At 44.4% G+C, this 72,089-nt stretch overlaps 1 protein-coding gene across 9 annotated transcripts; it reads left to right on the plus strand.

Moving 5' to 3' along the window:
• Positions 1-6,014: 6,014 nt before the first annotated feature.
• On the plus strand, positions 6,015-56,799 carry LOC135898652 (uncharacterized). Of its 9 annotated transcripts, XM_065427723.2 has the most exons (9): positions 15,256-15,273; positions 17,447-17,540; positions 25,212-25,361; positions 34,305-34,396; positions 35,910-36,061; positions 46,295-46,321; positions 49,508-49,581; positions 52,252-52,353; positions 56,551-56,799. In XM_065427723.2, the coding sequence occupies exons 3-9, from the start codon at positions 25,304-25,306 to the stop codon at positions 56,727-56,729; spliced, it is 684 nt and encodes a 227-aa protein (XP_065283795.1). In that variant the 5' UTR covers positions 15,256-15,273; positions 17,447-17,540; positions 25,212-25,303; the 3' UTR covers positions 56,730-56,799. The 9 variants fall into 9 exon arrangements, 5 of the variants coding, with proteins under 5 accessions (XP_070379744.1, XP_065283795.1, XP_070379745.1 ...); XR_011507980.1 differs by lacking the exon at positions 25,212-25,361 and having other exon boundaries at positions 15,257-15,273; XM_070523644.1 differs by lacking the exon at positions 15,256-15,273 and having other exon boundaries at positions 17,469-17,486.
• The last annotated feature ends 15,290 nt before the right edge of the window (positions 56,800-72,089 follow it).

The raw sequence follows: 72,089 nt of genomic DNA on the forward strand, positions 1-72,089 counted from the left end.
GTGCATTTATCGCCTGAGATTGTGGTATTCTCCTATCCCAATGTTGTTCTCCGGTTATGAGTGGGACACTATTATTTAGTAGGTATTCCTGAATATGGAGATAACGATAGCACTGCTCATGGGGTGCTCTAGCATTGACACCGGCATTCGGAGAACAATACTCGAGATCATATTGCAAGTACCTAAATTCCGATATTTCACATCGGTGAAGAATCGAGTTGACTAGGGCAGAACCATGAGCTCATGGTTCGGCATTCAGAATGCAAAAACAGCACGAAATACATGAAGAAACAAAATATGCAAATACACACAAGAGCTATGGCGGTCCTGCCTGATTTGTGGTACTTGTTTGTCGTTGCGCCTTGTAATTATTAACATCCGTGAGATCAATATTTCTTCACAAACTTTATTACCGTTACAGTCGTGTGAATTGTGACGGTAATGTGAAGAACTGGTCGGTCTAGTGGAAAAGAAAGTTCGTGGAAAAAAATTTTTTTGTCATATAATTGCCCAGATTTAATTCAAGAAAGTACAGGCCAGCGTGCGCCCTTTGCGTAATACTTCTGAACCTTTTTTTAGGAGGATAATAAATATAAAGCACAGATTTCGAATAAAATATCTTATATCGTTTATTATCTTTCAGCGGAGTGCTGGTTTAATTGCACAATGATCGCTGAGGGAAGAACCTTGGGATTGTCGTACCCTTGTTTGGGCCTCCACTGCGAGAACGGGACTTTGCAAGCTGTAGAGTAACCATTTTTAATGCCTTAGAATTCTCGCGGTTCTTTACGCACTCCCTGTGACCGGTGGGTCGGTTGGTCGGTCGGTCGGTCGGTCGGTCGGTCGGTCGGTCGGTCGGTCGGTCGGTCGGTCGGTCGGTCAGTCGGTCGGTCTGTTTGTATGTTTGTATCTGCCCGCTTTCTCGCGTACCTAGGTCACTGGATGATCAGTGATCGAATAGGTACTGCATCAAGCTGCTGTGCGGAGGTAACAAGGTTCGCTACTGATCATCGGACCAACTTGGGTCACTGAGCATGTGTATGCGTATCTATGTACGCACGTAACGCTCTTCAATGTACATCTTTCACGCCGACATAGGTCACTAATACGCGAAACCGGGTAGGCACGAATGTTCGAAGCCATTCTAACGGCGACTTGGACTACTGAGCATGTGTATGCGTATCTATGTACGCACGTAACGCTCTTCAATGTACATCTTTCACGCCGACATAGGTCACTAATACGCGAAACCGGGTAGGCACGAATGTTCGAAGCCATTCTAACGGCGACTTGGACTACTGGGAATGTGCCATTCGGTTTTTGCTGGTCCCCGACGTACATCTTTGATGCCAACTTGAGTCACTGGATATGCGCCAGCCGGTGCACTCTTCGATGATGGCCTCTGACGCCAGATTTCGTTAACTAGGCATGCGCCACTCGCAATGTGCCACTCTAGCATGGCAAAGAAGGATCCGTTAAATTTCTCTGGTGCTTAGCGGAATCAAACTAGCGTCGGAATGACTCCTCACAGACACCAACCCCCGGCACTTGCAGGCTGCTCAAAAAATTCAGTGGATGTGTGTTCTTTTTTTAATGAACGCCGTTCACGTTAGAGCGTTAGCAAGCTGCGTCATGAATGCACTCGGTACGTGGCGCTCTTCAGTGAACCTCTCATCAACTTATTTAACTGAGTATGTGCCACTGAGTGTGTGGCAAGCGAGGGAACAAGTCTCAGCGTTCGCAAGCTCTGGGACCGTCCCGCTTCTCGTCTCAGAGGCAAAGCGCGAACTTCTTGGCAATGCCACGGGATGGCGCAGTGGTCCAAAAATTAGCGCGAAAGATGAACTTGGCTGTCGCATGACGCTCTTCCAAGCGTCCGCAGGCAGTGGCACATCATGAATGTAGGAGGTCGCGCGCAGGCTTCGGGGTGGCGCCGCCAGGTGGCACCGAGTGTTGCTAGGGCAACACGAAATAGGAGTCTCGCTGCAGTACGCGCCTTCTACATAATTTATTTTGACAGAGGCAGTGCGTTGTGTCGCTACAGTCGGGTAGAACTTTAGAAAAAACTGGCGTTTACTCTAGACTGACCTCATGAACCGGATAGCCAATGGAGAAGATGGCCGCCCGCGCTTCAGAATTGGCCGAGTCGCGTCAATTGTAAGCATCTGCCCCTCATCAGAGTGGATTCCCAAATTATTTGTGGTGGTCTGTCATGCGGGAAATATTATTGCGAGCTTACGATGCATCATTTTTGGAACGTCCGTTTACTCTGAGCCGTGATCCGGTGAAGAATGCAGCAATCATCGCTGAGGCTGTGATACGCTTCGTCTGAACACACAATCACATGGCGATACACCGCTAAAAAGAAACACCCTGCGTTTTTGTTTCATGGTGTAATAGCAGTAGTAAATGTGCCGTGTACATGTAAACCAGCAAAAAAAGCCATGCAGAGCTGGCCATTCTACTTTTGTCTCTTGCAATAAAGCTAAAATGCAGACGATGCGCAGCGTTGTCATACGCACGGGGATATGTTTATCTCGCGATCCGGCTTGCGCTGTAGCACTCCAATCACGAGAGCTCTAGCAAACCAGTGATCAAAACACAATACTCTTTATTAATACTCAGAATTTTGCGTTTTTGAAACACGGTCCTTTGAGCGCGACTAATTTTGTCGCAGAGACAACTGGCTGTCGCACTTCTGTCATCAGGGCGGGGCCTCTCCCCACTCTCCCTGTCTTCTAAAGCTGCGCGCGACTATAGGTTGATACAGCGCTAATGCATTACCGTCGACAGACATCGTGAGGTGGGTATTGCAACAATCTTTTTTTTTGTTGTTGTATCACACTGAATGTGATGCAACATGTGTATGCAACGTAATTCTGAGACGAGAGATTTACAATTTTAGCGCCACCAAAGACCAATTCGATAAGAATTATAGGCTAGTGCTAGTTTCACCGGAGAGTTCCGCGATCGAGGCACAGAAAAGCTAACGCTTCATCGGTTATAATAAGAACAGTGACGAAGACAACTAGTATCAGAAGCATTTCGTTATAAAATACACTGCATATAGAAAAATATAGCCTATTCATGCACACCGATAATAATAATAATATTTGGGGTTTTACGTGCCAAAACCACTTTCTGATTATGAGGCACGCCGTAGTGGAGGACTCCGGAAATTTTGACCACCTGGGGTTCTTTAACGTGCACCTAAATCTAAGTACACGGGTGTTCTCGCATTTCGCCCCCATCGAAATGCGGCCGCCGTGGCCGGGATTCGATCCCGCGACCTCGTGCTCAGCAGCCCAACACCATAGCCACTGAGCAACCACGGCGGGTCATGCACACCGAGAAGTTATATTGTATAAAAACAAGGAAGACTTACATGCAATGGGACTTAATTTAGCGCGGCTCCAGAACTGTCTACAAGTAAAGCTGTAGGAATGGAAAGGCTAGCAGCGTCTTCAGAACATATGACCAAGCTTCCCATCTGGGTGAAAACTTTTGCAGGGCACGTTCTCAAGCGTGCGCGTTTGATCCAAGGCTGGTCTCATATGTGCTCCTGTTCTTTTTTGTAAGGGCCTTTTTTCGACTGCTCCATTGTCATCAAAACTGGCGCACTTGGCAAGGTTTCTTTGCTAATGAAACGTGTTGCAGTGAAATTGCAACCCTGTTTACATATTCACGCCCGTTCATAATTTTTTTGTCATATACGCTTGCCTCGCCACTTGAAATTTTATAAAAACATGGCCCTCATTCATCTGGGGCAGAAGCGAGTTGCCTAAAACATTTCGAGTACGAGGTAATGTGCTCTTAATACATGAAAATGTCGCAGTCTCACTCCAAAAGTGAACCATGGATTTCTGCAGAAAATTTGTAGAAATCTGTACGAAGCAAATATGGCACTCTTATAGGCTAGATAAGCGTCTGAAAATTCGCTTAACAACTAAATGAACCTGCATGGTTTCCCACGTGCATAAGGGTACACGAACACAACACACTGGATGACCGCGGAAACTCGCTATCGAAACGCTGGAATGAGGAAGCACGGCAGCAGCTGTGAGCGAATTGACCTTCGTGCTGCCACTCGCTTCAAGGTGAACCATTTATTTTTTTACTTAGTTATTGCTTACCATTGCGCAAATCAAGCAAAGGAGAGGGCTAAGATAAACGCTGTAATAAGGCAGCTTCAGGTGCTCTTAGCCCACCGTGTTACACGGTGGCAGTGAGCCACGTAATCATCATTATGCAGAAGCATGATTGCGAAATAATTGTTACGGAAAAATATTTATCCAATGCAAGATAGTTTTCTATAGTGCAACAATGAAATGTAACAATGAGAAGTAGAAGCAACGCAGACATTACGCACTAGCGTACTATATACACTTGGCAATAACAAATAAAAGTGAGATCTATGCACACTTTAGAATACATAATTAAAATGAAAAAGAAATTGTGCTAGCTCAATATTGGAACGATAAGGAGAAAGAATGGGACGAGTGAAAATTGTTTCATTACAAGCAGTTGACACCATATGTGAATGCAGGTGAAAAGGAAATTATGCTTGATTTACTAAGAGAATGTTCGTATAAGTGAAAACGATTGTGACCGTGTTGTGCTGATGACATGAATGCCGGCATGATAAAATGAATTAAGCAGTCTGGGTAACTTATTTTTAAAATTTGCAAGCCATAGTTGGCTGTTGAAGGGGGTATGGTTCAAAACTCTTTATGCAGGCTAGTACAAGTAGCTGTAGTTTTTTTTTCTTTTTTTTGCAGAGAAGCAATTTCAATAAATACGCTGTTCTGAGAGTTTAGGTTTGCACGCCACTTACGAAGGCGAGAACGGATATGTAGGGAGCAAATTGTGCGTAGGCTGTAGTGTTTAAAAGGTGCTCACTGTGATTGGGATATGGCACGTTAACTACGATACCTATTATCTTCTTCTGGGGTAGGTTCATTTTCCTGAAGTTACATTGAGTTGTTGAGCCCCACAGCCTCTGTGTATAATTGATGTGCAATGCAAATACTAGGGGGTAAACTATAATATTTACCGATGTTGGCAGGAGATATCTGTTCCTTGTAGCAACACTGTGAGACGGTTAAGCTTTTGTCCTACTGACTCTACGTGTTGTTCCCACCGTAGTGTACTAGTGAAGTGTGTACCGAATGCTTTAGCTTCATTGACTTTCTATACTCCCCTTGTTCCTCTCTAAAACGTATTTTTTTGGAATCTTTGTGCCTTTCGCATAAAAAATCCGTCGTTGGCCTTATTTGGCTTTACGGTTAGAAAAGCTTTCGTACACAAGAGTATATTCTCTGGAAAAACTGATCTGTGTGACCAAATAAGCCTGTACAACATGGCAATGAATAAACACGCTAGTTTGCATGTATGATGAATATTGCGTTCTGATGCATGAGCAATAACGCTTATATATAAATTAAAAAGCAGCTAACAAAGAATACTTCTTTGCAGGACACCTGCTTTTATTTATGCAGGTAACAATTTGAAGTTGTTTTATGTGCACACATTGCCGCCTTTTTCCTAAATATCAATTACCTCAAGCTTGAGGCCCTGTATCATACGTCTCAAGCATCTTTAATAATAAATTATGGTGAAACTGATAGAAACATAGAGTAAACCTATGAACACGCATATTGTCGGTAACTTCCTTTCAAAATTTTTCAGTATATGGTCTTGCTGGTCTGGAAGGGCTAACTCTGTTGAATTCTTTTTTTAAATCATGGTCATCGAAGAAAGTAATCGAAATATATGGCAATGTATCAGGCAATTACAGAATATATGCATTATGTACATGCCCTATGATGAGTATATATATATATATATATATATATATATATATATATATATATATATATATATATATATATATATATATATACTATGAGTGTGTGTATGTGTGTTTGTACACACGGAATATTTACGTGGACCTTGTCTTGACTTTTGCCACGCCTTTTGCAGTGAAGCTGCTAAGGGCTATTTCCCCCACTATGGTCTTCGCTAGCAGAACATCGTGCAATGCCAGGGCGACGCGCGGCGGAGGTGACGTAGGCGTTCAGCACTCCCCATGCGCGGGCCGATCTGGAAGATGGTGCAATGCCGCACCGACGAGCGGCAGAGGTGCAGTTCACCATTAAGGGGGCCCACCTACACGGCTTCGGTACTCATCCTTCGTCACAGAGTGGAAGGGCACTTATTTTTTTCTTGCTGTTCGGTCGTTGTACATGCGCATATATTTCACTGGCGTTGATAGAAACTACAAGGATAGTGATTCTGGTCAATGATAAGATAATTAACAAAGTGTATTTTATAAGGAGAGATGTACGACTTCCTTTTTTCGTATGAGAATGTTGTACTAAATCTCTCCCTAACATTATTGTGTTAAAAATGGTAGCGCCTCTGTCAAGTTAACGCCACACTTTCGCACTAAACATTTTTTTGGAAATGTCACCCAAGGAACTCGCAAACAACTTTTCGTGCCCCTGCCGTCATATGCGTTTAGAGAGAAACCAAAGGTTATCTGTCTAAATATCTGTCAGAACAACTAGTCGGAATAAAATGATCTCACCTTTAATAACATTCCGCACATGACGCATGAGAATGAATAACCATAAGGTAGGGAATAAATGTCGGGCTATAGATGTATTTCTTCAAACCACGCTAATGTTTTCATATGAAGCGAACATAATTGCAAAATGCAACTACCATTGCTAGATGCAGCCACACAAATATTTGAAATAATTATTGTTCATCTAACAATGAGATAGAGTACACAAGGCCTTTCTCAGCGGATTTCTAACGCACACATTTTAGAAGAGATATCATTAATAGTAAACACCGCATTGCCAGCTAATATGCGGACGTGTTCTGAGGTGGCAATCAGCATAAACTACTTCATGGTCAATTACGGCTTAATTGTTTGTGCGTAACTAGACGGTACGGCTAGTGTTAGGGCGACAATATTACACCTGAACTTTAGCGCCATTTCTTCAAGTACGATAGTTACGCTCAAGCATAGTTACTGTACTAACAATCTTCGTCTAGTGCCTTAGCTATATAAGTACTTAACTGATGAAAACCAGGTAAAATAATTTTCACTTTTTCCATTTCACGTTGCGCGTGGCGTCCTCACACTGGGAGTGATTCGTCATATCTGCAAGCAAACGGCAACAGGAAGAACAGGGCAAGAAGGCGGAAAGCTTAACCTATTTATGGTGCGCTCTCTGACATAAAATGTGTAATTAAGCAATAAATTGTAGTAAAAAAACGAAACGCTATTTCTCCGTACTATATACTCCAAGCCGTACTTTTTAAAGCATTGCTTGAGTTACCAATAAAAGCCAATACGAAATTTTAGAAGTTATGATGCATGTGCTTCTTGGAACAGCATGCCACAACGAAGGTTTCTCTGCGTTTCATACGATCGAGCAAAGAAACTTGAGTATTCCACTCTTGATCTCGCTGCCTTCGGCTTAGATAAATACAGCCTGGAGAGCAAGCACATGAAATATAGCAAAGAAAATTCGAAAAGCCTGTTTAGAGATGTCTGCGAACTGCTCATTCGAGATGTAATTACGCGCCGCTATGGCGTTTTGGGAAAAATAAGTGCGCCAGAACCAATCTGACGGCGACTGTCGATGGTAGTGCGTAGGAAACAAATCGACAAAGCTGCACAACACATAGCCCCTGTCGAAACGAGTTATGTATGAGGCGTGTAAACCAGCAGAGCACCTTTTTCATGCTGCCCTAAGAAGACTTTGCATCATTTCGCGTTGACTCCGAAATGAATGGCACGTGGGCACCTGCGAACGCTAAAAAACCCGCGAGGTGGAAACCGAGCTCCTTCCTCGCGCTTTATTTTTTTCGAACGTGGTGTGCCATCTGGTGGCACTGCCGACATGTACGCGCGTGGCCTCCGAGACGAGAGGCGTGGCGCTGCGGTGCCTGCGAACGCTAGGAATTGCTTTCTGGCTTGCCACGTATTCAGCGGCATATGCTGGGGCACCTACGTTGGCAAGATGGCGATATAGAAGAGCACATGCTCAGTGAGTCCAAGGTCCGGCTAGTAAAGCGTCGGCGTTAAAAGTGTTCTTTGAAAGGCGGTACATACCCAGTTCATTAGAGGCGCAGCCTGCAAATTTGTCTGGTTGCTTATCTTGAGGAACTGTTTACATGACACTCATATTCCCCTCAACATCAAATAAATTTAAGGGATCGTTTTTGTCCTTGTAAAGCGGCGCATTTCCACTTGCAAATACCTAAAGTCGTTCTTTAAAAAGACGCACACTCCTGCTGGCGTATACCCCGTAACATAGGTCGATATCAAACAGGTTATTTGAATACCAGCACAGCTCTAGTGGCCCATACCCAGTGTTCCACATTGGCGTCAAGGAATTTCTTCGAACAGCGATGCCTACCCAGCTACACTTCTACACTGAAACATGTCGACGTCAAACATGATCGTTGAAGAGCGGCCCGTTTGGGGGAATTCCCGCATGCTGACTGACCCAATTTGCTGTCTTGGAAGGCTAGGAAATGCGTTACCTAAGCACACAGCATAATGCACCGCCCATTCAACTACAGATTACCCATAACCGAAGGTACACAGAAAAGCCTTTAGATACAGACAGCGATGAGAAGAAATATATATATATATATATATATATATATATATATATATATATATATATATATATTGTCACAAGCTGTCATGAACCATGCCTGCCGCGCAAACAACCAGATGAAAGAAAGAAGAGAACAACGTGAGCCAAGCTGCCGCGAGACCGCTCTTCAACAACCGCGCCTATCAACCAGATTCATCTGGTTCTGCATTAAAACACCTCGTGTGTAACATTTGGTGGAGCTGTGCGGGGTAACTCCCACGACCTACAACGGAGCCACCAGCACAAGAGCTACGCCGAAGCCGTCGCCTCGCCGGACTTTCGCCGTCGCGCTCAGTCATGGCCACAGAGCAAGATACCCTCACCAGCAGTGCCTCGGCGAGCCCAGTCCCTATCCAGCACTACCGAGAGCCACGCACGTTCTCGGCGAAGGCAGAGGAAGATGTGGATGAGTAGCTAACCCATTACGAAAGGGTAAGCCAATACAATAACTGGAACGCTGCCAGTCAGCTTAGGAACGTTGTTTTCTCCTTGGCCGGCACGGCGTTTGTATGGTACGACAACCACGCGGACATGCTAACTACTTGGACACGCTTCGTTGAGGAAATCAAAAAGTGTTTCGGTGACTCGGACGCAAAGAGGAAACGTGCGGAACTCACATTAGCCCAGAGAGCTCAGGTACCCGGCGAGACTTGCACTACCTACATCGAAGAAATTTTGAAGCTGTGCCGCACCGTCAACCCTCAAATGACAGAGGAAGATAAAGTGGGGCACGTGGTAAAAGGAATAGCGGAAGACGTGTACAACTTCCTCATTGGTAAAGAGAACTTGCACACTGTATCAGAACTGATACGGCACTGCCGTACGTTCGAGGCGCTGAAGACTCGCCGAATTACACCAAAGTTTGGACGGCTGGCCAATGTAACGACTGTAGCAAGTGTTGACACGAGTCCTCTGCTACCAGACCTTTCGTCCGCTATCCGCCAGATAGTCCGCGAGGAGCTCCAGCGACATGACGAACAGGCACGTTATGCGGCGCCTCGTTGCAGCTCCTCCGTTTTCCGAGACACTTTTCGGGAACCCCCTTCGGCTACTTGGAACCACTCGGTGAACGTCGCGGATCTTATCGGCTCCAGAGACGAACCGCATTACATTACGACCGAACCACCACGCAATGATTCGCCCCCTCAACGTTTTGATCCACGCCCACGCAACTTTCGTCCACGAAGACTCGCCGCTACCTACGACTTTCAAGGGGAAGAGCCTCGTTACCCTCAACCGATGTCTTCGGCAGATTACTTCAATCCGCATTCTGAAGTTCGCCCTTCGCCAGTGTGTTACTGCTGCGGCATGCCTGGCCATATAGCTAGGTACTGTAGCCGACGCCGAGCATCAAACTACGGATCGTCAGCGCCGACTACGCGGTCTAGCGGTCGTACACTGCGCACTCAGTGGCCAGGAGACTCCTCTTCAGGAAGCCACTTTCGAGAGGACCCATGCACCGCCCAGGAGACCTACTTTGGAGCAGAAAGAACCCGGAACCACTACCGCTCCCCTGCCTCCGACCGTACTCTGACGCCACCACCAGCCTTCCGAGCCTCCCGATCACCATCCCCTCGGCCGCGATTCACGTCACCATCGCCTCGGCGCCGTTTCGTGTCGCCCCCGCCGGGAAACTAGCCAGCGCGGCCGATGGAGGTGAGGTCGCTGGAAAATGTGTGCTGCCGACTCAACTGCCTCCAACTATTTTCATGCTAAAGAATAAGGTTCATGTACTGATTGATGGGGTCTCCACAATGGCTTTGGTCGACACGGGAGCAACTGTCTCGGTCATGAGTGTGGGGTTTAAAGGCCTTCTGGGACGCTAGGTTATGTTTCGTTGGGACCAGTGCACAAGTTTCCGTGGAGTCAGTGGTGAAGCATTATACCCGGTTGGTGTGTGTAACGTGGATGTGTCTTTGGGTGGGAAAGTTTTTAATGCAGAGTTTACTGTTCTTCCTCGCTCCTCGCATGACGTGATTCTGGGGATTGACTTTTTGCAGTTGTGTGGTGCGAATGTTGATTGCCGGACGGGAGAACTCAGTGTCGACACCAGTGTTTCACCTGTGCTCTTTGAAGGTGAAGCTTGCCCGGAGAGTGTGCTGTGCGTGTCTGAGGATACAGTTGTGCCCGCCTTATCTGCGATGCGTGTTGCCGTCGCCTGCTCATCTCCGACTCCTATCTCGTTCGATGCTGCAGTGCAACCTGTACATCGGAACTGCCTCAAGAAAAACGTATTAGTTCCGCACTGCGTGGTCTCAGTGACCAATGGATGCGCGGGGCTGTGGGCGCTAAACTGTTCCACTGAAGCGGTAGTGCTACCTCAAGGCCTAAAGATTGCCACGTTTCCGACAGACTCTCCCGTATCGGTGGCAGTACTTGCGGAACTCCCCGATGAAGGAGCAACCAGTGTCTCGAGCTCCGGGAGCTCGAAGATACTTTCCATGATTGATAAGTCACTCAGCGATAATGAGCGTCAAGTTTTGATGGCCCTGCTTACGAAACATACCTCGGTATTCGACTTTGCGCAGCACAATGGACCGCCATCAATTCCTGCGTCCAGAACTCGTCACCGCATCAACACAGGAGCCGCCCAGCCAATCCGACAAAAACCCTATCGTGTATCCCCATCAGAACGCAAGATAATCAGTGATCAGGTCCAAGAAATGCTATGCAAAGGCGTCATTCGAGAATCATCTAGTCCTTGGGCAGCCCCCGTAATATTGGTGAAGAAGAAAGACGGTACGTGGCGGATCTGTGTTGATTACCGTCGCCTAAACGCTGTTACTAAGAAAGATGTATATCCGCTCCACCGAATTGACGACGCCATCGACTGTCTCTTTGCGGCATCTTACTTTTCCTCAATCGATTTACGGTCAGGTTACTGGCAAATTCCTATACACAAGGACGACAGAGAAAAGACAGAATTTGTAACACCCGACGGACTATTCGAGTTTAACGTGATGCCTTTCGGGTTGTGTAACGCGCCCGCAACGGTCGAAAGGTTCATGGACACGATATTACGCGGCTTAAAATGGGAAGTTTGCATGTGCTACTTAGACGATGTTGTGATCTTCGGGCGAACGTTTAGTGAGCACAACAAACGTTTGGATTTGGTCTTGTACTGCTTGGAGAAAGCGGGTCTTGTGCTCAATTCAAAAAAATGCCGTTTTGGGGAACGGCAAACTCTTGTGCTAGGCCATCTGGTCGCTAAAGAAGGCATCCGACCAGATCCGCAAAAGACTGCGGCCGTAGAAGCATTCAGAGTACCCAACTCTGTCAAGCAGTTAAGAAGTTTCTTGGGCTTGTGCTCCTATTTTCGCCGCTTCATTCCCCGGTTTGCTGACATAGCTCATCCCCTTACACGCCTTCTCCAAAAAGGCGTTCCCTTTGAATGGACTGCAGATTGCGACTCATCATTTCGCCAGCTCAAGTTCCTGTTGACATCCCAACCAATTCTTCGCCACTTTGATCCTTCATCACCAACTGAGATTCACACCGATGCCAGTGGCGTAGGCATCGGTGCTGTGCTAGTTCAGCGTGTTGGCGACCGAGAGCACGTGATCTCTTACGCTAGCCGGTCCTTGAGCCGCTCCGAGCGCAACTACACAGTCACCGAACAAGAGTGTCTGGCGGTCATCTTCGCCGTGCGACGGTTTCGTTCATATCTCTATGGGCACCCCTTCACTGTCGTAACAGATCATCATTCGCTATGCTGGCTTGTGAATCTGCGGGATCCCTCAGGACGACTAGCGCGCTGGGCCCTCCGTCTACAGGAATACGATTTCCTTATTTGCTACAAAAGTGGTCGGCGGCATGCTGACGCTGATTGTCTCTCTCGGATGCCACTTGAAACAACTGAATGTGATGCGGACAATTTTGATGAGTACATCGCTTTTGTGTCCCCGGAATTTCCGGATATGGGTACCGTCATATCCGAGCAGCACAAGGACGAGAGCTTACAACCGCTCTTCGCGGCAGCACAGGAGTCACCTGCGGGCAGTCGCTTTCGCCTACGGGATGGTGGCGCGCTGTATAAGAAGAGCTACTCGACCACCGGTGCACGCTACCTTTTAGTTGTCCCCACGAACCTTCGCCACCAAGTATTACACGCCATGCACGATGACCCAACTTCCGGTCATCTTGGTTCCACACGGACACTCTACCGGGCTCAAGAACGTTTTTACTGGCCTAAGATGCGGAAAGATATCGAACGGTACGTCGCCAGCTGCTCTAAATGCCAGCGCTACAAGCGTCCGCCACAAGCGCCACATGGCCTGCTTCAACCAGTTCCCCCTTCTAGCGTCCCCTTTGAGCAAGTTGGTATAGATCTTCTGGGCCCTTTCCCGCGATCCTCCAAGGGTAATCGTTGGGTTATCGTTTGCGTAGATCACCTTACCCGCTATTGTGAGACCGCCGCATTGCCATCGGCCACAGCTACAGAAGTTTCTTTCTTGCTGGCTAACATTATACTCCGACATGGACCTCCTCGCATAGTAATCAGCGATCGTGGGCGACAGTTTACCGCGGACGTGGTTGAAGAAACCCTTCGTCTGTGTTCATGTAGCTTCCGCCATTCTACGCCCTACCATCCACAAACTAATGGTCTGGTCGAGCGCACAAACAGAACGCTTGCCAACATGCTGTCCATGTACGTCGATTCAGCTCACAAGAATTGGGACAGTATCTTGCCTTTCATTACCTATGCCTTCAATACCGCGAGACACGAGACCACTGGTTACTCACCATTTTTCCTTCTGTATGCTCGTCCGCCGCGCTACACCCTCGACACAATATTTCCCTACTTCGCTCATGACAACGAATCAATTGATGAGCTCCTATGTCGAGCAGAAGAAGCGCGACGCCTCGCTAGGCTACGCACCATAGCATCGCAGGACCGGTCCAAGATACGCTATGACGGGCGTCACCGCCACGTTTACTTCGATCCTGGTGACCTTGTGTGGCTCTGGACGCCGTTGCGGAAGCGTGGCTTGTGCCAGAAGTTTCTCGCCCATTACGTCGGCCCTTACGTTATTCTGGAGCGCCTCAGCGATGTAAACTACCGCATTGCGCGTCTCACGAGCAGTGGACGACGCTCGGCCAAGGCTGAAGTGACACACGTCGCGCGTCTGAGGCGTTACAATCCGCGAGATGACTGACTCGCCCGGCGGGCTTCGTCTGCCAGCGGGGAAATGTCACAAGCTGTCATGAACCATGCCTGCCGCGCAAACAACCAGATGAAAGAAAGAAGAGAACAACGTGAGCCAAGCTGCCGCGAGACCGCTCTTCAACAACCGCGCCTATCAACCAGATTCATCTGGTTCTGCATTAAAACACCTCGTGTGTAACAATATATATATATATATATATATATATATATATATATATATATATATATATATATATATGTATATATATGTTTATATGGATGTTCATATCATGTAATCTATATATATATATATATATATATATATATTACATGATATAAACATCGCACACAGGACACGGTGGTGGGACGCTTCTTATCTCGTTCCACGCCTTTTTAACACTTGCTGAGTAAAAATCAAGCCCTGATACAACCAATTTATTTAACTATTGTTCTCTAATACCGCTATTTCCAGCCGCAAACGGCACTCGCGAGACAAATGAAGCGAGAACTGTTCTGTGGATTTCCGAATATAACTCTTTATAAAAATGATCCCCGCTTTGCCAGCTCTTTTGCTCACTGGGAAATATATAGGGGGAAGTTTACCCACTGCATTCAAGATACTGCGCAGTATGTCTTCTTGCCTATTCAGGTTCCTGCTACAATATGACTTGAGGCCCATGAGGCCGCTTTGACATTGTGGGAGGCAATTCGTCATCAGTGACTTACTATCTACGCCAGCGCGGACTAAATTAGGTGGGAAGCGTCCGCGATCAAAAAGTTCACAAACCTATTGAATTTGTCATCACGTATGCTGAACAGCTCTCTAGACTCTTCAGACGCGGAAACTGTTTTGTGACAGAACGAAATAGAGTATATGACCTAATACGATTTGTGCACTTACGTGGCGATTCCACATGTTACCTGTTCAGCCTCATAAGCCTCCCCCCCCCCACACACACACACGCACACATGCACAAATGACACTCTCGGAGTTTTTTTTGTTTAACAATCACTCGCGCTCAATATGCACCCAAGAATATTTTATTGGACTGTAGAACCATGACTGCACTCGGCATTTGGGTATGCCTTACGACTGACATTCCAGGAAGTGACATAGGCGCCTTATGAATGCTGCTCAGGGCTCTTGTCAAAAATAATTTCTAGAAGCGCACCGCAAACATAGATTTACCGTGTCGTAAATGCCAGCCATTAAATTCCAAGATGACATTCAGTTTGTTGAAGGCTAAGGCGCCCTATACAACCGACATCAATTTAGCAACAATTATAAGAAATGTGCACAGCCTAGGCTACTGCGCCATATGTACAACGTACAGCACGTCACAAAATCAATCATACTACAAATAAAGCGTCGTAACTTATGCTTTAAGAAGCATCGCATCGAGACAAAAAGAAGAATACTCTCTGGCACCATATTCCAGCACAGTAAGTTCTTTCCTGTGGTTATGCCGACCGTAGGTATAGCACGTGTCCTCGCTGTTGTGCGGGTCTCAGAGGGTTCTCGCCATAAATGCATGACGTTCTAGGGAGTCCGCGACATGAAGTGCAACCTCAGAGGCTCTAGTCTCGTCTGAGCAGAGTTTGTTTCCTTGCCACATCCGCGATTTAACCGGTATTGTCATGTAAATTGGCTGCTAACGCTGCTCTCCTATATATCTCAAACAGAGAAACCAGCAGATAGAATATAGCGAAATAACAATCAAAAAGCAGTGTTTTCGACTGTCCTTTAGGGTACCTGCGATACACTAGTGGTGCAGGTCGAGGCATCTCTCCTATGTGCCTCTCTCACTTTCTGTCCTTTGGGGTATGCAAATGCAAATTGTTTCCATTTATCGATAGTTGTTGCGCAACTATCGACAACTACGAAACAACGGATGTGACAGACAGAGAACCACCATTCTTGAAAGAAGTCGTTATGCGTTTACAACGAGTGCCAATATGAGTTTGTTATAATAAGAAAATGAGGAAAACAAGAAGACGGTAAAAGCGGGAGCCAACGTTTAGAGAAGTGGACAGTTCTTCGTCAAAGCCACTTATTCGATATATAGCAAGGGGGACTTATGTTGTCAGTATCGAATCCATTTCTCTTTACCAGAATAAGTTTCATTTCCTTCAAATGACGTCGTTGGTCACATTCGCATATTGTGTTGTATTATATTTATGTCCGTTTTCATCTTGCTTTCCTTGCACCCAAATTAAAAAAAAATGACGTTTTTGGTGAGCAAACTGCCCCCCAGACAACTAGCCCAATATCGCACTTTGTTAAACTCACTACACTTATCTTTCCATTTGAGCTATTTTTCACTTTAGATTTCACCGCCTAATGTCCACGTATCTGAAGTGGAAGACCTATTCTGACCCACTTCTGCATTAACTGTATGGAGAACATGTGCGAAGCACATGTTCTCCAAACAGTGAATGCGGAAGTGGGTCAGAATAAGTGAATTAGGTGTGGTAAATAGTAGAAGTAATAACTGGTTGGATGTTATTACTTTAGCTCTTACAAGTAGGAAAATTCTGTGCTGACGAAACCCATAATTTACTCAATTGACATTCGATCTTAGATCTTTAGGCGTGCCTCCGAGTAAAGATTTTCGAGAAGATTACTCCTAGACGTTTTGTGCTACGTACACCCGGGAGCAAAAGTATACGGACCAGTGATGGCACGATAAAACTTATTTGCTCCTTTGTCTGTGAATGCAAGTTGAAAGTGAAGATTGCAGTTCAAACTTGACATTACGACTCTTGTAGTTCACTCGTATATTCCTGTTTATTTGTGTTATATACGCAAAAATTGTGTTTTTTAGGCGATCCTGTGGTCCGTATGCTCTTGCTTACGGGTGTACACTTTAATGCCACCATGTCTATACTTAAGCATTACATCACAAAAAAACAGAAAAATCCTCAGGTGAGTATTGCTGTACTTATGTCACGGAAAAAGTCCAAGTGCAAGATACGGTGCGTGAAATAAAGGTCCGGAGTTCATACGATTCCTGAATAGAAGATATGATAGCTAAGTGAGAATCACTCAAAATGAGCTAAATTAAATGCAGCGGCTTGTGAAGTGATTCCAATAATATACCTCATGACGCTAAAGCTTAGTGAAGCTTAGGGTGCGCGATTACATTGCATAGTCATTTCAGTAAGAGCGCAGGAGCTAGATGGATTTTCGTACAAAGAAGAGTGAGTTTACAGTTACCTTTATCATCAGCAAGCTACAAATTTTTATTGATTAGATACTGATGGTGGTCGACTAAATCTATAACATGGAAGTTAGTATTATAACATAACTGTGATAATCGTAGCCAGCAAGAAACAAAATCGGCCACACGTCTGTTTCCATATTGTTGCTCCTCTTGCTAAGCCACCTGTTGAACAAAGGCAAAATGTTTCTACAGGTCACAATGTAGGGTACATATGTGAGACGCGATAAACATTCTCCAACAGAGCACAGTTGGTCTAAGATAACCTTATAATTTGGCAAACACAGCCAGAAAGGTCAATATTATAACAAAGAGCAGAGATCTTCACTTTATCGTCTAAGCTGTACGTTTTCCTTCCTTTTTTCTCTGCCGTTTCGCACTGCCCACGTCTGAAGAAACAGAGCCACTGAGGGACACCAAGCGTAGCACGAAAAGGTTTGAATGTGTTCACCTTTCTCGTATCTACAGGAAAAGAATTAGTAAATTTAGGTGAGTGGTTCTGGGCTTTACATGCACTTAATTTAATAATTGTGTTGGATGACACACGGTCTCACATGCCCTATCGAAATCTCAAGTGATGCTACCAGTTACAGTGGATTGGCCCAAACTTCTAATCAAGGTATGTGTAAGGGCTAACAATTGCACCTCAAAAAATGTAGTTGGGGAAATCTGTGTTGATATTTGAGTTAAAAAGAAAACCGACGCTTACAATACTCCAAGATGCGAAATTTCAGCGCATCTCTACAGGTGTTTCTCGTTTGCAATATACTGGCTGGTGCGGGCATTTTATCTCGTGTGGCACTGGGAAAACGGAGCCAAGTTTGGCGCGACTGCCTTGTTTTTCGGGAGAGCGCGAGATGCAGCACGTGGGTGACGCGTGAGGGCGATGCACAGCAGCCGCCGCAGACAGACATCCACTCATGCAGCGCTTTGTTGCCAGTTACAATATCGGCGGGCGCGCTCGCGGCATTCCGTTGGAGAATAGACAACAGTGCGCTACTCTGGGGCCATCTAGTAGCGGTTGCTGCCGCAGAGCCAGTCTTGCGGGGCACTACGTTTTTACAGAGAATATGTTTTGACTAGGTTCTGGGAGATCTCGTGTCCGTCGACATAGACGAACAATTTATACACCTCTCCACCGAAGATGCCTATTTCCCAAGTTGTGCATACTCCTCACCACGCGTGCCGCCTCTCTCACGAGATTGTGCGATACCGCGGCACACGCAGTACGGCGGCCACCTGTGCGGTGCACTTGAGCACACGTAGTGATCGGCGTAGCCGTTATTTAATAAAACACGATTGTCTCTATACATATTGTGACAATATATATTGTGACAATATTTTTGTATCGTTACCTTGTAATGTAGAGATCGCGCCACTGCCTTTATCATTTGCGCTTTGGACTCAGCATGGGTAGGACGCCTGTTGTTCGATCGATATTGCTATGGAAGCGGTTACATCTTACAGATACCTACGAGTCCATCTAACCTCTACTCTTTACTGGTCTTTACACGTCGACAGCGTTATCAATAAATGTAATCGCATGTTAGGTTATATCCATCGAAACTTCTCTTCCGTTCCATCATCATTCAAGTTAATTTTCTACAAGACGTTGATTAGAAGAAAAATGGAATACGCTTCATCTTTTTGGGACCCACATGCTGAGACACTAACCCAGTCTCTCGAACGTGTTGAAAATAATGCCTCGCGTTTCATCCTAAGCAATTATAACCGTACGGCAAGCGTAACTTCTATGAAAAACACCCTGCGGCTTCCACCGCTTTGTGCTCCTCGCAAGTGTTCTCGCCTAGCTTGCTTTCATAAACTATGCTTGCATAATTCATATCTGTGCAATAATCTTACTATATCCCCAACCTACATATCTGCTGACATTGATCATCCTCACAAAGTTGGAGTTTTGCAGCGTCGCACTACAGCTTGTCACGAATATTTTATTCCGAGGACGTGTCAAGAATGGAAGCGCCTTCCCGGCGCGTTGATTGCTATTGAAGACTCCGCACAATCTCGTACAGCTATAATTGACACAATCGCTTCAGGCTTCACATGTCTATGTCTATGTCACTTGCTGCCTTCTTTGTTTTGTAATTTTTTTATCCCACTCCGCTCTTTAAGGCCTTGTGGTCGTGAGGGTATCATAAATGAAATTAAAATAAATGGAAGAAGACCAGCGGAAATACAATGAGCGTCGATACGCACAGAAGCGCGAATGAGCGTGCCGGGAACGTGAGGCCGCCCTTGCCGCTGCACCCAGTCTGACATCAACGGCTGCTGGCGAAGCTCTGCCCGAAGAAGAGGAACTCGCGCGTGTCGAGTGTCTGTGGTGCGAGCGGCGCCGTCGAGTGAAGACCCCCGACGGTGATCGTGCCAATGAGGCGAAACGCAAATGCGACGCATACCAAGGGCTGCATATTGCACAGTGCAAAAGGCATGTCGCCCCGTGAGGTCCCACAATCAGAACGTTTCCCGGTTGCTACGTCGAGGTTTGCAGACATAGCAAAACCAACCCTAGCGCCATGTGCGCTGGGCTGCTCTCTTCACAGGGTGGAAGGGTTCTGAATTTCCTACTCACGCTTTCGCCATGCTCTCTTCCTCTACTTTCCGCCTCATGATTCCGCTGCACCCCCCATCTAAGCTTTCCTGCCTTCCACTCGCATCAGTATCGCCATCTTTCATACCCCGCTGCGCTCCCGTTTGCTCTTTCATTCCTCGCTGCGCTCTTCCTTGTAGCGGTTATGCTGAGGGAGGACACCGACACGAAACGCAGGAACGGGTGCCTGAGAGCTGCGATTTACAATGTTATGCCAGAGCTACGCTTTAAAATCTTAGCGCTTGTACCATTACACCTTTTAAGACTCAAGGCACTATCTCATAGTTATTCTGGCTTCAAATTGTTTTATATTTATTCGTTGCGGCATTTTATTCCCGTTTTTTTTTCAGATTATCTTTGTTTGTGCTTCAGTAAGTCTTTCCTTCGTTTACGTTCGCACCGAAATATATCTATTGCTTTTCTACGGGCATGGCTTGCTGTTGAATTGACACCATCATATCGCTCGTCTTTTCATGAAAGATCAGGTTTCCTGATTTCTTGGTGCTAAACTGATATCCTAGATGCGCCCCTTCACTGCCAAATATTTTGGCAAGTCTCTGGAAATCTTTTGCATGATCTGTAAATAGCACTATGCCTCCCCATACTTCAACCCCAGGACCTCCTTGTGACCGCTTCTCCATTACACATGTAGGGTCAACAAAAAATAATTCACTGTTTCAAGTCGTCTTTATCCGCCCTTAACATAAAGCGTTCAGACAAATGGAGATAGACTGCATCCTTCTTTGTGACCTTGCTGAGTTTTCCCGGCTTCCTTACCTTGTCGGCCTTGCCATGCATATTGTACTCGGTTGACTCCGACTCCGAGCGCATGCAATCCTCCATCTCTCGTCCCTTAAGAATTTGCACGCAAGTTGCAGTCTCGCTTCCAGGTAACGTCAACTCGACGATGTCGCAAACAACATACGTGTCCGTCGCAGTCACGCTGAACATCCTGTCCCTGACGATTGAGCTTTCGGCGGCCGATCTGACTTAACTGGCTCACAGAGCACTATGTATTACCCACATTGGCGTCCATCACGTCCCGCGCGCTCTTATTGCTGCTATAAAGGCCATATTTCACGTTTCTGCTGAAAGAGCCAGCAGGACGGGCGTCAGGAGTAGGACATGTCTGAACGCATTTTTTCCAGTGTGACCTCTTCCCAAAGCCAGCGTTTCTCTTCACCTCTGCTCCGCTCTACATCTCCGCCAAATTCGGCGGAATACTTATCGTTCAGGCAGACGCCGCTCGCCTTCGCTATTCCGCTGCTCCACGTCGACACTATGGCGCGTCTTACGCAACTCCACCTTTTGCCCAGAAAACTAAGTGATAAATTTTTTGCAGGAATAAGTGCACACGTCAACAGGACTGAAATTCCTCGAGGGGGGCGGTCCAATCTGTTTTCGGTGTTTGTTCAAGGGGTAGCCATAAATTCTTTGCTGAGCACATGTGCGACAATCTCAGGTCTTCGTGCTAAGGCGGGAACTGTTCCCGCCTCAGGAAGGTCACGGCGCCTAGTGATGACTCGACGCTTACCGATGACCGATAATATCCTGCACCATATACAGTTAGCTGTGTTGGCCATATGCGCTCATCAACTTATTTTAGGGTGAGCTTTTCTCTTTTCCGCTTCTACGGCTATTTCTTGCGGGTAATTTGTCGTGCATCTTACCGACACCAATTTCTTGCCTGGGTATCAATCTTACACGAAGTTATGGCCGATCGCTGCGGACTGCTGCCCTCCGACAGCGAATTGTTACCATTATGTCCGACGACATTGACCATGGTGATGTCTTGGTCTCACTTCACTCTCTTCCTGTTACCAGGTGCCGTTCGATTTCGCAATGGCTCAGCGCCTGTCACCAACGCGAACGCTACGTAAGAGAAAATATATCTTCCGAAACGTACCACATCGGCTTGAGTGGCAGACCCAGGGCCTGAATGCATCTTTCCCAATAAACTTATGTCCTCTACCCGCCTTTTGTACTTTGATGCTCCTTCTCCTTATAGCCTTACTACAGCCATCCGCAGCGACTTGCCTCCTTCAGAGATGCCGCAGGTGCCTGCTTTCGTGAACTAACACGCAAGTCCTTTTGAAGTCCGTTCGTCCACTCTGGGCCAAGCCGCAGTTGCAGCACATTGCATTCAGACGGACGAAGCGCCTTCAGTGCGCCAAAGCCCGTACCACGTGTCTCTCGCTGAGAAGAAAGTCACGGGAAGAAATGTTGCGGATATTCTACAACAGAATGTCATACGACCTTCATCTAGCCCTGTGTCATCCCCTGCTGTTTCGTTCCGAAAAAAGAGACGATTACCTGCTCTTTTGCGACAATTAGCGGGCCCTCAGTAAGATCACTCGAAAAGACGTATATCCTATGCGACGCATTCATGCTGCCCTTCATTCGCTACAAGGCGCAAAATATTTTGCAAACTTCGGTATGCGTTCTGGCTACAGGGCTAATTCCCATGCATAAAAATTATAAAGAAAAAAACAGCGTTTGCCACACATACGGACTTGAGGAATTCAACGTCATACCTTCAGGGCTATGTAATGAACCTGCGAACTTTTGACCGCATAATTGACGGCGTGCTCCGTCGCATGAAATGAGAAACTTTCCTCTGCTGGTCATATGACCACATGGTCATATTTTCATCAGCATTTCTTCAGCACCTGCAACGCTTGAATGAATTTCTAATGCACCTTGCCAATACAGGTCTACAGCTCAACACGAAGAAATGCCTTTTAAAGTCCTGGAGCTTGTCCTGAGCAAAAACGGCCTTCGTCCTCACCTTGACAATGTTTCTGCGGTCCTTCACTTCCAGCCCTCAAAACGACCTAAAGACTTGCCAAGCTTCCTTGGCCTCGCATTTCATTTCGGTCGCTAATACTACACCAACTCCTTGTTACCAGTGTATCCTTCTTCTCGCCTCAAGAATGTGAAGGAGCCTTTAACATGTTGAAGTGCGCCCTTACGACGGAACCTGTGTTTTGCCACTTTGATCAGACTGCATTGTCTCTCATGTACACAGGCGCCAGTGGTCATGGCATCGGTGAAATTCTTCTAGAACGCAATAGCTCTTCGCGAGACGGAGTCGAGGCACACGCCAGCTGCATTCTCAATGATGCCCGGACACACTATAACATCACTAAGCAAGAGTGCCTGGCTGTTGTTTGGTCCATACAAATGTTTCTTCCCTATTGGCGTGGGCGTCATTTTAGAATTGTTATGGAACACCACGCCTTGCGCTGGCTCTCCACGCTCATGAACTTGACCGAACGCCTGGGTGACTGGATTCTCCGCCTGCACAAGTATGACTTTTAGGTTATTCATAAGTCATGCGAAAAACACCAAGACAATGCTGCTCATTCTCGTTGGACGTTTCCTGCTTGATCCGCTCGACATCTCTGGAACTGCGCCGCGAAGCACCTTTTCGGATTTCACCTTTACGCTGCTTTCCATCCCATTCTCGATAGACCGCCTTTGTGCGCACGACGATCTGACATTCGCATCTCGCCAACTGGCTGGCCCGTATTGTTAGTGTATGACAAAACATCTCTCTGACGCTTCTTCTCCAGCTAACGCGCGGCTTCTACGCCAGCTCACATAGTTCAAGCTGATCAATCTTGTACTGTACGGCGCATTTACCACCCTGACGATCAATGCTGGGTAGCCGTTCTGCCATGCATCTTCGAGTCCATATCCTTGAAGCATACCAGGATGACATGATAGCTGCCCACCTCGGTTTACAAAACACCTGCGATCGCATTCGAAACCGCTGCTATTGGCCTGACCATTCTTCTAGTGCATCGAGGTACGTCGGTTCCTGTTTCCTGTGTCAGCGTTCGACTGTATTCGGCTATATATGGTTCAGTGCTTGATATTCTTGGAAATACATTGTAAATACGTTTGCCTGTTATATCCGCCCCTATGTAAAACCTTGGTGGAAGTCTTGTGGGTCTCACGCAAGACGGACCACTATAAGAGTAGCCTATTCCTATGCTGCGAATTGAGAGGCGCTGCGTGCGCCGGTAGACAACGGCCGTTGGCCGGTGACACGTGGCTGACAGACGGGCGTGTCCCCAACCTTGTGCACAACACTTCTTTATTCGAAATTCTACAGCCTCGCCGCTAACACAGCTTCGCTCGTTGCGGCACACACCTGTTTACCCCCTCTATCTTTCCAAACAACTTTATGTATATATACTGCGCTGAGGAAAGCATACATATGTCATCTTGAAAAAGAGAAGTCCACTTGTCAAAACGTTGGCTCCTGCTTTCACCTTATTCTCGTTTAGTTCATCGTCTTGAATTTCCATCTCCCGCCTTCTCCCTGTTTTCCGAAGAAAGATGTGAGGATGTTCATTGAGACGGATAGTAGAGTTCAAGATTAATGTGCAGAAAACAAACGATGTGTTAACTAGCCTGGCAAGAAAAGGAATCATGCTCGCCAGGTAGCCTCTGGCATTTCTGCTGGTGTAAGCTTACCTAGGTCAGATACTCAAAGGGGACCCTGATCTTCAGAAGGAAATTGACTGAAGAATAAACTAGTGCTTGAGTGCATAGGGTAGGCACAACAAAATCCTAACTTTAAGCTTACCGCTGTGATTGAAAATAAATATACAATCATTGCATCGTACTTATATGAGTTAAGCATGGGGCATGTGACGATGGAATGAGAAGTTTTAGGCATAACGTTAAGAGAGAAGAAGAGAGTGGCGTGGATTAGACAGAAAACTATGATAGCCAATATTCAGGTTGACATTAAGCGAAAAAAGGGAGCGTAGCATGACATGTAATTGGTAGGGCAGATAACGGGTGTGCCATTCTACTTACACAAGAGGTGTGAAAGGAAGGGAAACGCTGTCGAGGATGGCATAAAATGAGATGGGTTGACGAAATTAGGCAATTTGCTAGCACAATTTCGACTGAGCTAACCAAGACAACATCAATATGAGGTCACATGCAGTGGAATTTGTTCTGTAATAGGTATGGGACTAGGCTTATGATAAAAATTCTGACTGTTAAAGAAATCGCCGCACAAAAATCTAAAAATTTATGGTCACTTGCTTGCGGATAACTACGTAAGCATGCTTGATCCAACAAGTAAAAGCACTCAGAGTTGATATTTCTCCCTAAATGGGTAGTGCCACCAAGTGTTAAGCATTATGTGCTTGAAAAGTGATACGATGCAAGCTTGGGGTATGTAATCTATGAAAAGAAACGACCATAATAATCAAAAAGCCCATTTGCTCTGCATCCAACTAATAGCTCCCAATATAATAACAACACTCATGTATTTCACATTAACTTCATACCGACATGAATGGAAGTCAGTAAACAGCTGCAATTTTGTGAATAATAGTTACCACTGTGATCTTGCCTTTAATTGACACACACGTGGTATACTTGTTCTGTTTGCATTCATAGGACTAAAAGGTCCAGCAGCTTTTAGGTAATTTTCTAGACATCGCATTTTCTTCCATAACAATTATTTTGTTGTTTACCATTGAAAATTCAGTTTTAATGTTGTCGTTCCAATTTTATTCTACTAGGAGGAAACAAATTGCTTTGTTTTTCGAACACCGCACATCATTATACACTGAATTTCTTCTCATAATATATTGGTGAAACAAAGGGAGAACTAATGGTGCTGCTGCTGATGATTGTCCTATTTACAACCGATGTTTCACAGATCACAGCATGTAAGTGAAATGTTTCATTGCTGAAATGTAGTGGGGGTGTCCTTAAGGTGTCCAAACTGAAGTACTTGTGTCACGTAGAGGGAGGAATGATTACCTTGGAGTGTCCTTAAGTTTCTTTTTAAACGACATTGTTGCACTGATGCTCATACATGGGGATGAATGATCAACTAAAATTTCAAGCACTCACTCCCTAAAAAGACCTATTCGTTAAAAAAAAGCTCAATCAGTGCACACCATTTATTTCAAACCAATGCAATTGTTTTAATTAGGCACAAGTAAATGTTACCTAATACCTAAAATAAACTTATTTTGCAAATAAACTATGTAAAATAAATAACATATAGTTAGGATGGAAGAACCTTTCTTAAATTGTGCATCAGACCATATTTATCCTACACCAAGCTTCATTATCCTATGTCGTAGTTGCTCCGATCTAGACTGAACTAGATTGATAGGTAATTAGCCGCTTTTTATGACAATAAACCTGACGCCAGTCTTCCGCCATAGGATCCCGCGGTCTGAGCACCTATTCTGTTTTAACATAAAACCTCTATGTGGGCACATCCTTGAAGAACCAAAATTTAAGTGAATTACATACCGTTTTATGGAGTACTTGTTTTAGTGAATGCTGATGATGAGGCAATCTGTTTGTAGCGATAAAACAGTATCGAAATAACCCTTTCAGAGCTTGCGCATTTCGACTTGCTGTGTTCTGCACTCCTCGTGCGCATTACGCCCGAGATGAGTGGAAGGATGAGTTGTCATAAGCAGGAGTTACTCTAGCATTTCGGAACACTTATCCTTACTGCGCAGAGGAAGATCTCAAGTGCATTGTAAAGAAAGCTCATTTTCAGTGAAACTCAAGTCTGAAGCACATCTAGTAGCTCCACACGTGCATGTGCTAGTGTCGCACTGCTCGAGGCGGACGATACAGTTGGCACAACGTATTTTCTTTTGGTTAATTTGGAGCTCTTACATTAAACAAATGAGGTGAGACAATCTATTTCCCATCTTGAGTATCGAGGTCAAGACCTGGTAAGCCGGCTTGTGAGGCAGCTCCTGGCTACCTACTAACTCCATTTATGACGGAGCTGATACCTCAGCACTAATTCCATAAAAAGACTAGAGTTGTTGGGATCACGAGGGCTCAGGCAGTGTCGCAGTTCTACTCCTCGCCCAGTGTTTGCATGTCGGCTCTCTTGAAAGCTGTATCCGAGATTGCACTGGCTTCGAAGAAAAACTGAAAATGTTTGAATTACAACGTTCAGGACGAGCCATTAAATTCCGATAGACAGCTTGGAAACCCGTGGGTAGCTATGGCGCCTAGACAACGTTGCGTACCACGAGTGAAAATCCAGTTCGTCGCCGCCATTACTACGTCTCCTGTTGTCGTTGCACATGTACGTACGCGTAAGCCGTTGTAGTCCAATGGGAAGGGTAGCCCAGAACAGTTAAATACTTCAGTGTTTCAAGGACCGTCGGAGGTGGAAGCTAAACTGAGCGCCGAGGGACAATCGAGTGTTGCTGTGCTCCACGTGATACAGGGTTGCCAGCTGTGGAGTGTGTTCCCCGAAACGGCACAGGAGCACTACTCGGGCGCGTCGGGGATAACGCAGGCTGGACGGTAGCGCCGGAGGAGAGACGGGCTCCAACGCAACACAATCTGCCCTGGTTAAAGCAGGTGCGACAAACACAAATCTTAATTTAAGGGAGCTGGTGTGCAAACTTAGTTTTCCACGGAAGGACGGTGGGAGGTGACGATATATTTTGCTTAACTGTAGAAGTCTGTAAATTATGTAAACGTCTGCCTTGCCTAAACCTGATCTATCGATTGCCCTAATATAATTTTTTTCAGCCACTTCTACAGCTCTTAATTGATGGCTTGAATTGTCATTCTAACTTTTAGTGCCAATGTGTAACTGCTCCCTAGAGGCTGGGCTTATGTTTAGTATCACTGCCTTTTTAAATAACCTTCATCTGGCTGTCACGCGACTTAATAGGAATTGTGAATGTGTTAACATAAGGAACGTCAAAGTGGAAGCAGCGTGTGTGCGGGAATTGGGGGAAACCGTTAACCTGGTATAGGTCGAAGGGAAGCGGGAAAACATAGCCTCGCCGCTAACACCTCGCTGCATAGGTGTATGTGCCTCGCCGTATGGGTATATGTGTAGTGCAACCGACAGTATTCTGCTCCAGACCACCGTCAGTGCATTTTCCTGCTCAAAGAAACGGGGCGTGTCAAGTGAGCTCATGAACAGCGTTTTACAGTGAGGTGAACGCGGTTTAAATCACGAACCCATAACATTATTAGGGCGGAAAGTATTGCTAACGCATTTCCGTCGCCAATACTTTTCTTTTGTAAATATTACGTGACCAAATTCTTTATTCTTCGCATTATTCCTTTTGACACAGTCAACCATTTCTTTTATTTTGTTCTTTTCTATCAGTACGTCTCCATAAGCATGCCACTCGTAGCAACATCCCGTTTTATTTCTATGTACGCCTAATCCATCAATGCTTTTTACACGTCGGTTTGAACATTTGCTTTCCATACTTCCTTTAAGGAGCGTGCTTTCTCTTCCTCCTAACTGCGGTACAGTCGTTCTCTTGCAGTTTTCCCGTGCCTTGAACCAACCGCAGAGATAACCTATCTGAGACACTAGGTTAGCATGATACAAAGCTAGACAGGGCAACTGATGCATGTGGAATGATATGCCATACGATCTCATGCTGGCACGCCTGCATCCCACACAAACGACGTGCAGTTACCCGGTGACGTGGATGAAAAACTTTGATTGTAGCAAAACCATAGCTTCAAATAAGAACCGTCCGCTTTGATAGATATCTAGAACTGGATTTCGGAAAAAAATTTAATTTTATTATTGTAGGCAACATATAAATACACTATAAGTGGATCTGTTTGCTGTTGGAATGGTATAAAAATTACGCGGGCACTGCGTTCAGGAATGAAATATTTTACACACGACGAACGCACAAGCTCCTGGGAGAGCTGAAAAAAATTGATTATTCATCACCTTAGATTGTTGACTATGACGCTGCGCAGCGCCGCACGAGGTCGTTGGTTACATCACGGGAGAGGGCGACCGAACAAATAATGTCCTTACTGGGGTGAAGGGGGGCGGGATTGGAGAGACAAGCCCCCCCAGGGCTTCCTTTACACAGGCGTCGGCGAGACCTTGAGTCGTGGTGGTATTGTTGGCCAGCCGGACTGCCCATAGTTGGTTCTCCAGGCAAGTACTGAGCAGCGCAGCCTCCCACTGCTCGGGCATGAAGATATTAAATTTAGTGTTGGTGCTGTGTTTATAGGCGTGTCTCACAATGGGACAGATTGTGTAGTCGACGTCGGCGCGAACCGCCACGCGCGCTTCGCATTGTGATGTGTGAACATCTGGGTCGATGTGACTCTACCGTGAGAGTGGGAAATGTGCGTGTCTGCTATAATCGTCATGTTGTTGTCTGGCACTTATTGAGTGGCATGTGACGTGGTCGCGCCTGGAGGCGACTGCATCTTCTTAAGCCTTCTGAGTTGCGGGTAGTCGGTGGGGTCCCTTCTCTGATGCCTGGTGACACGTCCGGTTGACAATTTCTCGGGCAACGACGTGAGCGGCTTCGTTCACGGCAAGGCCCGAAGGGCCCTGGGTGCAGATTAGCTGAACTTGGCCAGCGACGGGATGGGGACGTGCTTGAGAGTGTGTGGTTTGCTTGGGTTGAGATGGGGCGTATGGTGAAGATGCGGAGAGCCCTCTCTGAATCGCTAATAGAGCGCGGCTGCATCCCTATAGAAGTGCAAAGTAAAGTTCCACAGGCGGTCAAAATTATTCCGGAGTGCACCATTACAACGAGCCCCATAATCAGATCGTGGTTTTGGTGCGAGAACTCCGAGTTTATCAGAATGAACATTCTTTGCTTAGTTCAGCCATTTTATATCTTTCTATCATTTTCTTTCTAGTTCGAAATTATCTATCAATCTACTTATCTAACCTCTTACGCCAACCCAGTAGACCAAGTTGTCTACCTGCATGGGTCACAAGGTTTGTGCTCAGGATCTCTATGCCGCCGTCTTTGCAGCTTTGCGATTAAGCTCTCGTCACGCCATCACCGTGATGCCATCGTGGTCATACAGTAGTCATGAATGTGTTGTCATAGCGTCGCCCTGAAGCCATTGTGGTCACTACAGCATCGCAAGTACAGCTTCGACATTCGACTTTTGTCATGTCATCACTTTCATACACTGGTCTTCAACCTATTGTCATTGTTCTCATATGGTTGTCTGGTTATTGTCATCATTTTCCCGTCGTCATCCACTCGTTGCACACATTCGAATTTAAAAGCGTGGGCTTCTCGACAACGCCACGCGATATCGAAGGAACACGTGCCAGAGAGGAGCCCGGCTGCCACATAATGCGTTTCTCAGCGTTTGAGCGCATCGGCGCGCCATGCATGTCCGACATCACTCGCAGGGTTGGTGGCGATGGCACTAGATAGTGTTAATTTGTTTAAGGGAAATGCGAATGAGGACTCGCGCTGCAGCACACGCCTCATACATAACACGAATCGACGATGGAGATACATTCCTCCACTATATTGATTCCATGCTAGAGTTGCCGTGGGGACTCATCATGAGATGAGTTGTGGCAAATATTTCTTGAATGTGACGCGTGGAGAAATAGACAGGGTGTCTCATGTCCACGCCGTCTACATTAATACATAAGCCCAGTATCAACGAGTAAAACTCGTTGGTAAAAAAGAACAAGTAAGAGTGGGTGCGTTGCTATTGAAGGTGTTCGAAGCTGGAAAAATATAGTGGAAGAGACCATCGAAGGAGTGCTCCGAGGATGTGGTACTAAGGAATTTTTTGGCTGGAATTGGAATGCCGTTGTGGGAACTTGATAGACAACACGTATGAAGACAACTCGGACAAGTTGGTTCGGTCTCGCCAGATCACGTGAGTGTATTTTTTAGGCTTTGGAGCCTTTGAACGCGAAAGTACATTGATATCTCGATTCCTATCTCAAGACTGGTTAGCGCCGTTAAACCCTCACATTGGTTAGCTATTACCTAAAGAACTCAAAGCTGTCGCCCCAGCATTACGTAACATTGCCGAAACGAATACGCGCCGTTATCTTACTTTCATCGGTCGCAAAATTCATTTAACCAATCACACATAAGGTGGCATTAGGAAAGAATAAGGCTCGTTTTTAAATTACTAAATATGCCACGTCAAGAAGCGGTGCGTATCGCAGCGTATCAATCCTATGACTTCTGATTTTACAAAGCCGCCTTCCATAAGGCCTTCATTCTTGCTTTTGAGATTTGGCCAGCTTATACGGATATAAACAGGTTACCACAGTTAAGCCATAGGTCCACGTAAGAAGCTTCAGCCACAGAACTATCTTCTTGTCTTTCGTTTGTTATGTATGCATCTTTGAAGCAACTCCTTGTGCCTCGGGGTTTTAAGTTTAACTAAAAACCCTAGCTGATTGTTGTGCAATGAGTTTTCCGTTCGCGAAATTGCAATGTAACAGCTACTGAGCGCATCTCTGAGGCGCTAAAACGACGAGAAATCTATACAAATTCTTGCGTGCAGATTCATTCGGTAATTTATATTCAAGGGATATGTAAAGGAGTAAACTTCTAGCAGTGCTGCTTAGCGCAATCAATTATACACATCTGCTGAGTCTGTGAGCAGTGTATTTAATCGGGCTGGTTGGTTCATCTTTAGCGCTCTGTCCTGTTTACTCGCTCGTCCTGTTTTGCGCTGTTTCTGTTTTTATTCTAATCAGTCTGGATAGCGCAAGTTCATCAATAAACCGAGGGCAAAATCAGAATGTGGTGGCACACAGGCAATCCGGAATGTTGTCTGTGCGCCATTCCCTGTCATTTATTGAAAACATTGCGTTTATTCATTAGGCTGTTGTTTCAGTCTGAAGCGGTACTCTGCAGAATGTAAAGTGCCATGAGTAAACTCAGCATATTTCACTATTGCCAAATACACTGGAGGTCTCATTAAAATGAAACCGTATGAATGGTAATATTGATCGCCATCTTCATCATCGCCAGTCTATTTTATGTCCTCTGCAGGACGAAGGCCTCTCCCTGCGGTTTCCATTTAGCCTTTCATGCGCCACCTGACTCCAACTAGTGCCTGTGATTTTTTCTAATTTCATCGCCCCACCTTGTCTTCTTTCGTCCTCGATAGCGTTTCCCTTCATTTAGCACCCATTCTGTAACGAGAAGCGTCCACCGGTTATCTGACCTGCGCATTATACGACCTGCCTAGCTCCATTTTTTTCTCTTAATGTCAATTAGGATATCGGCAAAACCCGTTTGCTCTATTTCCGCTCTATTTCTTTCTGTCAACTTTGTGCCTACCAATCTTCGTTCCATCGCACTTTGCGCGGTCCTTAACTTGTCCTCATGCTTCTTTGTCAGTCTGCAAGTTTCTACCCCACACGTCAGCATCGGTAAAATGCAGTAGTTATACACCTTGCTTTCTAATGATAGTGGTAATCCTTCAGTCAGGAGCTGATAATGTTAGTCGTGTGCGATCCAACCCTTTTTTCTTCTTCAGTGAATCTCCTTCTCATGATCAGGGTTCCTTGTAAGTAATTGATCTAGGTAAACATATCCCTTCAAAGAGTCTAGAGGCAGACTGGCGATCCTGAACTCTTGTTCCCTTGCCAGGTTATTGATTATTACTTTTGTTGTCTGCATATTAATCATCAACGCCCCCTCCGCCTCCCTCTTACACTCTCTGTGTTAAGGTCTTACATAAAAACATAATGGCTATAAGACTGCTGGTATCTCTACTGAACATAATGCCTTTTCGTAATCTATGAAAGCCGTAGAGAGAGGCTGATTGTACTCTGCGGATTTCTCGATTACCTGAATTATGACATAGATGTGAGCCACTCTAAAGCATCCCTTCCTGAAGCCAGCCTGTTCTCTTTGTCCACCAAAGTGTAGTGTTGCCATTATTTAATTGCATGTTATCTTGGTAAGTATATGATATAAGACTGCGAGTTAGCTTATGGATCTATAATTTTTCACTTCTTAGCGTCTCCCTTTTTCTTCATTAATTATATGACACTTTATACATATGACACTAATTATATGCGCTAATTATATGACAGTCAAAAATACAAAATTATCAATTTAGAAGAGGTACTAGGATACTGTGTTCGAGTGCACACACACAAGGCCTTCATGGAAAATGATATATCCTAATAGGCTTTTTTAGAGGACCCGTGCCTTTCGCAGGAAAGCTAGTCATGACGTTCTTTTGGTATAAGTCTCAAATGTGCTTCAGAAAGACAACATATTTCGACAAGAAATTCAGATCTCTACGGCTACATTTAGTGCACCGAATATTGGTTGGTGAACAACCTTTGTAGTTATAACTGAGTCTGCGATATTTGCATAATATCACCATACAATTAGTGAAGGGAAGTTTCTTTTCAAGGAAAAGAGGGGACCGGGACAAAAGGCGGTAAGGCCTGATGTGACCCCGGTACCCACACAATTGTCAGTAATAATATAAAGGCAAACAAATATACATAGAAGGCGCGATAAATAAATCAAAACAACGCTACAATGCGCACAATGAAGCTTAATTCGGGAAAAGACAAACATGTGCAAGGTACTATGCAAGCACTCAAATTTATACACGTACAAATACAATGCGTACATGACTGGTGAATTAAGACACGAAAAAAATGCCACTACAGCACTTGTCCGCAACAAAGATAGAGAGAAACATATGTATAAACAAACGGTAGAAACACTTTCTTACATTTGAATTTCGCCTTCAATCAAACGTCGTTTCGTGTTTTTCTTCAACACATTTTTAGATAAAAAAAAGTCATCTGTGAAGGGAAATTTGTTGAGGGCGTTGGGTACTTGAAAATTTAGCTTTTCCTTACCATAATTCGTGCGCGCTCGTGGTACACGTAGTTTTACGTCACGAAGGTTGTAATTTCTAGTACTGTCAGTATTAGAGTACGAACTTTAACTATGAATGTATTGCAACAGCCATAGATAATTCACTTGGTAAGCTTGTAGAATGCTATGTTCAAAAAACAAGAGTTGTGTACGCAATTTATGTGGTGCGCCGCAATAACCCTCAATAGCAAGCGAGGCTCTTTTTTTGTAGCAGGAGTAGTTTATGGTATTTTGAAGACGTAGTCCTACTCTATACAAGATTACAATATGGCAGTTTTGAGAAAAACATTGCGTTATACATGGACACCTTTAACCAAACAGGCAGTAGTTTAGAAATACCAAAGAGCAGACCAACAGTTTTGCTTAGTTGTATGACATTATTGACATATGAAATTATATGACATTCCTCCGTCCTAAATCGAACTGATGTTCTTCACATGTAAGGAATTTGATTCTACCCTGGCTCGAATAGAATCGTGGAACTGAGCGTCTACATTACGTGATGTAATTATAGGCAATGAAACATCAAGGGCTCTCCCCCTACTCATAGCTCCTTTACCAGCAGCATTCTGTTACCCTACTATCTGCACGGTCTACCATACAAGCAGAAAATAAAATTGTTGTTCCATTAGGGAGTGCAAATGCTTGCTACGTAAGGCACTCTCAGCCGGTAAACAGCTACATAGTGTGATGAGGTCCGCCGATCTGGACCATTCACTTATGCGACTTTACACACAGGAGCGTTTGATTAGCTATTTGTGTAAAAGGCATTTTCCATCTTTCGGCACAAGAAGCCTCCACCAGTTAAATATAGTAGTTATAATGTAGAGAAGAACCCTGCTTTGATTGTGCGCGGTAACTGAGTGTTGACCTTATAACAAAAATTTTTAGGTAATCTACCTCAACCGCTTCACATGGTTAATTTATGTAAAATTTATCTTAGCTAACTGTGAACTGATGACTTGCATGCATGAAATGCAGCCGGTGATCAGAACCAGAGGAATTCTACCGCGCCAACAGAACCTGACGGAAAATCTTTAGCTCCACGGATACCTTTACAAAAAGTTATGCGGGTACGTATTTGTCAATATTATTTCGTTGAGGTAAATTTTGCTGGATATGTCAGCATTTGCGAGCATGAGAAATACAATAAACTCGGCTCACTGGTTTAGTGAGCATCACAATGTTACTTGTTTGTCTTCAGATGCAAGCGCGCATAGTTCATATATGTATTTTCGCTACAGCACTAGCGGATAAAGATTAGCTATTAACCGCACCTGTCAACGCCAAATTATGCTTCTTTTTTTCTCAATACGAAGAATACATCCTTCAGAATGCAAGGACCCAATATGGTATCAGCTTGAATTGCTTCAGTTTTCGATATTTCACGCGCACACAATATTTCCACAAGAATACCTCAATTTCTTTTACAAGTTTTCTAATCCGAATATAATGCGCCTGGAGTTATATTCAGCTTGGTAAGATGAACCTAAAGCTTGTTTTGCTTTATTTTCGCTCAGGAGGTTCAAACTGCAGTGAGCTAAATCATTGGGCATCACCGTAATCGCTATTGCAGACAGAGCCGTGTTGGAACAAACATTTTATCCATTCAGAAATCACAAGACTTTGCTGCGAGCACTTCCGAACGCTGCCATGAAGGACGACGGTAATGTCACCAGCAGTGTCAAAGACGTCACCAGTGACTACGGTTATATGGTGCATTCAATCGTTCTCTCACTGTATTTGGCGAAGATAGTTCGCAGTAATCATAAACAAAGAGCACCGCGGGCGTCCGTCCTTATCGGAGATTTCCTGTTCCTTCGTGGAGGCTTCACTTCTCTTTATACTCATAGTTCTATATATATTACATATGTTTTTATTTATTTTCTTGAGAAAACAGATTTGCGCCTTAACATTGGTGCACTTGTGCTGCATAAGGAACATAAAGCGTAAAAACAAAACAGAATATCTCAAAGGACAGTGGCACAAAGTGTAACAAAAAATTTTAATATTCAGAGGCAGAAGTCAGATAGTGAGCAAGTAGTAAAACTGAATATGGCAAAATATTCACGCACCCAGATATATATATATATATATATATATATATATATATATATATATATATATATATATATATATAAGCGGCTGTACCATGCTGCAAACACAACGTTGTGTAAAAGCAGCTGCGCTGTTCAGTAGGCCACGTCATCGGTCTAGGATGCTTACAATTACTTGCTCTTCCTTTCGGCATATTCGCTTTCGAGTGTTGTGCCTCAACGTTACCTCTCCTGCCTGCTCGTGAAGGTGAAAGTATATGGCAATATTAATGCCCAATCATAGAGGAATCATTGTGCGTCCTCGCTCTGCACGTGGACAATAATTTCCTTTTAGAGTTCCCCCAAGTGTGCCCGTTTTGTTATCGTAAACGCATCATGGGCACCTCATTTTAGCCACTTCGACTCTGATTTCGATTATGAGAAATATGTAAGTATCAATAATTTAACGTGCTCATGAATACCCTGCAATGTTCCCAGATTTGTTACGTGTAACTACATTTCACTTCAATGTTCATTTATCTTTCCCAAGTTTCTTCAAACTTATGAAGAAATTCATCTACAAATGATTCACCTAGAGGACTGGATGAACCTCAGATGCGAATGTGTGAAGTCTAGGTTCCAAGCAAGACATACCGATGGATGTGAAAGGACCATGGACTGCTATACGTGGGAGAAGGTCTCGTAAGTGAAATCTCACATCAGTTTTCATCCCCAAGCTCTCAAGCCAGAGCCTGAAAAAGCAGAGTATTCCCGTGCAGATGCAGTGCAGTGTGTAAGTGTGTAAGGTATTTTTGCCAAGACTGACATAAACACCTCAGCTGATCATGCACAAAATCCTTGGCACCTCAACATATATAAGCTGCATTCCTACTGAAATAATTCCCATATATATATATATATATATATATATATATATATATATATATATATATATATATATATATATATATATATATATGTATATATATATGACCCGAGGTACGATGTTGTCGGATATCGCGTATTTGTCGTACGGGTGATATAGGGGCATACATGCGATAAGGGATACGGGCAGCGTGGAATATGCAGCAATGGGCGTTTTAATCACTTGTTTCATGAGTACAGAACCCCATGTAGATGCATGCACAAAGCAATGTGCATCATATAGAAGAAAAATGAGGCGTAAATAATTTAGCCCTGGCCACTATTTAGTTCAATCGTCGAGCATCTTTGCGATAAATCATTTCATCTTTCGCAGTCGTCCTACTGCTGGCACTTCCGATGGTTGTTGTCGAACGTGCATTACGTATTAAATGGTTAAGTCAGTTGTCCATGTGTACATTGAAGTCTATTGCAAAATGTGCTAGGTTTAAAATACTCACTCATGATAGCTTGCAGCTTCTCAGGTGTCAGTGCCTTTCCCGGATGTGCCCGCTTTTCCTGCTTGATGAAGTGTTGTCAAACTGTTACTGTGAGGCTCCTATTCCTCAAGTTAGGGATACGCCACCGGAGCTTTGTGGCTTCCTTACAAAACACGCCGTCTTTTGCGCGTGCCAACAGCCACGTCCCCTGCACCTCTTTTTTTTAAGACTCCTTTGGCAAGGTGCGCCTGCATAAAAGGGTAACTTTCAGAGCCAACTAATAACTTTATTTTTGCAGAAAAATGCTGTCATAAGAATTCTCCTAAAATAAATGTCACCTAAAAGATGAATAACAAAGTGCTCTACATGAAAGGCACCAACTTTATGTTGATAGGATCATGAGATTTTTTTGTTGTACCGCTAATATTCAGGCTAAATGTTAAAACCTTTATTACATTCATAAGGAGCCTATGTGTATGTTGCGGAAGTCATCGAGATATAATTGATAAAAGTCTTTGAAGCAACAAAGGCCTTGCATAGTGTTCTGTGAAAAAAAGAAAGCTGGTATTATTTTTAAAATTAGCTCATAAGAATTAATGCGTCCCTATAGCAGTGATATCACTAGTTTCCTAGTCATGTAGTACGTTCAATATTTTGTGTGTGTGCAAACCACGGAAACATTTAGAATACATTGTGCAACATAAGATTTTATTTCCCAGTGACCATGTTACAATGCTCCGCCAAAAGCACACTGTGAATTATCTAAGCTGAAACGGGCGGCTTAGGCTTGTATTCTAGGGCTAAATAATAATAGAGCAATGGCTTCGTAGTCGCCGCTGAACACCCACATGAAGTGAAAATTAGCACCTTACCTTCCAATTTATGTCTTTGTGCGAGATGACAATATTGGTGCAGCACTTCTACAATCTCTGGAATTATTGGGCTAATTTGAAAAATTGATGTAGTGTAATAAGGCGATTTATTAAGAGGCACTGGGCACAGTCTGGTAGCGCTGGCAGTCGACAAACGCTGATCACGCGCACAGCCGCAACAAGAGCGCCTTCTTCGTCTTCCTCTTCACCACAATTGCCCCCGGGAGAGAAGAGGAGCCATCCTGGCGACTTACGGCGTAGGTAGGATGAGGGGGTCATAGTACGGCTTAAGTCGGTTGACATGAACCGTGTCACGCCCGCGATGCCTATGGTCGGGTGAAGGTGTCACAGGTTCGACAACATAGGTGACAGCGGAGGTACGGTCTATGACGTGGTAGGGGCCATCATAGCGTGCAAGGAGTTTGGTCGAAAGGCCAGGGCTGTGAGGCGGGACCCACAACCAAACAAGGGAACCAGTCGGGAAAACTGGTGTAAGCGCGTCACTGTCACGCCGCAGCTTTTGACGAACTTGAGCAGCGGTCGTAAGGGCTCGCGCGAGCTGCCTACAGTCCTCGGCGTATTTGGCTGCTTCAGACACAGGCGTGCATTCGGAAGCGTCGGGTCGGTATGGGAGCATTGTGTCCATAGTACACGAGGGCTCTCGTCCATACAGCAGAAAAAAGGGCGAAAAGCCAGTGGTAGCTTGTGTGGCCGTATTATAGGCATACGTGACGAACGGCAAAACAGTGTCCCAGTTACTGTGATCCGAGGCGACGTACATAGTCAACATGTCACCGAGTGTGCGGTTGAACCTCTCTGTCAAGCCGTTCGTTTGCGGGTGGTAGGCTGTAGACTTGCGGTGAACGATGCTGCATGCAGCGAGAAGGGCTTGGATGACTTCGGACAAGAAGACACGGCCCCTGTCGCTGAGCAGTTCGCGTGGTGCGCCATGTCGAAGAACGAAGTTCCGCAAGATGAAGGACGCAACTTCGCGCGCAGAGGCTGCCGGGAGTGCGGCAGTCTCGGCGTAGCGCGTCAAGTGGTCGACACCTACAATTATCCATCGGTTACCCGAGGAACTGCAGGGAAGTGGCCCGTACAGGTCTATGCCGACGCGATCGAAGGGCCGAGCCGGGCAAGGCAGCGGCTGTAGCTCACCAGGTGGGCGCTGTGGAATTTTCCGCCGTTGGCACGCCGTGCAAGCGCGTACGTACTGGCGCACGAAGTGATACATGCCGTGCCAGTAGAAACGCTGCCTTAGGCGAGTATACGTTTTCAGAACACCGGCGTGACCATTATGAGGAGCAGCATGAAAATAAGCGCATATGTCAGAACGCATGTGTCGTGGTATCACCAGGAGCCATTTGCGACCATCAGGCAAATAATTTCTGCGGTAAAGAACGTTGTCGCGGACAGTAAAGTGAGCGGCTTGGCGACGAAGTGTTCGAGAAGAGGGTGTGGCGGATGGGTCGTGGAGGAAATTCAGCATAGTTGAAAGCAGGGGATCCTTACGCTGCTCGTCCGGCATATCAGCGATGTTGAAGGCTGACATGGATGCGAAGAGCGGAGACAATGAAGCCACATCACAAGGTAGCGGCGATCGAGAAAGCGCATCGGCGTCAGAGTGCTTTCTGCCCCATCGGTAGACAACGCGGATATCATATTCTTGTAAGCGGAGTGCCCATCGCCCTAGGCGACCTGACGGATCCTTCAACGAGGACAGCCAGCAAAGTGAATGGTGGTCGGTGACAATGTCAAAAGGGCGACCATATAGGTATGGACGAAATTTGACGAGCGCCCAAATAATGGCCAAGCACTCCTTTTCTGTTACTGAGTAGTTGGCTTCTGCCTTCTTTAAGGTGCGGCTCGCATACGCGACGACGTACTCGTCATAGCCGTCTTTCCGTTGTGCGAGGATTGCACCAAGTCCGATACCGCTGGCGTCCGTATGTACCTCTGTAGGCGCTGTGGGATCGTAGTGTCGAAGAATCGGTGGCGAAGTAAGTAGGCGACGTAGTTGCTGGAAGGCTTCGTCACAGGAAGTTGACCACGCGGAGATGCCGTTAGTAGCGGTAAGCAAATTGGTCAGTGGTGCGATGATAGTCGCGAAATTGCGCACAAAACGCCGAAAGTAAGAGCAGAGCCCTATAAAGCTGCGGAGTGCCTTAAGAGTAGTGGGCGTCGGAAACTCTGCGACCGCGCGAAGCTTGGCTGGGTCAGGAAGCACGCCGTCCTTCGATACAACGTGACCCAATATTGTTAACTTGCGAGCAGCAAAACGGCACTTTTTGATGTTAAGTTGGAGACGAGCAGAGGTGAGGCAGGTGAGTATCTCACGCAAGCGAACGAGGTGCGTCGGGAAATCTGGCGAAAACACCACGATGTCATCAAGGTAGCACAGACATGTTTTCCACTTGAAGTTGCGAAGGATGGTGTCCATCATGCGCTCGAAAGTAGCGGGCGCGTTGCAGAGCCCGAATGGCATTACGGTAAATTCGTACAAGCCATCGGGCGTGATGAAAGCTGTCTTCTCACAGTCATCATCTGCCATGGGCACTTGCCAATAGCCGGAGCGAAGATCCAAAGATGAGAAGTACTCCGCGCCTTGCAAGGAGTCGAGGGCGTCATCAATCCGAGGCAGCGGATAGACATCTTTACGAGTGATCTTATTGAGTCGACGGTAATCCACACAGAAGCGTATTGACCCGTCCTTCTTGCGTACTAATACTACAGGAGACGCCCAAGGACTGTGGGAAGGGCGAATGACGCCACGGTGCAGCATGTCGTCGACCTGCTCGTTAATGATCTTTCGCTCGGCTGCCGATACGCGGTATGGTCGTTGGCGTAAAGGAGGATGGGAACCAGTGTGTACGCTGTGAGTGACGGTTGCCGTACGTCCCAGAGATAGTTGGTCACAGTCAAACGACGAGCGAAAATTCTGAAGAAGCGCGAAGACTTGCTGGCGATATGGAGGCGGCAGATCGGCGTCTACGACAGATTCAAGAACGTCTGACGACGATGACGACAACGATGATGATGATGATGCGCATGGCACGGGAGAAGTGAGGGCGTCGAGTTCATAACAGGCCGTGTCGTCGGTAACATCGAGAATGTGAAGCGGGTCAAGGGGCTGAACACGACCGAGTGATTCGCCGCGCAGTAACGTCACATGGTAGTGAGACGGGTTACACACAAGCATTGAGGATAATCCAGACGCAGTGGTGAGGACGGCAAATGGGAGAGGTAGGGCCTTGCGACGGAGAAAAATCGGCGACGGTGTAAAAAGCACTGTAGCGTCTGGCGCGGTAGAGCAAGAGACGGGCACAAGCGCACACATGTCGGGTGGTATATCCGTATCGGACACAATAGTGAGCTTGGAGGCTTTCTGTTCAGAAGGGTCAGGCAGTGGGGCATCGGCAAGCGGGAAAAGCGCTACTTCGGCCCGGGCACAGTCGATGATGGCACGATGAGGAGACAAGAAGTCCCAGCCGAGGATAATGTCATGTGAACATGATGACAACACGAGAAATTCAACAACATAGATAATGCCGTCGATGACCACCCTGGCAGTACATTGAGCGAGCGGGGCTATATGCTGCGCAGTCGCGGTGCTTAGAAGCATACCAGACAACGGCGTTGTGACCTTATGGAGGCTGCGACAAAGCTTTTCGTCGATAACAGAAACTGCAGCCCCAGTATCAATAAGCGCAATTGCGGCGGTTCCTTCGACCAAAACGTCCAATAAATTGCGTGGCGACTGTGCAGGCCTTGTAGAAGTCGCGAAGCTTGCAGTTCGTGCCTGCGGAACTGCAGCAACTAGTTTCCCTCGCTAGGTGACTGGCGGCGACGTAAGGGGGAAAGTGAGCGACGACGTTGTGATGGCGAACGATGGGTGCCGACAGGGCGTCGAGGAGGCGGCGAAAACTCGTGGTCGGGAAGAGCCGCATGCCCGGTGGTGTCATGGGAATAGGCATATCCAGGCGGTGCGATAGTAGCGTTACCAGGTGGCATGCGACGATGGCAGAAGCGCGCAACGTGGCCGGCGACACCGCAAGCGAAGCATATGGGTCGGTTGTCGCGTGTGCGCCAAGGGGTCTGAACTGGGCGTCGAGATGGAACGGGAGGCGACGCGGGAGGAGGTGCAGCTTGAAGTCGCATTGGCGCCGGAAACGAGAACGTCGGCGGCGCAGGTCGCGCGGCGACTTCGGCATAGGTCAGAGGTGCAGCCACGGGAGGGCAGGGGTGGGCGAAAGGTAAAGACCCAGCAAGTTCCTCGCGAATGGCCCGCCTAATGGGAGCAGCCAGAGATGTGTCAGGCTGGGGAGGTCCATCATTGAGAGGCAGCATAGACAATTGGCGTGCCACCTCCTCACGAATGAAATCCTTAATCTCAAGAGAGAGCGATGCTGCTGGCGTGGTGTTCGAGCGAAGTGTGAGGCCCGAGAGAGAGTCGCCAGGTGCGAGAGCGCTGCGCGCAAGGACCCTTTGTCGACGCAGCTCATCGTAGTAGTACACTCCGTAGAGGGCATGTAGCAACTTCTAACATATCAGCCAAATTTGCTACACAGCCTCATAAGGGGCCCCTTAATGTGGTATTTTTATTTTGAATCTAACCATTTCCTCGCAATTGTGAAAAATGCGGTAGGGTAAATACTGTAAGCACAGTCGAAACCAGATATATAAAACCAACAATGTAATAAGTATAACAATTATATTAAGTATAATAAACGGCAATAAATTCCTCTTGAAACTTTTTTTATAAGTTTTAGTTATATACTGAATTACATATACATCGAACTTTTTGTGACCCGCTTCAGATTTAATAGAAGCGGGTTCGACTTTATCAACACGAAAAATCACAACCATGGTGTCAATTGCATCAGTACAATATGCATACTCCGCCTATATGGTGATGGTAGGGAGCAAAACTGACTCTCACCTTTAGCAACAAGCAATAATGCAGCAGCGGTGCAAAACAATTTTCTGAAAGATAAGTATGCTTACTTCACTAAGACGGAATGTGAAAGAAATTGCTCAAGATTTGAATGCGTCAACCACAATCTGATAACGAGGCGCGCCATAGTAGGAGACTCCTGATTAAGTCGTACCACCTGCAGTTCTTTGTTGCGGATCTAAATGAAGATAGAATGCCTTTGCTACAGAAATTTAGTAAAATAAAAATTTTACAAACTTAGTACGTTCACGGTACTCTACACAGAACCATGTGTGCCACTCAGTAATATTAGTCTTCAGAATACATGACGGCCTGATTATCAACGGAACAATATAAAGACTTTTCCTATGCCAACACATTTTTAGTTACTAAATAAATCCACAAATCACGTACTTATTTCGCAGAAACGAAGTGCGGAAGCTACAAATACTGCCATTTCGTGTATAATTCGCGTTTGCAGCAGCGATCCCCTCACCCCTTCCTTTAAGAAGGTTTCGTTTACCAAGGTTTCGTTAAAAGCAAGAGCATCCGAATTGCAGTCGTCAAGGAAAGAAGAAACAAGATCGTGCTTTGACATCCTACTATGGATGTTAGCAACCGATAATGATAAGAATGGGGAGGTAAGCGTCGTATTCAGTTTATGGTGGTTGTGCACATGCGTATTGTGTCCGAACTATCTATTGACCGCGACAACTGCACCAGTTGCGACATTGCAGGTGTAGGTCTCAGAGTCTGTGCGCATTCCGATGACATGCGACCTAAATGCCTTGCCTTTATCCCTAGCAAAACTAGTCAATTTCCGCCTCACTTGACGCGCTACCGGGGCCAAATCATTGCGGATTGAAAACGTTGATTCCTGAAGTTTAGATGCTGAAGCCAAGATACGCTCTTTGTCTTTGGAAAAAGTGACCTCTGCTATAAGAGGTGCGCGCTTTTCTTCCGAATCGTTGTCCAAACGGTGCGCGCGCTCGAATCGTTCACCTGCCGTGGTGACTCCAAGCGTTTCTGGGCAAAACGTGATAATTTTGTTGCCCGGACGTAGCCCACTCCTCTTTAGGATTATCATCTATACCAAAAAATAAGAGATGACAGCGGCGTAGTCTATTTTCAGTGTCATTACATTTTGAAGATATTGCTGCAAATTGCATGGAAACATATAGCCTAACCATATGACTTGAAGGACTTAATCGTTTCTGCCAAGAAAGTTTTCGCGTCACAACGAGACATATTCGGTCTGACGTACACGCTGACGATCCAAGACGAGTAGGCATCTCGACTGCACAATGGTCTCGCACATGGTTTCTGCATGCCGTTGCCGATACACGGGATCGGCCGTACGGGCACAATCGCGCTCACCCTTACGTTCGCTTACAGCAGCCTCTTCTATCGTGCGCTGCACCCGCGGCATTCAAATGGTCGTGGCTGGGAAGTGGACAGGGGGATTGGACAGGCATTGTACAGGGGACAGGACAGGGGACTTTTTCCAGATCCTAAGACGAACCCGTCTTTACAAGTACTTGCTGTCTCCGATAGGCAGGGAAGCTCAGGTAATCGAGACAGGGGTGGCGTCATGCCTAGCAGACGCGACTTACCCTCCCATTGAATTTTGTGCGCATGCGCTACCCTTGCTGAGGTCGTCGCTTCGCCCCGTTATCAGTCACTGACCGGCAGGCCAGTCAACGCTGGAACGGTAAGGCAAATGCAAACTGGACAGTTCTACGTAGGTGTCTAGGTTCGTTTTCCTGCAGTGCGTTTTCGACGCTCACGGACGAGTCAGTGAAACATAGAAACCTTCGCTTCGAAAAAGTAGATTCGTAGGTGAGCATTTTAATAGGAGGCGCTACTACGGTAAGTCAGTGTTTTCCTTGAGTAGCCCTAGCACATTTAAGCATCGCGTAGTTTCTGAAGTTTAGCATTATTGGAAATTATGCTGTACAGTTTTTATTTTTTGGGGTAAACTACGGCAAACTCTACCTTTCGAAATCCGGAAGATTGCTAAGTTCTGTTAGTGGGGCATGCCTTCCCTAGGTTTGATAAACGTATATGGGCCATGGATATATGTGAACAGGTTATATGCGCGCTGAATAAAACTACCAGCAAATGCAGTGATGTAACTCTGCTAACTTGACCCAAAATGTACACCTCTGTCCTGCGAAAGAAAACGATCAATTGAAGACATTTCAACGCTCAATACAACTACCGCTCACTCAGTGCGTCTGTCGCGTCCCTTTGAGAGAGGATTGGATGCGTTACCTAATCAATGATAAAAAAAAATGAATCGCAGGCATGATATGGCTGACGATGAAGCAAAAAGGGAAGTTATGAGTCAGCGTTCCAGCGAACAATGTTGCACGTCACAAACACTTCTACCAACGAGATTAATAGTCGTTTTCGGAGTTGTAACAGTACGTGCCAGTATTAAGAATGGCAATATCAACTGAACCTAATTGAGAAGGTATCCAAATAATATCACATGGCAGAAAGAACAGAAAAAGGAGGCATGGACATTTACCAAAAGCTTTTTTTAAAAGACCTACATGTATCTATATAGATACCTAACACATAAGTGCATATTTGTGTTTTTGTGCCTTACTACATATCATGACATGATGAGGGACGCTTACGAAGCTGTCGCTCACCAAGACAGCACACTTGATTCTACATATCTATTTCGAACTTTGGTTGAACTGCATAACATCGCCTGTATTTGTTTTTCCCGTGTGTCTCTAAGTGTGTTTTAATAATTGTTATCTCCATATTTCTGACAGAACATTCATGATATACATAACAAGAATCAGTCATTTGCCAAATAATCAGAGTACCGGGCTGCTGGACGTCCTTTGTTTGAATCCTGTCGTTCTACAATTCTGCTCCTGCCTATTTAATGAAATATGTACATACTTAGATATATCCAGGCCATCGTCGCGGCATCGACGCAGATAGCGAGAAGTTCCCTTAGGTGTCCATGCAGTTGATATCGCAGTACAGTAAAACAGATCTACTAGATCTCGTTAGTGTTTCTGCAATCTCTGAATTAGAGCTGCATCTTGTTTAAGTATAACCTTGCAGACATTCACAGTTACTCTAGTTGGTGCACTACTGAAAATGAATTCTACATCAAATGGACATCATCAAGACATGACCCCCAAACGTCGCCACATCATTTGTACAAAGCACTCGCGTGGATGGTGTGTCCTTTGAGGAGTGATATGGTAAAGCTGTTTAGTAGCGCGCAAAGCAGGCCTAGGACTGAATAGGCAAAGAACACCGCCGGACACCTACAGTAAACACTCCCCATTACAAAATATTGGGAAAACCTCAAAGCGTGGATTGATTCAAAATTGACGTCTAGCCGCAATAAACTGCACAGATAAAATCAGCTTAAGTGGCGTACATAGTGTCTTTTACCGTAGAAAGGTATATAACCTCAATTTTCTTCTACTCTTCCACCGAGCGATACAGACTATAATAGGCTACTATTTCTCTATTTGCAATCACCTACTATGTACGCTCCCTCAGTTCACTTGTTGTCATGTTTGATAACATCTACGGAGAAGTCACTAATCATTCCTGTGACACTTGCTTGTCTCATAACGTTGATTGGCAGACTGTTTCTGTGTATTTATTTCATTTGCTACGATTTCTATCTGAATTAAAGACGCAGGGGGCTTGGCATGTGTCCAGGATAATATTTATGGTGTTCTGAATAAAAACAAATTGTGAAAATGGCGCATTTTGCATTTTTCAGAACCGGAAGAGAGACGATGATAAGAGAGTACGTAATGCCTATTTTTTCTATGTCCTTCTCTGCTCCAGTGAAAAGATAAACAGTCAGAAGACAATTCAACATGTAGTTTACATCGATATCAGCCATATCTTCCTGAGTTAGTTGAGGGGAAATTCTGAAGCATGAACCATGTTAATTGTTGTAAGAGCCAAGCCGGGATGTCTACATTTGATCGACGTTGACTAGAGTTTGGGTCGCCTTTCTACATTATTGTAATGCATACATAACTTCCGTTCGCAATTCCTTGAGGTGTGACATGGCAGCGTAAAGACGAAAAGAGTACATGTCAATGCTGGCGTCAGTTCATACGGCTCTCCAATGGGATGGAATTTTCCCACATGAGGGTGATCCACAGCTCCTCAACACGCCGAAAATGGAGTCACCGCATGTGACCATCTCTGACGTCTTTGCTTGGGTGTCAAGAGTAGCAGGAGCATCGGACTTAAAGCTGCTTGAGTTTCGTGATTATTCTACATGTTTAAACTGTACCATTTCTGGCAACGACGCACGAAAGACGCTAGAAACACACGTGCCCAATACGCAAAAGTACTGGTAATTCACAACAAAATGTTGTCATTAAAAAATGGCGGTATATGAGAAAACGACGTTATAATATCTACAATAATACTGAGATTTTTGACTCTCAGCTATACAGTAGAAGGGCTCAGAAAGGCTCAGCGGAAATTGCATGTCATAACTATAGTTGCTTATAAATATTGAAAAGTGAGTGGCATATATGCATAGTTTCGACGCACATTTTAAAATACGAGATGCGGGAATGCGCCTCGAAAGACCAACGTCCTTGATTTGCCAAGCTCAAGCGGTTTGACCAATAGTAGCCACTGCCAAACTCATTTGCCGAGCGCAGGGTTGGGCTTACCGATAGAGGCAGGATGACGCGGAGGTGGGCGCGGAGGTACCGTTGTGGCACTCTACCAGCAATTGCGCTTTGTGATCCTCGATCATTGGTCATTGTGATTTTTATGTGGTTCTCGAAGTCGTGGTCCTCGCCCTTCTGCGCTGCTCTAGCAGCAATGCTAGTAAGCCATGGTGGCGGATAGAAGAATTCTGGATGACTGGGGCAGTATATATCCACACAGCTTGGTTCTACTGGCCACAGTAAGCGGCAAATCTTCGTCGCCGCCAGACATAACGCGGCTGTTCGTTGGTAAACTGAACATGAACACAGGAGATGGCAAACTCAGCTTGTGCTAGAGTTGCTTGGTTTCAAACGCCGCACGAATCCAAGTCACTCAACTACTTCAGAACAGTCGTGTATAAGCTTAACATTGGCGAGCATTTTGCCTAACGTTCTGACCCTACCAATCAATGGATAGTATAGTAATCCCAAAGCTATTGCTACTACCGTTACTAATTGGAAAATTAGATATATGTAGCCTTGTCTAACCCTGTGTGATGCGCTACGGCTTTGCAGCTCATCAACCTTCCAAGAATGGAATGGCTGCTCTATTGCTTGTTAACCAGGAAATGGAAAGTTAAAACTGGGAAGGCATTTGCCACGCACCTGCACAGCTATCTCCAATAGTATGTTCAAAGCATGTTAGGTGTCGTCCTTTAAGCAGCTTCTGCAACTTCTACCAACGTATTCACAAACACTCCTCAACTCGTAGCTCTTGCTCCACTTGACCTAATGGAGCATAGCGCCGCTGCCCGACCGAAACAAACACTACGCTTCTTGAGAATATTTGGGGAATGTGACTAAAGTACATTGCCCATTTCATTAGAGAGGCGACACTGGCATCAATGTTAGCTAGTTTATGTGCAGTGTTGACTGGAGGAGCTTTATAGATACGGGCTTAGTCGTAGACCAACTGAAGATACGCCTATGGAAAGAGCTGTTAAGTGCCTGAAGCACGGTTAAGGCGAGAAATGGCTGCCCGTAAAACCAGGGCCGGCGACACACCCTGTTCATCCATTGTTTTCCGTGCACCTCACTTCTTAATGCCCGCACGAGCACGGAGACAAAGCGCAGACAGTTCAAAAATTAGAATCCCTAGATTGTTTGATTAAAAACGGCTCCATAGAAAGCATAATTTCCGCGGGCCCAAATTTATAAAGCTAAGTGTCAGCGTGCAGTCACGTCAACCCTGTGGTTGGCATGATGGCCAATGTGGGAGCGGGTGTCATATTTATCTGGGAGAATGCGGTGCTAACTGAGCAAGCTGTGCCTTAGAGCACGGTAGAGCTACGCGCAGCGCTGGGCACCTGTGCAGGCAAACCTGGCTGTTCTGCTGTTGTCTGCCTGTGGTGCAGAACACGCCACGCTAATAGTCTGCACTCTTACAAATATAGTCACTTACACAGTCAGTCTGATTTCGGCAGATACATGGTGGGAGCTGTAAAACTCGCGTCCAGTAATGGGACCCGTATCAGAGCAGTCTATAGAGTCAGGGTCCAAGAGAGACAAGAGGGAAGGAAGGACAGGGAGCTTAGCCAGTGTAAGTACCCGGTGCCTACCCTTTGTTAGGGAAATGGGTAAGGGGAACGAAAGGTGTAAGAACTAAAAATAAATTAATGAAGTAAAGAATGCTCACACAATTGCGGATACTACACGCCAAAACTTTTGAAATCGGTTGCACAATTCACCAGGCTTCGAAAATTTGAGCAGCGTTCTGAATGCCTTGAGTGCCCAAACGCGTCTGGATGAGCTTTTTAAAACTTTTTCATTTAGTCCCGAAATTCAAATAGGCTTAACCAGGAATCGGTTACTGTTGAACTAAAATCCGATCCCGAAAAACAATTTCTTGCTTCAAGACTTGCTATTGCAGAAAAGCTAGGTATATCGTTGAAGCCACCGATGCCCATGGCAGCCCACAATTCTTTGCGACTGGGAATTGTCCCCAAAAGAAACGAGCATGTGAAGTATGAGCCTGAGGCAGGTGTTAGCAATGCCGTCGCACCACTTCCGTACGTAGAATAGAGGGGCCTAGACAGGACAGTAGCCGCTCGGTTTCAGGGACCGTGGGCTCAATCATCTGAGCATTGCCGTGCGTTTCTAGACTGCAGCAGGATTAGCGAACAACGAAATCGTAGATTTCGCTGTCCGCCAATCTGCATGTAATGCGTTGCTATGAACGAAGCGTAACTTGAACAGTGCCTAACGAAATACATGCAGCTATCCTTTGTCTTTAAATCCCTTGAATTTCGTTCCAGAGAAGGCTGGGTTGACTTCCAGGTTACTAGCATACGTGGGTTGACGAGCGTCGATCTGAAGACCATAGTAGGGAGTAAGAATCATAATTTTTATATATTTTCTTGCCTTATGAAAGCAAAAAAGAATACATTTGCCACTTATATATGGTTTAAAATCTTCCGCACGGTGTAGCAATAAGAAACATTGATCTTACGCTCCCTTTCAAAATTTTTTTTTGAGATTTGCGCTTTTGTGGTCACTGAAACGAATGGCTTGACATTTTCAGTTCAGTTTAAAAAGCGATGCTTTACATATAATGAACTAACCATAAAATGTATATTCCATAACGTCCTACATATTATCAGTACTCCTGAATGCAGTTATATTCTTACAATGATCTGTTCGTTAAAGAGAATTTTCAATAGCTGAACCTACAACAAATATAACAGGATTTAAATTGACAATGCTGCACTTGAAGATGTTGCACCTAGCAGGATGACAATCGACCGTGCCCAGAGGTAGGGCCCGCAATGGTGTTTGAAAACAACGATAGCTGCTTTACTATCTCGCAACAAGCCTATCCCAGAATAGACTCCCAGGACCACGCAAGATCAGGACGGCCCTCCCCTCCCCCCTGTACTTGTACGCACGTAAACGCATCAGTCGTGCGGATTCTACTCGTCTGAGAGACCGCCAATTGAGTGTTAGATTGATATGAAAAGAACATGGTTCAAAAACCGCGTATGCTCACCCCATGTTTCTGCAGAAATATTCGAAATGCAAAACGCTTGTGCTATGATGGTGCAGGAACTCTTGACTTAATGGCAAGAGTTTTTACGAAGAGAATGTTGCACTAAGAGCAAAACTTGAGCAAACTATGAATTTTTTCATATGGTCATAAGCAGCGACGACGCTTAGACTTTAGAATGCGCTATCCAGCTGAAGTCACAGCGCAAGGGGCGTAAAAATTGTTGAGAGCTTGTTTTAGCGTAGAAAAGTAATATTCGTTTTGACAAGTTGAGAACGAAGAGTAAACTGGCTTCAGTGGTAGTACGCCTGTCGGACAGCCATCTCACCTCCCAAGAAAGAGCAGGGGGCAATAAAGGACCCCCACTCGGAGGACAGGCGAGGTAATTGAGTTTCCCAGAAGTGGGTGACAAATCACAGTCGCAGACGGTTGCGACAAAATAAAGTAGAGCAAATGTCAAAAAGTTTGCGGCAGAACAAAGAAATAATCCAACTGATGTTTACGGTGTTTTCGAATTGTGCACCACAAAATCAAACCTGAAAGTCGCGTTTTTAATCAGGCTTTCCACATTGTGGCCCGGAAGCGCGTGAAAAGATTTCCTGCCGCGCGTGGGACCCAATTTATTGAATCAGGGCTGCCGGAATATATACCATTATAATGGCGCTGCGCACTCTATTATATTGTGCGTGAGTTTCTCGCACGAAATTTCATAACAGTTCAGGAAAGCGGTATGTTCACTGCTAGCTTGATTTAGACACAATATCTTATTCTTTCTTTCCCAACTCTAAACTGGTTCCCTGGGGTCATGACATTGGTGATGAACCTACTATTGAAAAGGAAACATTATGGCTCAAGCACATAAAAAATACACCTTGCAATGATGCTTTCAGCAATGGAAGATGAAAGCGAACCTGTGAAATGTTTCTAAGAGGGGAATATATTTAGGCTAATCACATTGGTGTCAGAAAGTTTCTGACAGAATTTTCAATGAGTACTACGCTGAATTCAGTATTGACATACAAAATTTTTGAGATGAGATATGTTACAAAAATTTCACATTTTTTTCATTGGTGCGTATGATTTCAATATATTACATTTGCAAGTGTGAGCTTAGTCAGAATAGGTTATATATTAGGCAGACATGCCAACTCAGGAATCGGGAAATTCGCCCCGTTTATGTCTTGTCGTTCACACAACGGGCGTTAAGCGTGCTCGCGGATATTTATTTTAGTTTGGCAAAACATATGATGATTCTTAAATACGCCACTTTCTGACCAGCTCACAGCAACAAATAACATTTATGTAAAGAGGTTCAATATTAATTAGTCCTTCTTGCACATTTGACGAGAGACTCCATTAGGCTAGTGTAACTAATTCGCGAAGTAGCACGGCAAGCACAGCTGGAAAATAGCAGACATTAGTTACAGTGAATTCCAAGTCACAATAATTATATTAGGCCACCCGATATAATATTATTGTGAGGCTGTTGGGTGCAGAAAGATAGTTTTTGTCATCGTTGTATATATTTGGTACATGCCGCAATAAACAGCATTGACATACAAGAGGAAAAAGCGCTTTTTGGAGAGACGCCGTAAACCTGAATTTCCCTATGTTGAAGCCAGACAGGCATTCGAATTACGGTAAAAATTGTACATTCGATATTTTGAGCATTGTGTTTTGACGAAAGCTCTTTTATTTGGCATGAGCAGCCACGATGACAAATGCTCAAAGCTGAACAATTTTTGGCGCACATTCTTCGTATAAGGCACCGAAACGTGTGGTGAATATTTCTGGTAGGAGAGTTAACGAACCTTACGCATTTCGTTTCGTTAATTTAGAATAGTGTATCGATTAGGCCAGACAAAACAATTTCAGCATACAAGAGGGCTTTCACATTATTACGTAGTGAATATTACTACGCACCACAACTGTACAATTTATACAGCTGGCATTGTCCTGTATATATTGAAGGCACTTGTGGACTCTAACGAATAATTTATTGCATTTTATTTCCAGTTGAGCCAACCGAAGATGCACCCGAAGAGTTTCCTCATACTTACCTTGTGTTGAGGGCTCAAAGAAATTGTATGCTTGTCTCATATGGTCAATCAAGTAATGGTAAGAGTTTTGCGCATACTGTACGCACAGTCGTAGTGATTATTTGATATGCAACAAATCATCAAAAAATGTGTTACCTAGTGAAACGAGTGCTATCTTACAGTGTATTGGACGACGTGACCCTTGTTTTGCTGCTTCCTTTACGCTAACGTCTTTTCTGCGTGGAACATAATTATCCTCTTTGTCAGCACATCATTTTCATTTGAAAGGGATGCGAAGGCAGTGGTTAAGATTTTGAGATACTCATTTAGCAAGGCAGGAACTTCGGCACCCCATTGTCATTTCTGTGGTGTGTTGTGGAGCAGGGAGCTCTGCACCGGTGGGGCAGGTGGCCTCTGGCCAAAATGTGGACTCGCATAGACGGCCTTTTCCACTGCTAGCACTGAGACCAGTGGTTCTGACGGAGGTGTGGAACTACGCAGAGCACACAATTAATTCATTAACTGTAGCTCACCTGCGAACGATTGTTCTTACGTCCTGGGATTATGTCCTCATAACACTTGTGCATCGTCCCCAACAGCTCTGGAAAAGGGCTGATAGTAGGCTATGACAGGCTTGGCAGCTTCTGCAATTGTTCTGGGCTTCAGATACCAGTAGGTGTGGACATATGTTTTCGTTGTTCTTGAAAGCTCTAGAAGTTTGTAATGGACACAGTATTTGCTCCCATACCATCACATCCAATTGGCCCTTACTCAAGAATATTTGCATTAGTGAAGGTGTCGCTAAGAAATTGCGCCGTACTTTTGTGGATGACTGCGTACGAAACCACTGAACGAAAGGGGTCGAGCTCACCATGGCATTTTTTTTCGAGTGCTCGTCGCCATTAGCCCGATGTCATTTCCAATATTATGCGCTGCATTACAGTATCCTGAAATTTCTTCTTAAGAACAATTCTAATTTAAGACCTTGTGAATACGGATAATTTTCTTTCGTTTCGTGAATGGAGTACTGCACTTAGCTTTCTTCCAGACATTTTTTAATGATACACCCTCCACATACTCGCAATGCACTCTGATAGCATCCGTATACGAGCTCGTTATTGGCAATGACAAGTGTTACAGTCGTTAAGGCGCCAGAGTCAATTCTCAGGGCGTCAGGGGCATCATTCAGAAAAAGCGCTAGCGCTAGGATTGTTCGTAACGGCAACTTCCAGCCAATCCTTATGCTGAATTTATTGTTATGACAAGCGGCAAAATATACCGAACACCATTGACGAAGGAAAAAGGAAAAGCTTTGTGAATACGACCCCAAATTTTTACTGTTCACATCGCACTCGCACATGCCATCTTGCGGGCACAGGTAAATATCCATTACTGCACCACGTTTATTCAATAATTGCAAGTGGTATAGTGTTGCAATGAATTGAACCTGACGTTCATGCCTTAAAAATAGGGTGTCATGGAAGTTGGTATGCGCCTACGGAGTGTAACGGATAATGAACAGACGTCGTACGTTGTGCACAAGCTGCAAAGGGGAAATGATCAAAGTTTGGCCTTTTCTTTTTTGCTTCTAGGAATTACTTGATGTATAGACTGACCCCATCCTGCACGAGATTTGTCACCAATAAAACAAAAGTTTACACAAGTGACATACGTACGTGTAACAGCCTGTCTCTGACTGCAATGCAGTCAATTTTGTATCATAATACCGCACCCTAAGTGCGGCAGCAGGCGGCATCACACTCCAACATTTAGGAAACTTCTGTTGTCTGCTTACAGGATATAACTGCTTTCGGGATATGGTTCACGCGATTTATCAATTCTGTCTCTGGCTGTGTAGATAGATTACCTCTTATGATATTCCGCATAGTGATGCAAAGGTATACTTAAGAAAAGGCACATGTTGAGAGGCAGGATAAACGACGCGCGATCGTTGAAGAATAACAATATTTCTTACAGGATCAGCAATTTTCTATGACAAACAGAAGTTTTCTTCAAGGAGACTTGTACCTATTTTAGTTGTGTGATTCCTGTGCATTAAAAATGACAGCCCCAACAGAACTTTGTTGATGGCGTGTCCCCGTCTAAGCACCTATAGTCGGATAATGCAAGTCGCAGCACTGATTTCAAACATTTGGAATTGTCAGAAAAATCACTCACACAATTCAGAGGGTTTCGTTGAGTTGTATGAAACACAAACACATACCACTCAGCTGCAAATCCTTCAAATAAATTTTATTAGGATACAGCGCTAGTGCCAATCAAGTGACAATACCGACACAGCGCTACTGTCAAGAGAGTCCATCAGCAAAATCGCAGCCCATTGGGAATTAATATTATTTTTAAGAAAATTAAACTACATCGGCAAGAATAATTGACACAATTTGACGAGGTTGTCGCAAAGAATCAAATAATCTTTTTTGTAGAAAACTCTGCAGAAGTTTTTATGATTAACAACACTCCTAAAAAATGACTCCATTTAAAAGTCCCATTATTATTGATCTTTTTGAGGTATTTTTGTGGCTAAAATAAGTTCCATTATACCGTTGGAAAGTGTCGTATAATGTAATTTCTAAGTGTATTTTGAATGTACATTCAACAGGTGGTATTGTGAAATGTGTTATCCATATTTTGCAACGAATCATGCGGATAACAACATAATACGTACAATGTTGCTGTGAAAAGGATAAAATATACGCAAAATGTTATTCTGTACTCCGCCTAACGAGCCATTACCTACATTGCATAAAATTTTCAATGTTGAAACACGAAAAGCATAGCAACAACTAACAATGTTTCTTGTCAAATGGAAACTATCCATTTATGGCACGAGTGCCAAATTTTATGCATAATTTTCCACTCATTTCTACTTGCCAAATAAGAACGCCTGTCATAGCGCATTAGGAAATGAACGTAAGAAAGAAGCATAATAGTGCAACATTTGGTTAATGTTGTAGTGGGTGTTAGATGTACGTTATTCGTGAACTGAAAAGAAGTAGAATTAAATAAAAGACAAACAGTTTATGGCTATCCGGGTTCGTTTTCAGGATAAGCACTGCGTTAAATATAAATCCCATCAACTTCCCATTACAATCCGAGTCAGCACCAGCAGTAGCACGCAAGTAATTACATGAAGACGCAGCGTAATAATGTTATTGGCGTCGTTCCCACGAAAATTTATTTACCGGAGTGCCTATCGCATTTCCTATCACTGTATGCACATAATTAGGGACTTGGGTAACTTTCCTCCACTAGGAAAAAAACAATCGCTGAAGAAACATGTGCCTGCCGGTGTACGTTACAGACTGAACTACAAGTGAATAAGAGCATCGTTAGCCTTGAAATCTGGTGTGAGACTCGAAAACCGCCCCTTGCTCGCTCACGATGGTTTTAGTAAAACTGTGGAATGCTGCAGTGTTACGACATGTTGTTATAGTATACCTGCTTCTTTTTTATGCTTTCTTTACTTTCACAAACTGGTAATTACTTGTTTATGGAGTCTTCGCCCCGTATTCAGTAGTGCATCTTAAGTTGAAGTCCACGCTTGACTTGATTTAAATGGCGATTGTCGTGAACACGCCGAAAAAAACGCAATGAGTGCCTTGGACAGGTTCACGGCAGGTGCCATTTAGATCTAGTGGAGCATGAGCTTCAACTTATGGTGCACTGCAGAATACGAGAGTTTGGCTCGATATCGTAACAGTGAAGTTGGTTCGACCCATGATTTTAGATGTAGAACAGTGCGGTCGATTGCCAAAATACACTGTGCAACGACATGAATAATTCTTCACCAGCAGCGAGTTTTGTTATTTTCAGAATGTCCGCGTAGCAGCATATCAAAAAGCAGAATGATTTTTCTTAGTATGGCTACAAGCACTGTAATAATTGTTCCTCGTCTCCCTTTGTCACTGCGACACGGCGAAATTTCTCTAAAAAGAAACAGCTATTTTAAGGTATTCTACTTTTACGCTTCAAAAGAGTTTTCATCAGAGGATTTAGTACGAGGTATTTTTGCTCGCCTTGGCTGCACGGATTAACTGTTTATAAGACCCGGATTTTTTCGTAATTGTAAGTAGCTTAAATAAAGTGCTAATCTCGAAGACCACGTAGGTCTGACTATATCACCGACCTAAATTGGTTTTTTTATAGATAGCCCATAACAATTTGTCAGCAGAATATTTCCTCAGCCTGTTCTCTTTTTCAGTGGCCACTGAGGGTTTTTTTATGTTTTTTGAATATCGTTTACTGCTGCTTTCAGGAACGCAAAGGTGTCTGCTATGGGGATTATCTGGACGCCAAGTTAGCAAAGGAACTCAATGCTATCAGGCCCTCAATTCGTTTTGCGCTCCAGACATATACGATATGACGGAAACTGCCAGTCCGTGCGAGCAATACGATCTTGATGAAAACACGTGGAAAGAAAGCACAGCAGCATGAGAAAAGACATCAGCACCAGGTCCACCAAATTGTTGAAAATAAAAAAAAAACTTGTCTGTGTGCCCACAGCATTCCTACAGCATGATCGCAATGCTACTGTCTCTGCTACGGATATGATGCATCATTGTCCTGGCATCACGTACCTTCTACTATTTCAAGAAATAGTTTGCACGAAGAATACGGAACGCGTAGGACTGTTTAATTGTAGACGAAATTGGCTGGGAAAGCAAGCCGCGAAAAAGACAAGAATGAATGACAGCGCTAAACAAAAGCGAGAAAGAACTGAAGGTTACACCTACTAAGCTTAGTCAATTTGTTATTCTTTGAAGAAAGCTTTTTGTAAAAATATTTAATAATATAACAAGCGGAATCCTATTAAACACCTTTGTAAGTTCCAGTATCAGGGTTCGCAAAGTTGTAATACTGTTTCCATAGCGCGCAACGCAGCTAAGGTTATGTAAGCTTCTCACATTGCTTGCATTGCCGACAGGAAATATTCCGTGATTGATGAGAGAATGATATGGTTATGAGAAGTGTATTGCGAATGTTTTATACATACTTTTCTAGGCTCGCATTTTCATGTTGGAAATATTCATGCAATCCTTTCATGGAAGGTGCCAAATGTCTGAACCTATTTACCACAAAACAAGCTAAGCGACTCATTCCTGCAACCAGCCACCACGGCGCACTACCAGCACTAACGTCCAAAAAAATAATATGTAGCACTCTGGAAGCACAAATACGTACGCATAAGTTATTGGACGTAACCTGATGGTAACACGCGAAAGTTTTTCATATGAACTACTCTTTTGCAGATCAAGGCATTATGACAAGGAAAACAGGAATGCAATGACACTTATGACACACATGAATACAATGAAATGACGCTTATGAATTCACGGTGATATCACGACGACAGCGCAGCGTGGTTAGGTTGAGGATAAAGGGATGACTGCGAGCGTATGGCGATGATGGCTTGACCGTGATTGCATGAAGAGGGCTGTGTCGAGATGATAGCGTGATGACGACCGCGTTACGAGGATGGCTTGGCGATGGCGATAGGACAAGAACGGGATAAGGAAACCGAGAACACGATACTGCGACTCCGACGAGTTGTCGATAATGACACGAAAGAAAAATGCATCACGAGGACTGTATGGAGAAACGGCAGAACAATGGAGTCATAATCAAGATTGAATAGCCACAACTTGATTACAATTAAGTGATGGAGTGACATTGATAAAATGATGCAGGCATTTCGCCAATGTCATGACTACAAATAGGACGTCAGTGGTGTGACGATAGCACTATGACGAATAGAGCCTGACAAGGTTGGTATTACGAAAATACGAAAGTGACAATTGCGTGATGACTACCGTACAACGAGGAAGCTGTGATGATGACGGCATGAATACAATTACATGACGAGGCTGTAATGACGGCATTGGAAGAACCAGGACTGCATCATGACTAGTATGACTCCAACAGCGGCGATGGCTGCATCACGACGACGAGTACAACATGACGACTTGTCACCTCAGCTAGGCACAGAATGCCTTGGACCACGCAGTGCGTATCTTTGGCGCGTGCCGGAAGGCCGCACTTGGACCCTGTAATGAGCGGGCCCGAGTACACCACGGTCCCGGCGAAAGACGCTTTGAACTGCCCGGCACGAACCGAGCCGTCCTAAGTGATGTGCTTTATTTCCTTATTGAAATGTATTTTTATGTGTGTTTAGTGAGTGAAACCCTTTTTTTTTTGCAACGTTGCACTGCTACAGTGTCGAACTGCAATTGTTGGGGTCCGAGGTCCATATCAGGCACCTTTTCTCTGTTCCGGCGCTGTTTGTTTACTTCTTTTTTCGGTCGCAGTGGTTATGGGTGGATTTATATCTATAGTCTGCTCATGATACAACTCCCCCACAAATAATAAGCCCCTGTTCGGGCACTATCCAGCGCCTCAGAAGGGCAAGTTCCAGCAACCAGAGCCGCACTGGCTTGTATATTGAATTGGAAGGGGCCAGTACCCATGGTTTTCAAAAAGCTTGGCAATGATTTTTGTCGGTTCAATAATTCTTCGAGGTGGGAAAAGATAGACTTGGAACAGAAAAGTGTTGACAAATGCTGTTCTATAAAACCAGAATAATCATGGCTTTACTAATGCATCGCCAAAACATGTTCTTCTAAATATATACATTTTTTTTTGCTACCTCATTCATAAGAAATACCCACTGCTCTCAATGCATTTCAGCATAAATTCCAGAAAAGTGGGTAAAACTATACTCCTGATACACTTTCCGAGCATGGTAGAATTTTATGGAAGTTTACCTTAAGGCCCTCATTTCTGAAACCGGGCTTCCGTTGATATTGTCGCCAATTTAATAAAGATTGTTGTGTCTTGACAAACAAAGAAAAGCATGCATGACTTCCAGTTGAGTAGCACATTACGCTATGAAAAAGCGCAATTCAGCGCCAATGCACCAACTGATAACAACATAATGCACAGTCTTTACAAGATTTACTGCAAAAACGCTGCTTTTGCGTTTTTGCACTAAATCAGAGGTTATTTCTTTCTCTGCGTACATAGAAATCTTGCTTTGAAAAACTGCATAGGATGCAAATGAGAAGTCGATTAAGTTGGTTGTATGCATCATATGTTTCACGTATGATCATGACTAAACGCGTTTCAATGTCTATCTACCCAGCTATTTCTAACGATAAAAATATATGCGAGAATGACACAACTGTATGTGTTCATTCGAATAAACACATAAATAACTCATCAAAAGCAGGCTATGTGGAAGGCCGGCATGATATTCCAAATAATGTTCCCTCAACTTCTGAACTAGTTATTCCAGCTGCGACGCTGTGGGTGAACACGTGTAACGATAAAAAACCATTCCGTAAAACTGTACAGTAAAGACAGCCCATTGCATCGCTTCGTATGAATCTTCAAATATTTTAAGTATAATTATTTTTTGGGTTTCCACAACCAATTATATGTGTAGAAAAATTAATGCCTTATATGTTTCCAATAGCAGTTTCTAATAAGTTTGTGATCACATTTATTAGTGTCGCAATCCATATAACGATATCTTCTGTGATTACTACGTTTATAAGTAATGGAGTGCTATAATACTTGCAAGAACGTATCACCCTCGGATTTTAAAAGAAATTTCGACATTTTAACTGAGCACAATATGCAGTTTATTCTATAAAGGACCACAAGCTGCTCTTTTGTAATGACGCGCTTATGGCAAGTTTTACCTATACACAGGCACGAAAAAAAGCATAGACAACAAAATTGTTCAGATAATTCCCCTGCCATTGTGGCTATAACATTCTGCTGCTAACATAAGGTGAGGACTTGAATTGCCAGCCATGGCAGTCACATTTCAATGGCAGCCATAGGTAAAAAAAATGCTCTTGCGCTTCGGTTTAGTTGATCACCATTAACTTTGCAAGACTACTGTAAAAGGGAGCATGCACACGCATAATATAAGAAGCAATACTAAAACCAATCAAAAGCAAAGGGCCTAATTGTAGAACAAACATCTTTCCTGGTGTTTCGAATGCGCAAATAATCGTTGCATCAATATGTATTGTTCCACAGCACTGCACAAATAAGCATGATCAGGCAGAGTAAGCATTTTTTCAGGTAGATAGTTCTACATATGTGTAAATGTCAAAAGACATGAATGCTCATGCTACATCATGCACATAGCACAAACAAAACCTTTTTCAAGAGTTTTGCAAAAATATTTAAGAGGTACCTTGCCATAACTCTTTTTCAGCCGCAATTACCCTTACTGGTTACAACTTTTTGTGGTTTTTACAGAGAAAAATGTATTCAGGTGATTCTTTCTTGCACAACCTGTGGTCTTGTTGAGGCTTCGAAGTTCATGTTATCATACACAGCCAAAGCTTTCTTCCTTAACTCGTTCTGTGAGCTCGTGACGGGCAGGAAATACCTTAATATTGCATGTTGAGCTGTTTCCTACGAGGCTACTTTGGGAAGCACTACGAATCCCCTTCTTGATCAGACAACAGGAGTGCTAAGCTAGTTTTTCTCAAAACCGAGTATTGAGGAATTAAGAGTTCCTTCAGATAGTGATGACTGTGTTATGTCTAGATAGATGCATATATAATGCCTGTTTTCATGCTTGACACAATGGTAACTTTTTGAAAAAAAGCAACTTGGCGCAATTGATGCATCATGAAGAGGGTAAATTCATGGCCCTTCCTAAGATAGCCTTCTCAAAATACTTCAACAAGCAAAATCATAAAATTTCATACCCGTCAAGTGCTCATGGGAACAATTAGGACGAAAACTTGGTTTTTTGCAGTGAGATGAACTTTCAAAGCCCTGAGAAGGCAGGACGCATTGCAAAAAAGGACTACCTCAATGTTGTTCTCCAGCGAAATGCAGAAAAAAGGGGATGCCATTCAGGGCTGTTTGTGACTGAGAAATATTCCTGGCAAGACACTTTTCCTAAATTCTTGGAAACGTACCTGAGATTGCTTCAAGTCTATGGCTCTTAACTCGTGCTGAATTCAGAGAGTGTCTTATGTTATCTTTATAAGCATGAGTATGCTCTGAAGCTGCTGTATACTTTTCTGCTGCTTTAGTAAATCTTTTTTCAAATTCTATTCCGCCAAGCCAACTTTTTTGTGCTGTAAAGCATCGATGATTTCGCTCCTGTTGCCTTTCAAAACTCCGCTAGTTTGAACAATGACAACTTTATGGAGTTCTTATGATTTTGCCCTTGCTGGGCAGCAAACGCTTTTAATCACACCACTGTCCTTCAGATGGACGGAATTTGTACAGGGTACAGGGTCTTTTTTTTAATTTGTCTTGTACTTTTGTCACAACGTATTTCCACATCCCTTGACACAGCATCTTGCAGCTAAGGCGTTACAATTTTCAGATAAGTTGATGATTACTCCGCTATCCTAAAGGATCTGTGGCCTGATCATGTTGAAGAACCTGTGAACCAACTGCTTGGTGTTCTTCATTCTTGTGGCAAAGGACTCAAATTCACATTTGAGTTGCCTGAAGAGGGACACCCTGAGTTTCTCAATATCATTACCATTTTCAAGGCGGCCTGGGCTGTTGACGGCATCATCCACGGTCCAGAAAACCGGTCCTCAGCTGGGGTTTTGCCCATCAGAAGATTTTCAAAAGGGGTTGCGCAAAAAAATATCAATAACTGGTGACCATCAGGTTGCATGCAGTCTTCCGAATCCAAGTGGTACGCCGGAGCAGTGCAGGCATTCCCGCAGAATTGTTCGCTTCGGTAGCTGGAAGCTTGATGAAAGAAGTAAATTGGGAGATCCAGGCATACCATATAATCCTGAGAACAAAACCACGAGGCTTGTGGTTGTGGTATGCATTCATGACCTGCCCCACATGATCAAGAAAGTGGCTGGCAAATGCGGCAACGCAGACATATTTAATTGGTCTGGTAAGCTCGCACGTATGTGCAGTATTGTGAATGGTGCTGCCAGGGCTGGCTGCATAACAAAGCACACTACACGTTTCTAGGTGCGCAGAGTAGGTGTCGTGTGCAGGATCCCGGTTTTAAGTGGAAAATATTATGTTAGCCAGGCCAGCCAGCGCGGCAATGATAGCATTGGATGGGGGCGTACATTTCGCAGATCACTGCCGGCAGTACTCATGCATGTCCTAGTTCATGGCACCCACTTCCTGTTAACGGTTGCAAGGAGCGAGCTAGAAAAATCTTCCACGCGTAGTGCATTAGCATCAAACCTGGTGTTCTTTAACGCGCCCTAAATCTAAGCACACGGATGTTTTCGCATTTCGCTTACATCGAAATGCGGCTAGAGTGGCCGGAAATTGAACGCGCGACCTCGTGCTCAGCAGCCCAACTCCGTAGCCACTGAGGAACTACGGTGGGTTTCCCTAGCCCTAAATGCCAAGAAAAACGCTATCTCAAGCGGTTATCGTACTTTTTTTCAGTTGCGACTGTCCCTTCCACTTCTTCTCGTATTTTACTGCACAATTATGTAATTTGCTCTTCGTGACTAAACCCTTCAGTTGATGTCTAGCACCCGTCCAGTCGATAGGTTTCTTATTTGTGTTCGCGTTCCTTTGTGCATCTTATGATGTGCAAGTTCATCTAGTTTTTCGTTTATGGTTTACGTAATGATTGCATCATAACTCAAGTCAAGTGTTGTAGAGATACAAGGTGTATTTCGGCTACCAGAATTGTTCGCAGTTTGATCCGATCCGCACACTGGTAGGGCTTCCTTCGTTGGCTGACACAACCTGTTACTCTTTCTGCACTTTCTGAAATACTCTACTTCGGCTCACTGAAACTGCTTATGTATTGCTTGTACATCCTCTTTAAAAATTACTTTCAAACAGAGGAGAGCGATGTTAATATATATATGCAGCCCTTATGCTACTGCCACTAGACGCACCTGCGCTTCCCGGCTACATTTGTTGCACAGTTATAAATACTTCCTTTTCGCACCAGTACTTCTTGACAAAACCTGGCAATGGGGTATACTTGTTGGATGAAAAAGTTTTGAATGATGTCAAGAAATGATTTAAGCCAATCCACTGTATGATGGTGGTTGCAGCCTGCAAACTGCTTTTTATATTTTTTCTATGAAACAATTTGTAGGCTGGCGGCGCCGCTACAGCGTATGCTCCCGCATTCTAGGAGCGTATGCGAGGAGCGATACTTGCTTCCCATTGTTACCGGGCTAGTGACGTTACTCCCCACTTCATACTCTGCTGTTGCCGCGGCAGCGTACGTAGCAGCAATTGTACTGGGAATACATGCGAGGGAGTGCTACGTACTACTTGCTACGTGCCTAATCATGAATCATTTGGTTTGAATGCTTGTTGTGTACTTTGTCTTCATTGAAGCAAATCGCTGTGCTGTATGCTGTACGCGTGATTCCAAAGGAGATAGACACTTTTCGCCTCCAAATTCATAGAATGGATTTCTCTGTCGGCGAAGAGAAAAAAAATTGCAGGATTTGCGATAAAGACAGCCTTGCTACAAAAGAATTTACGGTGATGTCAAAAATTTACTTTTACAGGCAGTGCTGCATCTTTCGCGAGGATAAGAGGATGCGACTGAGTGTGGACTGAGGGAAGCTTCCACAAGGCTTCCAAGTTTCATAACAACATTTTTCTAGAATCATGAGGGCTGACGTGGCATTCAGTCAAAAATAACAAGCAAGCAATTCAGACTTAGCATATTGCCTTAACATAATAATGCGTTGCAAGAAAAGAAAGTGCATGCGACGAAATTTCGTGCACTTGGTTTTTTTGTGGTGATATGTTGTATAAATGTGCATACTGCAGCAGGAAACTGAAGCCCTGTCTGGTGTGTTCAACGCAGTGTGTTTGTTGTGCTCGCCTGGTGCTTTCTGTATATCGGTGCGCCGTCTTCTTTTTTGCGCCTTCTGCTGTGTTTGCAATGTTCTAGCATGCATCAAATATCCGCATATACAAAAGCCTGGATAACAGAGCTTATCGCTAGCCATCACTACTGGCTCTGTGATATCAATTAGCAATGTTTACTCACTAAAACTCTCATTTACTGACACTTTCATTTATACCATTGACGGCGTGCATGAATGATGGCTGCGACCATCACACTACACAAAGTGATTCTTCATCACTAGTGGCTCAATCTTAGTATCTCCTATAGTCACCAAATTATAGTTAGGAAATCGCCATCTGAATGACATTTCATTTGATAACTATGACACTAGTCTGCATGAGAATTGGAGAATATTGCAGCAAGCGCATCTCTAGTGATCACTAAAACTCGGCGGTATCAGTTGGCAGTGGTAACACAAAAGTGCCCATCTTGCTACAGCTTAACTCATACTGCTGAAGGCACTCACGATTGAACGCTGCCTCAGTGATAGCAAAATAAGTGAATAATATTCACCAATGACTTACGCATACGAGTTTATAGTAGACATAATGAGTCATTCGTTTTATCGCATTTCATTGGATATATATGACGTTATGTTGCGCAATACACCAAGAACCCCGAACTGCGCGTTACATTTTACTTGCGCTCACTAGTGACTCGACCATATCAGTTAGGTGTGTTATGCAGTTAAATGTTATTAATGAGAGTTTTTGTAGTATCGATGGCAAGGTGTTTGATTGGAGGCTACGTAGTATAGTGAATCGCATTCGCTAGCGACCGAAGCTTCCCGGTGAGGGCCTAGTAATTATCACCGAATCACCCTTTATTGTTCCGTGTGATAGCCATGACCAAATCGCATGTGTATCATTAAGTCGACGTACTCATGCTGACGATTCCTTTCAATTAATTTCGAGAATTGTCATCTTCTGTGTCACTCTCATAACGAAGTAGAAAATAAAAACCTCGATGTCGCTATTCAGGTGGCAGAATAGCTACTGATCTCTCACCCCGTTCTTTCATTTTCAAGGTAATAACTCCTAACATGTTCGCAAATTTTCACAAGTATTGAAATTCAAAGGTTCTTGAATTTCGTTATGACTGGAATAAATCCACAGGTGCTTGAATTATTTCGGCTGGCGTTTGGAACAAATTAAGTGCTGCTTTGATTGAATTGAGCGGCGCTCGGAATAATATCACTGGCACTTGGATTAAATTCACTGGCGCTCGGATTAAATTCACTGGCGCTTCGATTAATTTGAGCGGAAAAACCTGTAGTTGTTCTATGTAATTGTGCTTTTAAGATCTTCCAGCGAGCACTTCAATCTACCATGCTTGAGGCTGCTCAACTAGTCACGACACCAGCGCAGCTTTTCGATGTAAGGAAACCAGAGTGGTCGGGAGACTCTGCGGTCAGCGCCAGAGATGCCATGTATGGAGAGCAATGTTTGAGCGCACTAGTTCGTGTTTTTGCAAAACACGGCTCAGACAGCAAGTGAATTTCCCTTGCTTTGTTTTCTAACGTAGATGGACGTCACAAAAGTTATTCAATTTTCAATTTCCATCAAAACTAAGAGATGGCAAATAAAATTTCCAACCTTTCCGTTTTACTTGTACGGGATTTCAACAACGACAGACCAGAAAATGTAAGACCTCGGCATGAAAAGAAGAAATTCGGGTTAGCATAGCTAGATATTTCGTAAGACATGCACGTCAGGAAACATGGGTAGGACAGAAAAAAACAATGTTCTCGAGGATGAATATAGGAGTTAACCAGGGCGTCTAATGGTACCTGAAGTGTGATGTTGTTACGCGTCAAGGTTCAACACATCTTTTGCGTCTTCAGGCAGGTGTTAGTGCCACTTGAATTGAACAAATCATTTTATGGGTATTTTAGGGGCACAATATGCATGATTTCGACTTTTTTAGCCCACGCTTACGCATCGCGAGGCTACATGTCACGCGCATTTGCGTGATAAGAAAGGTCGACGTGGCGTTTAGCGAATCAAACAGACGGACATTGCGGAGAATATGATATGATATGAATATGAATATGACATACCATATTTGCTTTTCTCAGCTATTGATGAGCCAATCTCATAACCTAACAACTTCCACCGTATAACGAAAATTGGCAATGGGACCTTGTTCTGTTGCTGTATATGCGCACATATTTTACTTGCGTTGTTATACAGCAGAAGAAGAGCTGTCCTGAACAATGGTGACAATTAACAAAGAGTACTTAGAGAACGAGCGATAGTAGGACGTCCTTTTTTCTACAAGGATGTTGCGTTAAACGTCTCACTAACGTTATTGTATTAAAAAATGGTACCTTCATTGTTAAGCAAGGGACGCACTTTAACATTAAAAATTTTTGGGAAGTGTCAGTCAAAGCACTACCCGAGATCTTTTCGTGCCCCAGACGTCATATGCTATTATAGAGAAACCAAAGGTTACTGATATAAATGTCTGTCAGAACAACTAGTCGAAATAGATTGATCTCACCTTTAGTAACAAATTTCACACGTCATCCATGAGAATTAATAAACAGAAAGCCGGGAATAAATGTCACAATATACATATATAACTTCTTCAAACCAATGTAATGCTTTCATATGAAGCCAACATGATTGCAAAGTGCGAAAACCTGTGCTAATTTTTGTAGCCGTGACTACCTTTTGAATTGTCTGTTTTTCATCTAGCAATAAAAGGGCGTACAGAACATTTTTCGCAGTAAAGTTCGAACGCATACATTTTACGAAAGACATCCGTACAACAACCGCAGCATCGTAAACTGAATATGCGGATTTATTCTCAGGCATCAATCAGTATTAACAATTTCATAGTCAATTAAGGCTTAATCGTGTGTACATAGCAAGACGGTACGGCTAGTGTTAGGGAGACAATATTACGACAGATCTTAAGCGCCATATGTTCAAGCACCATCATGACGCCCAAAAATGGTTACTGTATTACCAATCTGCGTGTAGTGCGTAACATTATCAGCACTTCTTTCATGGAAATTATATAAAAAGATTTTCACTTTTTGAATCTCACCCTGCGCGTGGAGGGGCAGACATGGAGTGATCTGTTGTATGGGCAAGACAACGGCAAGAGGTAAAACAGGCCAGGAGGGTAGACAGCATAACCTATTTACGGCGCGCTCTCTGATATAAAATTTATAATGAAGTAAGTAAAAGTGGTAAAAATAGGAAGAGCTATTTCGCTGTGTTCCATAATCTGAGTTGAAGTGATTAGATTATGTATGAGCTAGCTCAAAATCTGATACAGAATCTTAGAAGGTATGATACATGTGTTTCTTTTTGGATCAGCATACATGAACGAAGGTTTCACCGCATTTTATCTGATATAGCCAACAAAATTTAGAATTCCATGCTTCATGTCGACGATTTCGGAGTAGATGAATTCGACTTGGAGAGTAAGGCTATTAAGGATATGTAGGAAATTTTCTAAAACGTATATAGAGACCATGTTTCAGAACAGATGATTTTAGATAAAAAAGTTTTGGGAAAAATAGGCTGCGCCAGAACACATCTGACCATGACTTATGCTATTGCCAAAACGAGTTATGTATGAGACGTGTTCTGCAGCATAAAACCTCTTTTACGCTTACCAATGAGCACTGCTTCATTTAGCGTGGCCTCAGATATAAATGGCTTGCCACTATGTGCGAATGCACACACTGGGTGACATACCTGAGTGAAGTCCGCTTTAATAAATGGGAATGTTGCGCGAGCTGGTATACATGCATAATGGTAACAGCGTGATGAAAACGACGATGGAGTGAAAGGAGAGAGGACAGCGCCCGTCCTGTGTCCTTTCACTCCGTCGTCGTTTTGATCGCGCTGTTACCATTATATAAGATCCACCCTCCCCAGATCAAGGCGGGCAGAAGCTTCGTGCGCAAGATCGGATGCCAACAATCACGCCACATCCGCTACGGCTAATGAACCTTAATGTGTACTGAGAAGCTGGAATGCAAATCACTGCCGCGCAACATGAACCCCAGAAGGCACGCGGGATGACACGACGTCCGGGCAAGAGCCGTCTCTAGGACCCTGGGCGAAGACGAGACTGTCCTATACAGCGACGCCTATGTACCTAAACACTCCCCGAGGGCAATGGTCGCGGTCACCGGGCTGGACAAGCTGTTAACATGCGCAATATTCAACACTCCGTCTTCGGAGGAAGCAGAAGAAGCGGCGATAGTCCTTGCGCTCCTGCAACCTAACATCACCAAGGTCGTCATGGACTCACAAGCCGCGTACAAGAACTACAGATCTGGATGGGTGTCCCTTGCGGCACTAAAGATAATCGGAAAACTACGCCTCCTCAACAAACAAATGAACTAGTTTGGTTCTCGGCCCACTCATCACTTGAGGGCAACAAATACGCTCATCAAAAGGCCCGAGCACTCAACTCCCGGGCCACCGAGCAAGAGGCAAGCGGATGGCAATATGTCAAAAGTTATAGAGATATAGCCAAGTATTGCAGGGACGGTTGGAAGACGTTCCCCCACCACCCACTCCTTGACCACAGCCAAACCAACGATACGCAGGCAAATGCAGGCAGTATCCTTTCCCCACCCATGCCTCCAGAATAGAATATACGCAGAAAGATACGAGAATACATGTCTTCGATTCAATGCACTAGGCGCCCCCCGACACGTCATAGGAGAGTGCAATTCCTCCAAAGGCCACCCCCCCTCCTACTATCCCCACCGTTTACGAGCGATGGGAGATCTTGCTATTCAGCCCCGCTCTGAAGGTCCAGGTCCGACTGATCCACAAGGGACAGGCGGTCATGGAAGCATATCCAACCCATGAAGAGGAAGCCACCTCATCAGGCGCTTAACTCGCTTCATTTCATTATGGATCAATAAATTTGTTTCACTCTCTCTCTCCCTCTGAATGACCACTTAGTGGCACACACTTAGTGACCCTCAGTAGGGAGATGGTCACTAAAGAGCGACACATGCTGATGGAATTCGTGGTGCAGCTAGTAAAGTGGTGGTGTTAACCTTCATTGAAAAGTGGTTCATACACAGTTCATTTATGGCGCAGCCTGCAAGTTTGTATGGTTGCTTACCTTGAGGAACCCATCAAACGAGGCTTGCATTCTGCTTAACAACGAAATTCGCGGGATCGTTTTCGTCAATAGAGAGCTCCTCATTGCCACTGGCAAATATATATTTACCCCAGTTGGCTTCAAAGACACTCATTCAAGATCTACACGTGGGAGCGACCCGCTTCGCACTACGAAACTAGCGTGACCTGAAGGGCTCGGATAAAGTTTTTCATATCATGCCATGAGCTCCTACTGACACTATACCCAGTGATATAAGTTGGTATCAGAGAGTTCTGTTATATACCAGCTCAGGTCCAGTGTCCCATACCCAGTGTTACACGATGGCACCAGAGTTTTATTGAACAGCAATGCCTACCGAGTTACGCTTCTACAGCGACACATGTGGACGTCGAAGATGTTCGTTGAAAAGCGGCACGTTTGTAAAATCGCCGCGTGGTCACTGACCAAAGCTTGTGCCTTAATCGGATAGGAACTGCGTTACCGCAGTGCAAGCACAACGCACTACCATGGCATGCTTAAGTTCAAACTACTAAATTTAAAAAGATGATGGAAAGAAATGAATACGCTTATTTGCTCGCCCTCTCTGTCTTTCTTGTTGTTAAATGTTCAATTCAAACCGAACGAAGTAGTCCGCTGACCTTTGGGTAGCGCTGGATTTAGAATCCAGTCTGCGATAACTGAATAAAGAAATGGGAAGGCTCGTTCAGCTGTCGACCATAAAAAGGTTGTGCCTCGAATCAGCGGTTCTGCAGCTCGCAGAACCGCTGATTCGAGGCGCGACCTTTTTATGGTCGACAGCTCGAAAGAGCCTGCCCATTTCTTTATTCAGTTATTGCAGACTGGATTCTAAATCCAGCGCTTCCCAAAGGTCACCGGACTGCCTCGTTCGGTCAGAAGTGAGCATTAACAACAATAAAGACAGAGAGGGCGAGCAAATAAACGTATTCATTTCTTTCCATCACCTTTTTAAATGCAGTAGTTTGAACTTAGGCATGCCAAAACATTTAATGACGAATCGACATCGCTGCCTGACATCACTGCCAGCGTGGTCGCTACAACAGGATTGTATTGGCTGCAATTTGCTACATATTTGCCGTAATAAAGCAAGAGATTGTTTTCTTATTAACAACGTTTTCGTCAATTTCTAGATCTTAGTGTACCTAACTGCACTCTGTACTCACCGGTGTACCTTTCTGATGCCGAGTGACGGCGCTATGCAGGCCGTCGGTGTTCAGCGACATCCGGTTAAATGCGCTCTATGGGGGCTCGCGTTTTTATTGGCTAGACTAATAATTTCTAATAAAGCACTCAAGTAATAACTTGAGGAGCTGATTATCTTGTCGAGATGTTCCTCCATCGATCCAGGAAATTTTGCGTTCGCGCAAGTTCTACTTACCGCAAGGGCGATTTCCTACGAAGGGGAAACACCTGCAAGTACAGAGACCAGTATAACACAAATTCAAAAATGTTTTCCTTGCTTAAAATAAAAAGAAATTTGATGAAAATTTCTCAGTTTGTAGATAATAAATATTCCTAAGGAATACACTATTTAGAGTCTTTTTACCCGGAACACCTCAATGCTAAATTTACGACTAAACATAGGCTAAAACTATATTTTTGCAACTTTGTCGCCAGCTGTACATGTCATTTCACGTTATATTCGTACCAAATTTTATCACTTACAGCGCAACTTTCTGGTAATTAGTTGCTATAAAACATAACCTTTCGGGAAAAGTTTTTTTTCTGCAAACGAATTGCCAATATGCACCCAATTTTGCATATTTAGTGCAGTATAAGAAAAACTCACGGATACGTAAAGATCGATAACACCTTTTTAGGTGAGAAGCCTATCTTCATTCTTAAAGGAAAATCATGTGCTCGCCTAATTTAGGAAAAGAAAATTTTTTGACAATGTGTTTTACGCCTCATATTTTCGAGCTTTCTAAAAAATGTAACATGTTCCTAGCGGTGTTGAAAAAAATTTTTTTTTTGCAGAAACATTTCTTGCTTTAAATAGGTGGTCCTCGATTTTTTTCAAAGAAATTGCTGATAGTCGAGCGCCAACGTTTGGGCACTTGGCGTGGAATGACCGATATAGGAAGCAAAGTAAACTTTGTTAAGTCAGCGACAGTAATAAATACAACTTAAAGACAAATTAGAAAGACAGCAATTATAAAAACAGTAGAACACGAATTGAATCACTTAAGCAACATATGGAAACATTACCAATTTAACAGAAAATGGGCTTCTTTAAACAGTTTCATACGTGATTAATCAGCATGACATAAACTTCAGTATTAACCGATGAAAATACAAACGCATGAGTGATACAGCATATTAAAAATGTTATGTAAGGCTCAGTTGGTTCAAAAGGAACTTCTTGAATTTTGAATTAAATGAATGCAGTGCAATTATTTTAAAAGAAATGTTAGCGAGTTTCATAATAAAAACGCGTTGAAATGAACAGATTGCTTGCCATAGTTAATGCGAAGTTTAGGTAAGATTATATTTTCATTAAGAGCAAATGTAGTGCTGTTAGTGTTGTCTAGGAAAGAAGACGGAATTCATTTTTATTTCATTTCATTTTATAATACTGTCAGCCTCATTTGGGCTATAACAGGTGGGGGGGGCAAGAGCATACATACTCAAAAATAAGCACTCCTTCTACAAACAATTAGTAACATATAGGACTGACTGACAAAGAATAGCCAAAGCTCCTTACTCTGAAGCACAGAAAACAATGCATAAAATACACTGCAAATCTTTAAAAAATAAGTCATTTAGTTCTTTAACAAAAGAAGGTACACATTCAGACGAAACAGTGCAATTTG

The sequence above is a fragment of the Dermacentor albipictus genome, chromosome 8, assembly GCF_038994185.2.
Source record: "Dermacentor albipictus isolate Rhodes 1998 colony chromosome 8, USDA_Dalb.pri_finalv2, whole genome shotgun sequence".
Classification (NCBI taxonomy): Eukaryota; Metazoa; Arthropoda; class Arachnida; order Ixodida; family Ixodidae; genus Dermacentor; species Dermacentor albipictus.

Bases quoted from the DNA above. Each gene is read 5' to 3' on its own strand.
- LOC135898652 (XM_070523643.1), top strand. From the start codon at position 6,118: ATGCCGCACCGACGAGCGGCAGAGGTGCAGTTCACCATTAAGGGGGCC. The intron at 36,062-46,294 runs GTAAGTGAAATC...TGCATTTTTCAG, and splicing joins TATACGTGGGAGAAGGTCTC to AACCGGAAGAGAGACGATGA. The intron at 52,354-56,550 runs GTAAGAGTTTTG...TGCTGCTTTCAG, and splicing joins ATATGGTCAATCAAGTAATG to GAACGCAAAGGTGTCTGCTA.